The sequence below is a fragment of the Cibotium barometz genome, chromosome 62 (assembly GCF_041138505.1).
Source record: "Cibotium barometz isolate CiBa-2024 chromosome 62, ASM4113850v1, whole genome shotgun sequence".
NCBI classification, from domain to species: Eukaryota; Viridiplantae; Streptophyta; class Polypodiopsida; order Cyatheales; family Cibotiaceae; genus Cibotium; species Cibotium barometz.
This window is the reverse complement of record NC_141107.1, coordinates 36,907,721-36,979,809: the sequence shown is the minus strand read 5'-3', so window position 1 is coordinate 36,979,809 and position 72,089 is coordinate 36,907,721. Positions and strand designations below refer to the sequence as shown.

The following is a 72,089-nucleotide window of genomic DNA, read 5'->3' as shown; positions in this document are numbered from 1 at the left end:
TATATAACATCATCCAACTCAGACCCATAACCTCTGTTGTTGGTCGTCATCCACAAGGGGAGTGATTAGTAGTAGTAACCCTCCTCCACATGACATTTGATGATGGGGAGCGAGGTTGGCACACTGGGATTCCCTCCTGCAAGCCAAGCCAAGCCTAGCCTAGCCTAGCTAATGATATAGGTGATATTGTCTTGAAACGTATGCATTAACTCTTGTTGGTATAGTTTAGCCATGATATCCTTGTGAAGTGCAAGGACCAACCTGGCGAGAAGAAGAGCTATATCGCTGGACCAACTCTATCAAGAGTTCTCATAGAACAACAAAGACACTGAGTTTAGTAGAAAGTAGATGCTCAAGAGGATGACAGCCACCATAATGAGCTATAGAAGGTCAAAAGTATGAGAGCAATTACCTTTTGTAAGTATACATGTTTGGATTTCAGATTCACAATAAATAAATTACGTTAGATAACTATTTGTTTGATTCCCTCTTACTTATATGTAGCGTGTAAATCTCAAAACTAAAAAATATATACACAAAGGTGTTAGATTGACTTTGACTTTATAATCATTGTGTAAGGATTTATAATCATTGTGTAAGGATTTATATCACATAAATACTAGCGAGACAAATAGGGAACTTTCCATGGGCGTCAATGACATTCTTCCTGACTTTCCACTATTCTCCTTAGACCTATGTCACTTTTCTAGTAGAATAATAACACAAAGGTTTTACAAGTTAGCCTATAGGGTCTCATCTCATTTGGTGATGTAGCTGAAATAATGTGATAAATGATGTGTGTCTTCAGCCAGGTACTCTTCTCTTAGTTATTTTGTGGGTGTTGATTGAATTATGTCCCTCATTGTGCCTTGCCTCCAATGCCTTAAGTGTACTATCGGATCGAGTTGTCATACTTACATGTAGTGTGTGTCTTGTGCACATACTAAGTAGACACAATGATTGAGAGAGAGTTTGTGTGTAAGAGAGAGAGAGAGTGTGTGTGTGTGTGTGTGTGTGTGTGATAGAGAGGGAGAGAGTGTGTGAGAGAGAGAGAGACATTGAGAGAGCCATTAACTTACTAAATTAGAGTTTCATATGTACTATAATATAGATTTGTCAAACTCTTTGTATATATTATTCAGCATGTTGGATGGTGATTTGATGTTGCCTTCTAATGAGTACTTGCAACATGTGTAAGGACAATGTAATCTCTCTTCCAACCTTTGAAGATGAAGAACTGTCTACATGCTCCATTGGAAATAATGGGGGAGAGAGAGAGAGAGAGAGAGAGAGAGATTACTCGCATGATATATATATACACACACACATTTTGTTGATCGAAAATACCAATAACAATTAATTTTTAGTATTTTACAGTGAAACAAAAGTTGCACTATAGATATGTGCATTGATAAAAGCATCAATATACCGACTCTACAAAATTTTAAACCGATGCTCATACCGATAGTAGAGAAACTAAAACTTGAGAAGAGTTCTCCTCTATTTTCCCTTTTCGATGTTCTATTTTTGAAACCACATTCTCCCACATAAGCCCTCTTAACCCCTAAACCTTGTAGATCTTCTCTCCTTTTTCCTCATTACAAGTAGGTACTACAAGAAGGTAAGGGTTTCCTATGTATTACTGTTAGGATTTTTTTTTTGTTTTGCAAGTTTTTTTATACATTTTGAAAATTTTTGCACGTTTTTTTTTAGATTCTCTCCTCATTATCTCCCTGTCTCCCTTTTCTATAAGTAAGTATACTTGCTACATTTACATTGTTTTTTCAACTTTTTTATTTACTATATGTTGTTTGTTTGTTTTTTAGAGTTTTCTAGGATATCTTATGTTTGGCACCACTCTACACGCATTTAAGAAACCAAGTTATTCATAAGAGATCATCTTTTGTATTGTCTTTTGGTTATGGTTTTGTTACGCCCTCGAGTTTGTTTTTTTTAGGCTTTGGGAGCATACATAAGCAAGCATTCTCTCATGAGCTTGAATAAGCATACATGCTCTCATGAGAGCTCTTATGTGAGAGAACATAAGGGCATGCATAAGCTCTCTTGCTATCTTCTTTGTTAATGCTAATATTTTCTTATTTATTTCTAGGTTGTCTTTTGAACCTTAGAAGCAAGCAACCTAGCCTACCGTATTTTCTTATGATGTATCCCCGGTGCTATGGGAGCATTTATTTTATGCGCTATTGGTTTTCGAGACTATGTATAGAGTTTGCAATTAAGACGTGCATACATAGAGTCTGCATTTAAGACTATGCAACTTGACCTCATTGGATTAGCACGGATGGAGATCTTGGGTGCATGGATCTGACTGCTCCATAGACCACGATTGGGATGCCCATGTATTGGGCAAGATGGAGGCTTCTCCAGTGACATCTTCATGAAGTCTAAGTGTGCTAGGTACATTTTGAAGGCTAGTAGCCCTGGACATTGCATGGATAGAAAGAAGGCTAGACTAAGCAAGAACAAGACTCAATGAAGAATTCAAGAGAATAGGTTCAAAGGCATCCATGAAAAGTGTTGGCATGGGGCATAAACCTTGCATGTAAGAATGGGACCACAAGGGGTATGTCACTAAGCTCCATTAAGAGCCTTGCCTAAGCAAGATCGACATTCTCACCATCAATTATCCCCTCGACACAAGTGGCCTCCCCAAAAGCTAACCCAACTAACACCAATACTGGTAACATTTCTACCTTGTAGAATCAGTACCACCGATGCCACCCATCAATCCCCAGTAGCACCAATGTGTCCATGATAAGGGCGATAAATGGTGGGGGTAGTACCAAAAGTAATGCTATACACACAAGATTACTATGAAGGGCAACAGAAAATGTGGGTACTCAAGAGGAAGGTCCAATATACACTAGTTAAAGCCATGCCACCGACTTGGACCACACAACAAAACATCGAACCCCAACCCTGGAAACAAAACATGGGTTATCAAAATGGAGTTGTTCGAAGCCCAAGGGTACTTACTATGCTGAATAAAAACAACTCTGGATACCCAAAGTAGTGCAATCAACTCTGGATACCCAAAGTAGTGCAATCAAAGCCAACTTGTCAATTAAGACCCCGACAAAAATGTGCTACCCAAAGATGGTGTATGCCTAACATGCTTCTAGTGATCCAAGGGTGTATCATGAAGGTAATAGAAGCATTTGGGTCCCTAAGGTCATACCATTGGTTCCCCCAACCTCTTTAGTCACAATAGAAAGAACCAAGGAGAGATCACAAAATGGTAACCCAAGGCTACCAATAACACGAAAACCCTAAGTACAACCCTAGCAAAGAGTAAGGTAAAAATTGACCAATTCATGGAGCCCCATGACTATCTCCAAACATACCCTAGATAGGATATTCTTTTCACTTTGAAGTCAAAAGCCTATGATACAGTTCGAGGCCTTGCATCATCCATTTCCCTACCACAATTGGCATCACTCTCAAGCCTCACTAATAAGTGGGCCTAAAATAGGTACCTCACCTTTGCGAGATGAAAAGGGATACTAATCAGAAAAACCCATGGAAAATTTCAAAGAAAGAAAAAAAAAAGTCAAGGAAAGTAGTTGAGAAGGGGCAAAGAAGAAAGCAGAAACAGAAAGAAGCAAAAGGTTGGAGACTTGTGAAAGAGAGTTCGCAAAAGAAGGTCAATATTATTTATGTAAAATGGTTCTCTAATCACTAGCCTTCTAGGAACTTCTCAGGATGGGGGAGCCATGGTGGGTGAAAATTGGTCCATAGTATGTGCCATCGCCCCCTGATTGTTGCTAGTGATCAAAAGACCACTAAAAATAAAACCCGTGTATAAGATGGGTACGCAAGTTCTCATCTATGCATGCATGTATTCGCACTGCGCATGCACATACTCATCTGGGCATACTTGTTTCCATGTTTCTTTGCATACATGTTTACTTCTTAGTACACACATATGTACGTATTGAGATATGAGTATTCCCTCTCCAGCTAGCTAAACTCTTGCCAATTTTATCCAGAACGCTCCCTAACTTCCAGCACTTTGAATCCTTCACTCTTATCATAGTTAACCCTCTTCACTCACATCTGCTTCCACGTCACTTAGGAACTTTGAACTATACATACTTTTCTACCTTGTGGTCCATCCTTGGAACCCATACTTGCATGCATGCCTTCTGTCAATCGTACCCAATGGTCTAAATTGCACCTTATGACACCCACATTATTTAATTCCACAACCATTTCATAGGGATTCCTATTCTCATTCAATCACATCATTTTTCATCTCATCACATCTTTCCTCAATTTATCCTCATCATATCTCATCCACTCGCATCTACCCATATCCACATCTCATCACATCACATTCATTGACATCTCATCCATTAAGACCACATCACATTCACTCACATCTCATCCATTCAGACCACATCACATTCATTCATATCCATCACATTCATTCTCATCACCATTAAATCATATCACTTCTATCCACATCATATCTTATTCATACACATCTCATCTCATTCATCTACATCCATCCAATCGTTCACATGTACGACTACTTGCATTTGTCTCATACATTCATATATATCACTTCACATCCAACCTCTTGTGTATACTTACATTGTAATATAACCTCTTGTGTATACTTACATTGTAATATAACCTCTTGTGAATATGGTAGCTCTTAAGATGATAAATAAGCACTTTTTGATTTATTTTGCATACCAAGTGAGACTTATGCTCTTGTACTACAAACTATCACTATGTACCAATTTCCTTTTAAGAAATTTAGGTGAAAGGTTAAAAGTTATAATTGTGAATGAATTTTTAACACAAATTTTTAATAATTTCTATTTTGTTGAAAGCTCAAGTGAAACTAGGATAGAATAAACTAGGATGTGGTAAAGCATGAGAACACTATGATATGCTAAGGTAGGACTCTAGTATACTAGGATATAATGTACTAGGATGCAATTAAGTATAAGGATATTATAATCTCCAAGGGGACCATAGTAGATTATGATATCGTAAACTAAAACTATAATAGGATGTGGTAAACTAGGATTCAATGAAGTATGAGGAAACCATAAAATGCTGAGGTGAGGCTTTGGTAAAGTAGGATACATAGTAAACTAGGATGTAGTAAAGTGTTGGGGAAACTATGATGTACTTAGGCATGACTATATTAAACTAGGATACAATAAACGAGGACTTTATCAAACTAGGACCATAGTAAATTAGGGCATGGTAAACTAGAAGTATGGTAGGATATGTTTAAGCATAATAGACTAGAATCTAGCAAAGTAGAAGCAAAACAATGTGCAATGCATAACATACTACATTCTTTATTATTTGTTTGCAAAGCAATATTTGTATCCTACATGAGGGACATGCCATAAGTGATACATGTAAAATATCAAGTTGTTTTAATAGACTAAACTAGAACATTTGTTACGGCAACATTGTGCATGGTTGTGTGTATATGTGACTAGAATACTATATATAAAGTAAATTATGATTTATAAAACTAAGACAGTAGTAAACTAGAAAATTTGTTACGGCAACATTGTGCATGGTTGTGTGTATATGTGACTAGAATACTATATATAAAGTAAATTATGATTTATAAAACTAAGACAGTAGTAAAATAGTACCTGGTATGATAGATGGAAAACAAAGTGAAATGTGCTTAAGACTAAGTAAACTACGACTAAAGTAAATATGGCAGTGTAGAAGGAAAAGAATATGCAATTTGATAAGTATTATATAAGTAAAAGTACATTTCAAAAAAACATTGTAATGGTAGACCAAAAGTATATTTCAAAAAACATTATAATGTTAATCCAATCTTCTTAACCACATTTTAATCTAGATTTCTATTGACTATATGGAACCCAATGTTCTTGACCACATTGTGACTACATGGAATTCAAGTTTATGACCACATTGTCACACATGGATCCACATTTGTGTTGATTTTATCTTCTCAAAGAACGAGAATCCATCTGCTTGGAATTTATCAAATCAATAATTATGAGAATCCATGTCTATGAACTTTATCAATTCAATTCATTTTATAATGCACCAAGCCATTGCCCAAGCATTGAGTTCTTCTTTCAAATTTTGCAACTCATCTTGCATAAACCACTTCTTTATTAGGTGCATCAAGCCAACAGAGAAATGTTTAGAAGACTTATGCATAGTGAAGCAATGTAAGAGCACTAAAGTAAAGTATATTCAATAGGAGAAAGCTTGAAAAGAAGAAATAAGAAGGTACCCAATTCTTAGACCTCTTCCCCAAAAGGCCACACTTCATGTATGCCAGAAGATAGTATTCACAATCTCTTGGAGTGACACCTACAACATAGACCATCAATTAGGCATTCAATAATACTCCAAGGACTACTTTTACTTCAACATACCTCCATCATCAAAAAATCTCAAGTATATGGAGAACATTTGAACAATTCCACCTGACTAATTGAAGGGTAGTAGCCAAGATCCAAAGTGGATATGCTACTACTTCTTGGCCTATCCTCAACTTGGAGGAAATTCTTGTCTAATGATCATAACCTAAATGGTTACTACTCATGACAAAGGCTACATAGTTATACCTAGGAGATTTGATGTTGCCACTTCTTAATGAGGAGGTACTTAAAAAACTTATGGCTAAAGCTCATGATCACATGATCACAGGATACATGAAGCTACATGCTTGAGCATTGCATACTTGTTATGACTTTTTTGTTATATGTAGCTACTAATTTTGGTGATTTTTGTTTTCAAGTTATACATCACAGCACATATAAAATGTACCTTCATGATTGATGAATATTGTGGTCTTTTGTCTTTTCATAGACCATTGTTAATAAAATTGGAGTTACGTAAGGTAGCCCACACTCATTGAAACTATTTGGGCTATATATTGATGAGGTTGCATTCTTTGTGGACAACTTTGGAGGTAGAGGATCACCTTTGGCCCAAACAATGATGCCCATATTGCTATACACCGATGACATTGTCCTCATTTCATATTCAAAGGAGGGATTGCAAAAACACCTAGATGCTCTGAATAGGTTCTTCTTATAATCAATTTAGGGAAAAAGAAAATGATAGTATTTAACACCAACCGACCGACCACCTCATGGCTATCCTTCCTATACGAAGGGGCGCAAATGAATATTGTGTCAAAATATGTATACCTAGCATATTTGGAGAGGTAATGCTTCCAAGCACACTCTTCAAAAAATCCCATACAAAGTGTTGGCTCTTTGACACCTTAGTGCGCCGAGCATATATATATGGAGCAAGGACCAATATTGGGAGAGGATGTGGAGTATTGAGATCACACATGAACAAGAGTAAGCAATCAATGCCCCATGACCTAATACATGCAGAGTTTGGGGTAACCCCATTGGTCACAAATGCTCTCTTCCAAACCATTACTTACATTCAGTATGTATAGTCCTTGGATAGACACCGGTTCCTCATAAGAGTCTTCTATGCAACAATATCACGAGGAGCGGGAGAGCGGGAGAGACATGCATGACTTCCCTCCATCTTGTAGATGGATAAGTATAATACTCCTAGGTGGTTGAATGGTTTTTTTTTGTTTTTCGAGCCGAGGTCAGAGATGAGCATGCTCATCTCTGAGACTCGAGCAGAGAAACGCTTTTGTCATTAGCTTCGTCACCTCGATCGTGAGTACGATTTCGCTACTTCTTTAAGGCATGGCCTCGAAAGACCCAAGAGCTGGGCACGATAGCGACCCAGTTGAATGGTTTCATGCACATGCATTGTAGATGGATCCTATCCTCCCATTTCGGCATAGCTTATAGACCATAACAAGTATAATACTCGAAGAAGGTTGAATGGTTTCATGGATTGTAGATGGATCCTCTCCTCCCATTTTGGCATAGCTTAGACTCTCCCAATGTAAATATTTGGCCCTCCTAGCTCTATTTCACATGACGTAACCCTTGCCTCGACACTAGACAGGTGAAAGAAGTCAAACTGCGTTAACCGTGAGCCAGGAACACCATTAGCAAGAAGAGACTGGGCTGGACCAAAAAACTAAAAGCCGCTTTTTCAAAAAGCAACTCTAAGGCCAAAAAGCAAGGCCCAAAAACTACAAAAGAAAAACTCAAAAACTTTGATTAAAGATGAGTAATATTTTATTAATAAAAGTCAAAAGAGGAAACAAAGCAACCAGAGCAAAGAAAAAAGAATGCCAAAAAACAAGCTTTCCTCAAGTATAAAAGAAGCATCAAACTTCTCCAAGATCATGATCATCGTTGAGAAGTGTGTGAAGTTATTCATCGTCATCAAGGAGTAATCATCATCGTGGAAGATTAAGAGCTCATCATCGAGCGTGGGATTTCTTCAACGCCACCACTGATCGCAGCCTCCTGGCCGCCACCTGACTGTACTGTGCAGCCGCCTAGTCGCCACCCTGTAGACAACGTTGCCGTCTTTACCTATTGTTCAGCGCCTGAGTACCAACCAACCAACTATTGATAGGCTACGCCACCTTCGCTTCTGGTTGCGCCGCCAGCCAGCACCAGACCAGCCAGCGCAAGCCAACCGGCCAACGCTTGTGCTGCTGCTGCCGTCACCTGCAGCACCAGCACCTCCTCAAGCCGCCACTTTCTGAGCAGAGCAAGCAACGCCTCTGTCGTTCGTCGGCCAACGCTGCCACTCAGCCGCCATCTATACCTGCTGTGCAGCTCAAAGCCGATGCCTGTGTCTGCATTCTGGCCTGAAGTACTACCTCTATCGCCTTTTGGCCAGCACCATCTATCCATATGGCTTTCTTGTGGATTGTCTCCTTCGATTTGTGCAATAAGCTTATAGCTAAACACAATAAGCTTCACCAACTACACATATCAACTGTGTTCCTTGGATTTCTACATCGACATATTTGTTTGATTTTTTATTCATTGGTTATATTGATCTTGGTTTGCGAGCCCGTGGATTGTTCTTAAATAAATTCCTGAAAGAAACTAAGCATGTTCCCCACTCAATGTGTGCGCGCTATGCAAAGCTCCCTAATCCCTTCTCTCTATATCATTATCTCTTCGATATGTGGTTAAATCCGTTACGACACGCCCAACTAGGCTTACAATTGTATCAAAGCAAGATTTCTCTTGAGAAAATCTTTTTTGAGGTGACAGAGCCCTGTGGAAAGTAGAGGGTGATCAAGGGCCTAATGAAGGGAGCAACTATGAGGCCGATCTAGGACTTCGAGATGGGAACCAAGGCCCCACGATCCATTACTCACGAGACTACAGCCATGTCATCAACAAAGTACTAAGACTTTCAGCAATTTAGACGATTTCTCAGAGGCAAAGAATTCGTTGCTTGGAGAACCAAGAAGAAACAAGACCAAAGAAGAGCTCAAAGGTTTTAAGATTTCATAAAGGATCAAGCCACCGAAGCCAAAGGAGTTGAAGGAGTTGAAGCTTCTAAAGCTTATCTTCGTACCAAAGGAGTCACCATTTCAAAAGGATCTCCAACTACCCGTTCCATTTCGCGTGGAGGAGACAAGGAGGCTACTCGTTGGCCTGCTATCCCAAATGCCACTTCATCAAGACAAGCAAGAGTAAGAAAGGCAAAGGAGCCTACATCCACCAACAAAATAGAATTCAAGCTGAGGAAGAATGGTGTCAAGTTCGATGCTTTCTATGGAAAGATGGATACACAAAAAGCTTTATCCTTTATCAAGCAATTCGATGCCGCTTTTGGAGGAGAGGACATCTCCAAAAAGTCCAAACTTCGAATGGTTTGATTGCATTTGAAGGATGCTGCCGCCTTGAATTGGTGGCTGAAAGTGGTACAAGAAGGGACCAAGCCAAAGATATGGACCGACTTCAAGGCTATATTCAACAAGATGTTTCTACCCGCAAACTTTGAAGCAGATATGCGGAAAGAGTGGAACGAGGTAAAGCAAAAAGTTGATGAGAATGTGGCATTTTACCTTAACAACTTTTTAGCGATTGCTTTGAAGTTTCCTTCGTATACTCCTATTCCATCGCTAATGGAAATGTGTAACTTTGTGAATGGATTGCAACCTAAGCTAATGCAAGCAATTTATATGGCTGGACCAAAAACTTTGGAGGAAGCTCAAGAAAAGCTTTGCAAGCCAAGGCCTTGTACATGCCTTAGATGGACAGCGAGACAGAGAACGATAATCAGGATCCACCTCAAATGAAGAAGTTTAAAGACCAATCCCCATCAAGAGCCGAGTCTCGAGAGAAGAAGGATGGGAGTGAGGACAAACCTCCACACTTTTGAAGAAGATTTTCCATCAAGCAACGTGAGGACTACACCAAAGAAGGGAAGTGTTTCTAATGTGGAAAGAAGGGACATGGCTACAAATTATCCCCACAAGCCAGTGCAAGAAGCCAAAGAGATCGAAAGATCCACAAATTGACAGCAAGTTCATCAAGAGGATTGTAGTGGATGCTATTCCATTGGAAAATTTGAAAAAGAAAGTCATGGAAATTTTTGTGGAACAAAGCTGAAAAAGAATTCTTTGAAGCATTGAGATTTTATGCTAGCAAAGGATCAGTGTTGATTATTTCATATGTTTTTGAAGTACAGGCATAGACGTCCTGCGAACGAGACAGATTCAAGAGGGAGGGATTTTACCTCTAGCCCTCTTCATTGTATATATATATTGAAATGAAATTGATCATTATTTCGCTTATATAATGATTATCTGGACATGCTCTAGTTTGGATAGCAACGATGCCAGTAGCCCAAGGGGCAAGATTAGTATTTGCGTGGCAATGATGCCAAATGACCCATTGGACAAGCCTTTGTGCCAGATATCTTGGACTTCATAGTCGAGCATCATTGCGACCAGATAGCCCAAATGACTATTGATGAACAGTTAAGTAGTCATTGCGACCAGATAGCCCAAATGACTATTGATGAACAGTTAATTGCGACCAAATAGCCTAGATGATCGTATTGGATTTCATAGTCGGGCAGTCAATGTAACCAAATCACTCAGATCACTATTATGAACTCTCGGGCGGTCCTAGTGCTGCCCAGATGGCCTTCATAGTTTAAGCGGTTTCCCTAGAGAGCCAGATAGCTCAGCACAGTTTTCGATGAAACCAAACAAGACAATACATGAACATAAGGATCATTACTTGTGCATTGCATACTCATGTATGTTTGAATTTCTTTGACTTTGTGTGCTATTTTTAATGAGTGAACAATGTTTGGATTTGTGGCATGTGATAGTCCACTAGGCTCCAGACTACCTGGGTAGTACCTGGAATGCCCAGTAGACGCGAATGATGCATACCTGTTTATTAACTAGCTTCTATCTAGTTTTGGCAAGAGGTAAGTATGCATTTATTTTATCCAACACATGTGACATGCCCTGAAGAAGTACCATCAATTGGTCAAAGATAAGGCATAAAGATGTTGCCAGATAAGCAGATGACACCACAGATATGTGAAAGACCAAATGCACAAGCTCACCAAACAAGGCTAGTACTGGAAACATATGGATGTACTTAGAACATATGGCTATACTTGGAACGTGTGGATATACTTGCAACATATGGATATACTTAGAAAACTTACAGTCCGCTATTGAAAACAATTGTGAAATAAGAGGGAGGGAATGTAACTATTTGGCCCTCCTAGCTCTATTTCACATGATGGAACCCTTGTCCAAACACCAAACAAGTGAGGCATGAGAACAAGGACCATACAGTTTGCTCAAGAAAAAGCACCAACCTTGGTCAAAAAAGTAGAGAAAAGCAAAATGTCAAAATAGGTGCAAGCCAAGTGCACCACTGGCAAGAGGAGACTGAGCCGAACCAAAAATCAAAAAGCCACTTTTCCAAAAAGCAGCTCTAGGGCCAAAAAGCAAGGCCCTGAAGCTAGAAAAATAAAACTCAAGAACTTTGATTAAAGATGAGTAATATTTTATTAATAAAGTCAAAGCAAGGAAAGCAAAGCAAAAAGCATGGCAGAAAGCAAGCTTTCCTCAAGTATAAAAGAAGCATCAAACTTCTCCAAGATCATAATCATTGTTGAAAAGTGTGCAAAGTTCTTCATCGTCATCAAGGAGTAATCATCATCATTATGGAAGATTAAGAGCTCATCAGTGAGCGTGGGAATTCTTCAATGCCTTCCACCAGCATCAGTATCTCCGCCACCTAGAGCCACATGTTGTACTGATCACCGCCTCCTGGCCATACTATGCAGCCTCCGCCACCATGTGTAGACAGCATTGCCATCTTTACCTATTGTTCAGTGCCCGAGTACCTACCAAGCGACTGTTGACAGGCTGCGCCACCTTCGCTTTTCGTTGTGCCGCGCTTGACAAGCCGGCCAACCAACACCAGCCAATGTTGTGAACACCACCAACGCCGCCAGCACGAGCTTGGAGTTTCTTAGAGTTGGATTTGGATCTAGACTTGGATTTGGACTTGGACTTGGGTATTGGATCTAATACTAGCCTGGTGAAAGATTCTTGTGGCTCATCCCTGTGGTCTGCTCGGGATCAGTGATCTAGTGCCTCAACATCGACATTGACTTTTCTACATCGACATATTTGTTTGATTTTGTATTCATTGGTTGTATTCATCCTGTCTTGCAAGCCCGTGGATTGTTCTTGAATAAATTCCTGAAAGGGGACACGGCTTGTTCCCCGCCCTGTGTGTGTCTACTGTGCAAAGCTCCCTAATCCCTTCTCTCCATTCCCCCTCTCTCTATATCATTATCACGACGGCATGTGGTTACATCTGTACGACAGCACGTGGTTGAATCTGTCATGGCACGCCTCGCTGGGCTTACATCCAACCTCGACCTCTTATGATTGACAAAAGACAAACTGGATCATCCGGTTGGATCTACTCGGCCTACACATAGGGTCTTATCACCAAAATATGGGTTCTACAGAGCATTTTTTGAGACTCACCAAGGATGGATTCTTTGAGACCTTGAGGTACATGCATATCCACATCACATGCCACATGCATCGCAATTGGTCTCACCTCAAAGTATCCCCCACCACATTTGAGTAGAGCCTCATGAGAGAGTCGAGAACATTCCACCAAAGGAGTGGATATGCAAAGTACAGGCCATAGGGAGGTAGAGGACGAGGCCCAATATATGTTCGGATGGCCACCATATTAAGAGATACAGGGAAGATTTTACCACCTCTCCGGAGAGGGGTACGGGCCACTGGCACAAGTGATGCAGTATGAGGATGAGAGATGTCTCGGGATGTACCTAATAGAGCTCAGATAACATAGAGACGGAGTATTGAGAGGACATACTGAGAGACAAGGTGTTGCAACCATACAAGACATTGCCAATGATCGTTTACTGATTTCTTCACAACACGAGCATCCAAATCAACCACCCATGCAGACACCGCTGCATCGACATTAATTCATACCAAACACTGCATTGACATCAGCTCATACCAACCATACATAGGGCTCATATTCGTGCCCCAGCAGAGGAGTCTAGTTAGCAGGCCTGCTCCACCTACATGCCAAGCACCACCCATTGTTGTCCAAATTTGCAAGTCTTTCGATGCTAAGTCTTGATTTTCTCATCTACAGCTCCATACTATCGTATAGCATTCCAGCAAAATTAATCTAATGCCCTTTGATCTTCAAAACCTTAACCTTCTTAGCATTTACTCAGACACATTTTACTTCCTTCACAACTACCCTTGGTGCTATGAACAAGAAGAAGGTCACTTTATCTTGGTCCTCCATCTTTGCTAGGCTAACTCCTTGGTGAGTTGCCTTTGGTCAATTCTCTGGTAGATACTTCTTTAGTTTAGCAACGCTAACATCAACACTTGTTTCTTTAGCCGATACTACCGACATGCGTGTAAAAATGTTGAGAAGTAAGAACACATGAACTGAGCTCACCACTAGCAATGTTGATCTCTCTTTTCTCTTTATTAGAATCCTCTTCTTTGCTCCAAATTTTGGACGCTTACTCCTCTTCTGTTTACCCACAGAGACAGATCCATGAGATTCTCCGACAACATGAAAACATGTCCTCACCATACCCCCATCTAACATCAGAAGGCTTATTGAGTCATGTTGTCGGAGAATCTCATGGATGAAAACATGTCCTCACCATACCCCCATCTAACATCAGAAGGCTTATTGAGTCATGTTTCAGTTTTAAGTCTTCATGTTCTTTCTAAGTTTTTTCCATGGCATTGTATACCAAGGTGGAAAGGTATGGTGAGGTACGCCTTCAAGTACGGGTTGCGATTTTGAGGTATGTTAAATACGTAAGGTCAGTAAAAACATTAAAAATATACTATATAGTGTACATATATATAAAGAAAAATGAATGAAAAAACAATTCATTTCTAAGCATTCAACAGCACCACAATTACCAAAATGAGAGCTCCATCTATCAACATGTTTCCTTCGCTATCATACTCACAGATCTAGCTCTGCAATGGCGGTGACCGCAGCCGCTGGCACAGCATCATCACCATCTCTCGCTGCAATGTCTATACCAACGAGAGGTATGGTTATGTTCGCACTTTTCATAAGTCCACTAAAATCAGCGACAGCGGCGACGACTGGCTCATGGTTTTTTTTGGCCTAAAATGTTAAACTGCCACGTACTTGCCAATGAGGTGATAGCTCAAGTGGTGAAGGTGTTTGCCTAGGACCAAGAGGTCTTGGGTTCAAAACCCCCCTTGGTGGTTCCTCGGCGGCATCGCCTATGGGTGGATAAATAGGCAGCTATAGATGAGCGCCCACGGACCGTGAAAAATCAGTAACTATGGGAGGATCTTGAACCAAAGGTCAGTCGGGGAGAGGAGGGGGGGGGGGCTGCCACGTACGGTTCCATATGGTACGGTACTACTGTACACTAAAACGTACCTTATAATAAGGTACGTACGTACTGATGCAACCTTGTTATATACCCATGGTATCATTGTGCTATTCATGCTCTCATAGACCCTTTGTTCGGGTCTCTTGTAAACGTTAATATATCTTTCTCTCTCTCATAAAAATGTTACACTTGTTTTATGATGTTGTGTGGTGTTACTTGCAGTGAATCCAAACATGGTAAAGTGTGCCATGACCCAACTACAAAAACACTGGTACAAGATACAGGTTCTCAAGAGCAGCAACATTATCCACCTAGTAATAAGAAATGGTGGAATGCTCACAAAGTTCCTGATATAAGGGTTGACAAAAACATTGTAATCCTACTATGAAAGATAACCTTGCAAAACTTCTTTGAATCCTCAATACTACATGGACACGCTTGCCCTGCTCTACATAGCTCCTCAGTCTCTACTCTTCGCACGGATAAGAGTAAAGTTTAACATTGCTCAACATAGATTCTAATAAAACATGGGCGCCCGTTCTGTGATTGCCTGAATGCTCTACATTAGGGTGATTTAGTACCCACATTTGGTTATTCAAAGACGAGGTCCTATACAATATATTGACTCCTGCAAGGATACACTGCTTTGGGCTTTCTTAGAAACGCATCTCCAATGTCATCCTCCATGCTTGTGCCATAGTAGCAAACAATTTTATTGATAGATGCTGGAGCTTTTTTGGCTTCAAAGCAAGTATCATTAAGTTCCCTACCTTCAAGGGGTTCACATGATAGTATAAATAGTCAAATTTTTTGAAGTGTCTGCCACGAACACATTTTCCGAACTGCTAGCTGCAGTGCAAATCCAGTTCACCTAGTTCGAGGAAAAGATTTGGTTGGGTTTCAAGAAATAGCTGAAAAGGAAGCGTTATCATGTAAGTTGAATGTAACAAAGTAAAGGAGACTTCACCTTTTTCTTATGGTCAATGCTCAATAGCATGGGCCCTCTACTCTTACTTGTTGAACTGCTCTCTGAACTCGCTTCATTGCTTTTCTGGCACCAGTTCCACAGCTTGATAGATCTGTCATTGCTTCCTGAGACTACAAGTGACCTACTCTGAGAAAACCTTGCAAAAGTGCTGCACCATCCCCACAAAAAAATATCACCATACAACCCATTTACTTCATCATAGATGGTAAGGTTGTCTCTTTAATTGTGCACAACACACAGGCAGGCACATTAAAGTGTGAACGCAATGCATGCACCCAGATATGCCCACACAAACCTGCACACACAGAATTCTGCTCAAATATTTACCTGGATGAACATATGTAGGCACCACAGGCAGGTTCCCTTGCATGCTGAGAGAGAGAGAGAGAGAGAGAGAGAGAGAGAGCTGGCCCTTACACACATGAAACTGATGACATGTGCCCTCCAGCTGTAACATCTGCTATATCAGAAGTCTCCATTGGCTCAAGCGTTTTACCTTTGCTGCTCTTATCTTCATCTAGATATTTAAATTTTGTTCCCTGGGGACGCAATTCCTGCCGATTCTCTAGAGCAAGATCACAAACTTCCACGACCCCATCACCTTTTGCTACGGCCATTACCCTCCCTGCTTCCCCAGACAATTTACCTTCTGGTGTGGCTAAAACATGCACAAATGGGGGATTGCAGAATTGTCCTGAACTCATTGTTTGAGATACACCCACACCTGTTCCATATAGCTATCAGCTGATAGAAAATCCCAAATGCATAAGTATTTCCTCAATAGGCATCAAAACAGCTGCTGACAATGTGCAATTCAAGATTCCACTTTAGCCTTTGGTTTCTCATTGTGTAAGTACAGCAACTAGAGAGTAAGTATTAGCAGAAAGAGGGTTTTTCAAAACTTTAACACTCCAGAGCCACCCTACAACTAGCTAGCCACCCACAAGGAAATAGGAATCATATGAAAATTTAAAGCTTTAGAATAAGCGATAATACTTTGTATCTAGTACTCAAAAAAACATATGGATCGTTTAAATCAATCCTAGTCTTGAAATACTATCACATTGAATTCCTGAACTTATATCAACACAAACAAATTCATATCAAAGAAGCAAAAAAAGCATTAAAATTGAAATTTTGAATGAATGTGTAGTCTCCATGCAAAACCGCCTCATCCTTCTACCATGTGGACTGCCTTTGTTGCAGTTTCTTGCTGTCACTAATGGATACCCCTGCAACAAAAAATCACAAGTGACAGGCAGCACCGGTGCTCCTTGCACTCAAGAGGCTCATGTGGAGTTCTGAGCAATCCATTGAAAAATTCAAAGTGCAATGAGCTATACAGAGATCCAGGACTACCCTCCGGTCATATGCAACATCTGAAAAGCTGATTATTCAACTAGGGACTATATTGGGACTTGCAAGTGAGATGACAGAATTTGTGAATAATGTTAGCCAAATGCTTCCTAGATGCATTCATTGATTTTCCATGCAACCAAGTTACCATCGCTCATCAAAGTACCATAAAGGTTTGTTGTCCTCATTGAGCCTTAGTGCATGTATAAGAATACTTACATCATATCCCCATTTGTGTTATGCACTGTAACCATTTGGCCCTCCTAGCTCTATCCACATGATGAAACACGTGCCTAGACACTGGATAGGTAGATGAAGGCATGGGAACAAGAACCATGAAGTTTGCACATGGAAAAGCGCCACTCTTGGTCAAAAGTAGAGAAAAGCAAAAAAGTCAAACTAGGTTGACCGCGAGCCAGGAGCACCACTGGCAAGAGGAGACTGAGCCGGACCAAAAAGCAAAAAGGCGTTTTTCCAATAAGCCACTCTACGGCCAAAAAGCAAGTCCCTAAAGCCAGAAAAGCAAAGCACAAGATCTTTCGATAAAAATTGAGTAATATTTTATTATTAAAAGTAAAAGAAGAAAGCAAAGTGAAAAAGCCAAAGAAAAAAGCATGGCGAGCACCATGCACAAAGGCATGAAGATCAACAATCAAAGTATGGAACTTATCACCTTCATCATCATCATCATCAGTCGGCTGCTTTCATGCACCTGTTGCCGCCATACTGTTGCGCCAGCTCTGCCTGTGCGCCGCCTGCAACCAACTGCCGCCGCTAGTGCTGCTACCTGTACAACGCCGCTTGTTGCAAGAAACCTAGGCCGCCAGCTGCGCCAGTACCAACTGCATGTGCCAACACTGTTGCCGCCTAAATCACCACCTGAGCCGCCTGATCCCTGTAGCCAGCACCGCTACCCGCTTGTCTACGCTTATGGCTATCGGTCGTCTGTGTACCACCAAGTTCCGCCATTTGCCGCCTAACAGAGCTGCCAGCGCTGTCTGCCATCTGACAATGCCGGCCAGCTTTCGTACGACCTTATTGCAGACCGTTTTCCACTCCAAGATTGGGCAACAATCTTACAGTTGAACACCCTAAGCTTCGTCAATTGCACGAAGCCTCGGTGTACCTTATTTTCGAGTTTGGAAGTTTATTTGGACTTGGATTTGGATATCGGATTTGGGTACTAGGCCGGTGAGAAACTCTTGTGGACCATCCCCGGGCATCAAAAATCTCGTGCCTCAATGTCGACTCCGACTTGGGTTTCTACATCCCCATATTTGTTTAATTTTGTATTCATTGGTTGTATTGATCCTGGCTTGCGAGCCCGTGGATTGTTCCTAAATAAATTCCTGAAAGGGGATAGGGCTTGTTCCCCGCTCAGTGCGTGCTGCAAAATTCACTAAACTCTACTCTCTATCTTCTCTCTACATTTCTATCTCTTGGATACATGGTTGAATCTGTCATGGCATGCCCCGCTAGGCTTACCGTGGTATCAGAGCAAGATTTCTTTCGAGAGGAATCTTTCTTGGGGTGACAGAACCATGTCGAGAGTAGAGGGCAACCAAGGGCCTAATGAAGGGAACAACTATGAGGACAATCCAGGACTTTAGGATGGGAACCAAGGCCATCGATCCATTACTCATGAGACCACGGCCATACCATCAGAAGAGTACCATGACTTTCAGCAATTCAAGCGTTTGCTCAGAGATGAATTCCTCGCTTGGAGAGCCAAGAGGGAGTAGACCAAAGAAGGGCTCAATTGTTTGAAGATTTCATCAAAGATAGAGCCACTAAAGCCGAATGAGTTGAACCAAAGCTTATCTTCGTGCCAGAGGAGTTACCATTACAGAAGGGTCTAGAGCCACCAGTCTGCTTCCTGTGGAAGAGACAGGGAGGCCACTCCTAGGCTTGCTCTCTCGAATGCAGCCTCTTCGGCACAAGTAAAGGAAAGGAAGGCAAAGTGGACTTCAAGCCGGAAGAGAAGAGTGTCAAATTCAATGCTTTTTATAGTAAGCCGGACACTCAAAAAGCTTTATCCTTTATCAAGCAATTCGATGATGCTTTTGGAGGAGAGGACTTCTCCGAAAGGTCCAAGCTTCGTATGGTTCGCATGCATTTGAAGGATGCCCCCTTGAATTGGTGGCTAAAGGTGATACAAGAAGGAACCGAACCAAAGACACGAACGGACTTGAAGACTATGTTCTATTGGATAGGAGGATAGCTAGCCTGCATACACACACACACACACACACAACCTCAAGCACAGAGAAACGTGAGTGCTGGAAAAGATCTACTCAATAATGATATGAAATGAAAGTACAAGTGAGTACTAAAAAGCCTAGGGCTAAGTGCCCAACACGTTCACACGGGGAAAAAACATGTGTCCAATCACAACGAAAAAGTGCCCATGAGTAAGCTGGGTTCACACCTAAACTAGCTGGGAGTGGACATGACCAACAAACCCCCCTCAAGTGAACGGTGTGAATGGGTAGCAGGGTGATAAAGCTGTGAATGCTGCCCTGCACTATGCTCCACAGTAAGAGTGATCAAGAGAGATCACGATGGCAAAGATGAACTACAGTGCCAATGGGAAAAGCAAGCACTATATGACGGGGAAAAGGAGAATCTCCAATGTCACAATGCTAATGCTAGAGCACAGTAGTACATAAACACATCACCTGAAATGCATGTCAAAGATCATGTGGACATCAACTGCATCAAATCAAGAGGCATTGCATAAAACCCCCTATGCGGTCAGTCTCAAGCTTGCCCCGAAGGTAAGCTACACGAGCCTCGTTGCGACCTGAATACAACGCCGCCAAAGTATCCCAAGCACCCTTTGCAGTGGTGCAGGAACGAATGTGCGGAATGATATGCTTGCGGCACGAGAGAGCAATCAACGCATGGGCTTGAGCATCCCTAGCATCCCAAGTACGCTGTTGCTAAGTAGGAGGATGACGAGAAGGTGGACCTGTAGGAGGGTGAGCAGAAATCACTTCACCTTCCGCTGGAGCAGGTGCTAGAGGACACTCCTCAATGCCATCCACATATAGCCATACATTCTTGGCAACCAATACATGACGCATCATATAAGCCCACATAGGGTAGTTATTCCCATTGAGCTTGTCCTCTTGAGATAGCATTCCAAAGAGGTCATTAATACTCATGGCCATGATAACACAGCAAATCTGTCAAAAGTCACCACGAGTAGGCAATGCCCAGCAAAACCGTAAGAATGTGGGAGATAAATAGCAGGATAATCAATGGACTGAAAGGGAACTTCTTCACCAGGAGAAATACATATGCATGTCCCAAATCTGCAAGTGTACTGCACGATGCTGCAAATCTGTCAAAGTGTCCACAATGGCATACATATACTGCAGCAAACCACAAATGTATACATGTGCCGTGAAAAACACAATCAGCTGACACCTATAAGAGCTGCAAGTGCTCAAATCCTGGCAAAATCAAAGGTAAATTGGTCGAATGCTGTAAAAATGGACTCAATGTAGAAAAGCCCCAATTTTTAGGCAGCCAATTAGACCAAATCTGACCCGGATCTGCACCTAATAATCTGCTAAAGCAATTGTCACCTGTACCAAATGCTGTAATGCCCAAAAATTAGAAAAAATGCCCCAATGCCAAGTAAATGTGCCTGTAACACCCAAAATGCCTGCAAATAGTGCCAATTTTTGCAAAATCTCCAAATTTCTAGTGCAATTACGCACTTGCAGGCTCAATGGTGAAAAGCCCCAAATTTCAATAGACAATGTGCAATTTCAGGTCAAAAACTGCCAAATCCCACAATCCTGTAAATCTGTAAACCTGTGGGCTGAAATTTTCGAAAAACTTCAAATGCCCCAAATTTTGTAGCGTGCTAGTGGGTGGAGATGTGTACGCTCACCAGGTACAACAGTTGGGTAGGTACAGGTCGGGCAGGTACAGTCAAGCGGCTACACTCGGGCAGCAGGTACAATAGGCGAGGGCAAGGCGGTGCAGTACAACGGCGACAGCGCTTGTACGATCACGCGGCGCAGGTCAATGGTCAACACTGGTACAATCGATGGGCGGCGCTCGTACAGTCGACAGCGACGGCGACGACTCTGGTATAGAGCGGCACAAGGTAGCGAGTGCGGCGGGTAGCGCGCGGCTTAGCTGGGCGCAGAGGCAGCAGCAGCGCTAGCTACAGCAGGTCGTGAGCAGAAGGACAACAAAAGTGCACAAATGCAAACCTGCAGCGTAGGTGACGTACGGTAGCGGGCACATCTGCATGGAGCAGAGAGTACACGCAGATCTAGAAATGAAATGATATATTAACGTCTTCAGAAGGCCAAAATGACCTATGAGACCAAAAAGGTTACAACAATTGGTGGATCTGATACAATGTCTGTGTAAGAAAAGCTAAAACAACTAAACAACTAACTGAAACTGAAACAATAACTATGAGGAAAAGTAAGGTACTAGGAGCTCCTAATGGATAACATCTGGGGAGGAAAACTCTAGCAACAAAGGTAAGCATCATATACATCACTATCCAAAGATGTCTCTCATCGGCCGATGGTGGATATCCTCAATGTCCTCCATGGTGAGTACTCTAACTGGACGTCTCCCATGATGTGCTAGTATGGTCCTGATCCTCTGTTGTAGTCTCCGCCGGTATCGAGATGGGCCTCTCATCTTGGGGCGCCTGGACCGCCCCAGCTCTATAACCCGATCAATCAGTGTACCTTTGGTGCGGCTATACTCTGGGGCTAGCTGCAATGCCTGCTGGCCTGACTGCTGAATCTCTGGTCGAAAGAAGTCTGTAATCTGCCTCTGTAGGTGTCTCTCCCTCTCTGATCCCCTCCCTCTCAAGAGACCCTCTCTATGTCTACGTAGCTCCAGCAAGTATAATCAGAGGCATCTCTGATCCTGGTATCTCATGACTGTGGAAAGTGGTCCGAAACCCTCTCTGAACAAGCAGTGAAAACGGCCTCGTATCTCATAATATACTGGACAGTGACATATGTAATGTAACTCTGTCTCTGGCTCCATTTGGCACAACTAACAAATCCTAGCCTCAGCTGGTACTCCTCAAAATCTTCCAGTCTCAATCTCATACATGCCACACTCTCTCTAGAGAGAGAGCGTGGCATGTATGATGTGTGCAATAGGCTGAAGCAAAAAGCTCAAAGGCCACACGGGACAAACCCTAACCCTAATGTTGGGGGGCAGAAGGGTGTAACCCTAACCCTAACCACGCTCTAATACCAATGTTGGGTAGGAGGGCAAGCTAGCCTGCACACACACACACACACATGCACACACACACACACACACACAACCTCAAGCACAAAAAAACGTGAGTGCTGGAAAAAATGTACTCAATAATGATATGAAATGAAAGTACAAGTGAGTACTAAAAAGCCTAGGGCTAAGTGCCCAACACACATAAGTGTGTTCACACGGGGAAAAAACTTGTGTCCAATCACAGGGAAAAAGTGCCCGTGAGTAAGCTGGGTTCACACCTGAACTAGCCCGAGTGGACATCAAACATGTTTAACAAGAAGTTTCTACCCGCAAACTTTGAAGCGGATGTGCAAAAAGAATGGGATGAGGTAAAGTCAGTGAGAATGGGATGAGGTAAAGCAGAAAGTCAGTGAGAATGTGGCAACTTACCTTAACAACTTTTAGATGTTTCATTAAAGTCACTTCTTATACTCCTATTCCGGCGCTAATGGAAATGCGTAAGTTTGTGAAAGGGCTACAACCTAAGCTTATGCAAGCGGTATAAATGGCTGGTCCGAAATCCTTGGAGGAAGCCCAAGACAAAGCGTTACAAGCGGAGGCCTTGCACATGCCTTGGATGGTGGGCAAGACGAAGAATGACAACCGAGATCCATCTCATAAGAAGAGGTTTAAAGTGGGATCCCAATCAAAGAACAAGCCACCAAGAGAAGGATATGAGTGAGGACAAACCTCCACTCTTTTGAAAGAAGTTATCCCACAAGCAACTTGAAGAATATGTCAATGAAGGGAAATGTTTCCAATGCTTCCGGAAAGAAGGGACAAATGACTGTAAAATGTCCTGACAAGCCAAAGCAAGAAGCCAAGACACCTCAAACCAATGCATTACCAAAGGAACTTCTGAACTTCAACATCAGGATGATACTCCGCCAGAGAGAAGGCAACTTTTCAAGGCTTGGGGCAAAGTGGCTAACCAACCCGTGCTTATTCATTTTTGACAGTGGTGCTACCCACCACTATATCCATCCCTGAGTGGTTGAAGCTATGAACCTCCCTCCACATAGGTTTGGAGCTCCTATTTTTGCAAGCGCCGCTTTTCAAGGAATGTCAGCAAAAGTGACCCCTATCTTGGGAAAGCTTCGTTTACAGATTGGGGATTATGTGGATCATGAGAACTTTGTTGTTGGTAAAATTGAACATTGCGATGTAATTTTGGGTATGCCTTGGCAAAAGAAGATAGATCCAGCCATTGATTGGGTTAGAAACAAAATTAGATTTCCATTCAAAGGGAAGAATGTAGCTTTTGATGTTCTGTTCCGCTCATCAATCATGTACAGGTTCCTAAAGCAATAAGCAAATAAGCAATCTATTTCTTCGTACTTTGTTTATGTCAGAGTCACTCTCAAGAATCTAAGAGTGATGAATCACTCCTAGCTCTTGATCATGAAAGGAAAGATTTCCTAAAGAAATATGAAGATTGTTTTGCAAATACTCTACCAAGAGAGTAACCTCCAAAGAGATTGGAAGATCATCAAACATTATGCCAAGAAGTTCACCTCTTAACCGACCTTCATATCGTGTGAGTCAGGCACAACAGGAGGAGATTATGAAGCAAGTAAATGAAGGGTTTGATTAGACCTAGTTCATCACCCTTTTGTTCTCCAGTTATACTGGTTCAGAAAAAGGATGGTTCTTGGCATATGTGAATTGATTACAAGGCTCTTAACAAGATCACTATGAAGAAAAGGTTTCCTATTCCTAGAATTGACGACATCCTAGACAGATTGGATGGAGCCACCATCTTTAGCAGGATTGACTTGAAGAGTGGTTACCATCAAGTCAAGATTATTCCAGAGGACCGAATTTAGGACAACATTTGGACTTTATGAGTATTTGGTGATGCCTTTTGGTCTTACCAATGCCCTGGCTACCTTCATGGAGAGAACATTTCGACCACATCGACCATTGAACAAGCTTTGTCACATCAAGTGGTCAAAGTAAGATGTGCCCATTGTAAAAAGGTGGGTCATTTGGCTGATATTATTGTGCATTCTAAGAATGAGGAAGAGCATCGAAAGCACTTAGACATTGTGTTTCAGGAACTACGGAAGCACAACTTGTATGTGAATGGAAATTTGTCCAAAATTCACTACTTGGACCACCTAGTGTCCAAGGAAAGGGGTCAAGATGGATCCAGACAAGGTCAAGGCTATTATAGAATGGCCAGAGTTGACTAGTGTGCATGCAGTTCGAAGTTTCCTTGGCTTATGCTCTTGCTACAGAAAGTTTATCAAATGGTTTGCAATGGTGGCTAGGCCATTGCATGATTTGACAAAGAAAGCCGTGGGATTTTGAAGGACCAAAGTTGAAAAAGTATCCTTCGAAGCATTGAAATCTTATGAGGCGACCAGGTGTGAGCACTATTTGGGCACCCTCTCGTAAACAATTAACACTTATGAAATGGGAACATCACAAGACAAAGACAATGATGAAAATGAACAACTGCATAGTAGGGTTTCCTTATGATGCAAACCCATTTATGTGTAACAAAGGATTTGAGGCCAAAAGTAATGGTAGAGTGCCATGCTTCTCCACCCTACATGGGGCATAGACGCATCTTGTCAACAACTCAAGCTTTGGAGAGCTTTTTTTTTGGCCTAGCATGAGAAAGGACATTGAGCAATATGTTCGAGAATGTTTGGTTTGTCAAAAGGTCAAGTTTGATCGAGCAAAACCCACGGGATTATTGCAATCATTGCCGATCCCGAATGTTCCATGGGAGAGTATTGCTATGGGTTTTATCTTTGGATTGCCAATGCAGGACATGGGAATGATGGAATATGGGCTATTATTGATAGATTCAGTAAGCAAGCCCACTTCATTCCAGTGAAGAAGACTATTCGCACAGAGCACATGCCAAGATTGTTTATTCAGCAAACTTTCAAGCACCATGGATTGCCTAAGTCCATTGTTGGGGATAAAGATCCTTGGACTACTAGTTTCTTTTGGAGACCTCTTTTCGATAACATGGGGACAAAGTTGACTTTCTTTTCGGCTTATCATCCTCAAACCAATGGAGAAAGTGAGATTTCAAACCTCGCTATCTTAGATATGCTAAAGTGATATGCTCTCGAAGCAAAGGATCAATGGGAGAAGTACTTGCCTTTGGTTGAGTATGCTTACAACAACATTGTTCATTCCTTGACAGGCAAAGCTCCCTTTGAGATTATCTATGGCAAACCATTGTTGTTGCAAGGAAGAGATCTTCCATGCAGATGAGTTTGTTCGGGATTTGGATATAGCTTTTGCACAGGTTCGAAAGGCTATTGAGACCTCTCAAGCCAAGCAAAAGAAAGCTGCAAATAAGCATAGAAGGAAGGTCTCATTTGAAGAAGGGAATTGGGTCTTCTTGAGATTCGAGAAAGAAAGACTCAGAAAGTCTAAAGCCAATGTGCACAAGGACCCAAAGCTTGCTCCTAGGAATTATGGACCTTTTCAGATTACAGAAAAGATCAACAATGTATGCTATCGGTTGGTCCTTCCAGTACATTGGAGGATTCATAATGCCTTCCATGTCAGTTTATTGAAACCATATGCAAGACTACCCCCACATGAGCTTGCATTGGAGGATCCACCAGAGGTGGAAGAGCAAGTAGAGATTTTGCAACAAGAACAGATTGTATTCCATTCTATGAGAAAAAGGGGAAAGACGGTGGTCAGAAAGTTCCTCCTAAAATTCAAGAATTATTCCCCTTTGGATGTGAAATGGACGCCAAAGGAGTACTTCAAGGACTATCCAGAGATACTTCGAGCTTATGAGGAAGCAGTTGGTCCAGCCGTATTTAAAGTACAAGCATAGATGTCTTGCAAACAAGATAGATTCAAGTGGGAGAGATTGTACCACTAGCCCTCTTCATTGTATATATATTTTGGAATGTAAGTGATCATTGTTCTGCTTATGTAATGGTTAATTGGACATGCTCTAGTTTGGGTGGTAACGATGCCAGATAACCCAAGTAGCAAGACTTGTATTTGGGTGGCAACGATGGTAGCCTTTTGTGACAAATACCTTGGATTTCATAGTTAGGCGGTCAATGCGATCATAGTTGCAATGAAACGTGTTTCTTACATGTAAGAAACATGTATGAAACGTCTACCCGTTTCATACGTACGAAACGGGTTTCAAACGAAACTTTTTTTAAACCCTAAAAACATCAAAAGTAGAGTACGGGCCAGCTCGTTTTCAGAGGCAATTCTAAAAGTACAACCACGCTGAGTAGCCCCCTTGACTCCTGTGAACGTCGACTTCACTATGCACTCCAAGGACCAAGCGAAGGTGATCCTTGGGCCTTCACCCACTCTCTTCTTGTTCTTGCCTGCAGCCTATTCTCTCTCTCGAGTCTCATCATGCCAAGGAAGAGCTCTCCTCTGTGGGACAATGTGACCTTCGATGCTGTGAATGCAACATATGGTGGAAGCGGCACAATGAAATGGACCTGCAAATTTTGTTTTGAGAAGCATCGTGGAGTTGCTCACAGATTGAAGGCTCATTTTTCCCGAACAAAGGGCTTTGGCATTGGCCCTTGTACAAACGTGCCGAAGAATGTTTATGACAAACTCAAGGCCTGGAAAGCTGAAATGTTGGGCATTTCTACTGATAGAGTGCCTACATGGGATCAGCTTGAGACATCTCTCGCAGCTATTCCAACATCTCAGAGGCCAGTGATCGATGTGGACGATGACGTTGAGAGCACGCAGGTGTCGCAAGCTACAAGCTCAAGGTCCTTGCCAACAACTAAGAGAAGTGCTCCTATAATATGTGCACTGAGGATGTCTATCTTGTTTTCTTTCAGAGATGCATAGCAATGTGAGCTCTCTCTCAAGACTATAGCTCCGGGCCTTGTGAGAGAAACCGGAGTACATGGGCCTTACTCCATACCAAGAAGACTGTCCACAACACAATTGGAGAGTTTAGTTTTTTGCCATTGCAATCTACGATTGCTTGAGCAAAAGAACTACCCTATAGAGCCCCGCCAAGTCAACCCAAACAAGATAGACATCACAAAGTGCAAGGAGATACCTGATATTCCACAAGAAGAGGGGGATATATACACCATGCTCTACGAGGAAATCACTGCTCCATCTCGCAGCACACGATCTCAGGCAGGAGCTTCAGCTAGTGCCAGTACATGCACCTCCACCTGATGAGGATGCATTTCAGGAGTCTTCTGGGAGTGACACTAGCAATGAGGATGAGGATGAGGATGAGGCTGATGATATTGAGCCTGCAGATGAGGATATGGATCTGGCTTGAGAGTCACGACGATGATGAGTCTTGACTCTTGAGTCTTCTATTGTAGGAATCAAGACTCAGGATTTAGGATTTCATTTACAGTTTGACTTGTGTTATTTACATTTATCTTGACTCTTCATGAATCATCTGACATGGTTTGTCATTGAGAGTGCATAGATTTCATTTACATGATTCGAATTTAATCTCGTTTGAGTCATTATTCGTCTATGCTTCTACTATAATCATTGTTGTCTATTGAATATTCATTTATGCTTTTGTATACAATGATGAATCATGATCTTGCTATGTATCATGTATGAGTCATGACATGAGTCATATTCTATATATATACATATTTCCACAGTTATTTTTCAGTCCGAACGAAACTCGTTTCTTACATTTTACAAAACTTGTACGATTCATCATTTATGCATACAATGATGAATCGTGATCAATATGTGTTTGTTATGTATCATTGCTATGTATCATGTATGAGTCATGACATGAGTCATATTCTATATATATACATATTTCCACAGTTATTTTTCAGTCCGAACAAAACCCGTTTCTTACATTTTACAAAACTTGTACAAAACCTATGAAACCCATTTCATACCTCCCATTTCAAAAGTGCATGGCAACTGTGAATGCGACCAGATAGCCCAGATGACTGTATTGGATTTTTTAGTCGGGCGGTCAATGCAACCAGATGGCCCATATGACTATTGATGAACACTTGAGTGGTCCTAGTGACCAGATCGCCTTGAGGATTGACTAAGCTGTTTCTCTCGGGAGCCAGATAGCTCAGCACCAGTTTTCGATGAGACTAGACAAGACAATCCATGAATAGGAGGATCATTACTTGTGCATTGCATACTGATGTATGTTTGAATTTCTTTGACTTTGTGTGTTGTTTTTGATGTGTGGACAATGCTTGGATTTATGACATGTGATAGTCCACCAGAATACCTGGCCAATACTTGGAATACCCAGTAGCCGCGAATGATGCATACCTATTTGTTGACTAGCTTCTGTCTAGTTTTTGCAAAAGGTAAGTATGGAATTATTTTATCTAACACATGTGACAGGCCGTAAAGAAGTACCATCAAGACCAAAGCCATTGGTCAACGACAAGGCACGAAGATGTTGCCAGAAGAGCAGAATACATCACAGATACGGGAATGACCAGATACACAAGCTCACCAGATGCAGCTAAAGTACTTGGAACACTTGTATTCCGCGGTTGAATAAGAGGGAGGGAATGTAACCATTTGGCCCTCCTCACTCTATTCACATGATCGAACCCGTGCCCGGACACTAGAGAGGTAGATGAAGGCATGGGAATAGGGACCATGAAGTTTGCACAAGGAAAAGTGCCAGTCTTGGTCAAAAAGCAGAGAAAATCAAAAAGTCAAACTAGGTTGACCGCGAGCCAAGAGCACCACTGGCAAGAGGAGACTGAGCCAAACCAAAAAGCTAAAAGCCGCTTTTCCAAAAAGCAAGGCCCTAAAGCTAGAAAAGCAAAGCACAAGAACTTTTGATAAAAATTGAGTAATATTTTCTTATTAAAAGTAAAAGAAGAAAGTAAAGTGAAAAAGCCAAAGCAAAAAGCATGGCAAGCTTTTCTAGCAAAAAGTGGGACTTCCTCAAGTATGAAAGAAGCATAGTCAAAGAATCATTAAACAAGTCGTGCACGCTTCTCTAAGCTCCCCCCGTCTTGCTTGTTTCCTACGCCCCCCCCCCCCTCTCGCAATGTTCTGCGCCCTCCCCCCTTTGCTGCTATTTCGCCCCCTACGCCCACTTGTCCTGCCCGCCTCCCCCCCTTCCTCTTCACATTTCTGCCCTTGCTTGTCCCGACCCCCCCCCCTCCCTCAATATATGATATATTATTGGGAGTATTTAAGTGATACAATGCTCCATGGGTTCAATGAACCAGATGATGTCCATGTACAATTGAAATGAATACAGTTACCAAACAAGAGACTTGAAGTAGACGTTCGAAGGAGAGCATCCACTTGAAGAAGTCTAGTCTCTACGGTCCCGTGCCTTCACTGGAATCCGCAGAGAGCGTCCCACTGGTGTTCCAGGACCACGCACAAACAGGCGCTCCCATACTAACGCATGGCTCTCCCGATCTCAGCACCCATGGACCGTAGTTCTCCAGAAGCTTGGACTACCCGGCACCGAACGGGTGTTAGTAGCAGAGAGTATCCCTTGTAAGATTTACACCAAAGACCTTTGCTTGAATCTCAATCCACTCACCTTGTAAAACAATGAATATGGCTTTCAGTAGTACTAGGCACCCACGTATAAAAAGAGAAGCTTTTATTACTGCTGTTGCTGCCAGCTTGAGAGATGGGAGAATGAATTGTCAGCAGCTGTCCGACAGTACGGGGAGCTGGAGTCTCTTGTGCGCAAGCTAGATAGAAGTCATGTGTGTGCAGCCGCCTGCAAGGTGAGAGATGGGAACCTGTATGCAGCCACGCAGCCGCCTATGGGCAATCGACAGAGGAGACCTGGGCAGCCACCTGCGTGCAAGCCGCCTGTGCGCAGTCGTCTCTAGCAGGTTGAAGAGATGGCTAGGCGCAGTCGCCTATGTGCAGCCGCTTGCAAAGCAAGAAGAGAGATGGGAGAAGAACCTGTGCACAGTCACCTGCAAGGCAAGAGGATGGTGGCCTGTGCGCGCAACCGCCTGCAGAGCAAAATGAAGAGAGACCTGTGCGCAAGAGCAAGCAAAGTCGCCTGTGAGCCAGTGTCGAATCCCAAAAGGTGGTCATGCACAGCCGCCTATATACAAGAGGAGTATTACGCCTGATTTGCATGGAGGGGCACACGACGAACAGCTGGCCGGCCCACCTGAATCGCATGGAGGCCGCCAGTTCCAAAGTCCCAAGGGGGGGTGGGTAGGTGGCCATGCACCCACCCCCACACACATGATTAAGTGAGGGGTTCCCTCCCCCCCATGGCCCATACGTGGGTGCCCACCCTACCAAGGGCACTATGAGATATTGGGAGAGGGTGCCCACTCATTAATGAGTGTGAACCTGCAACCTTATAAAAACAAAGGTTAAAAAGAATGCTATAAAATAAACAAATGCAATACACTTACCACCTGTTCACGCGCAACAAAAACTCATCAGAAGACAAAGCAAACTTCACGACTCACTGGCAGGCGTCCCCGCTCAGTAAGTGGCACATCAAACAGGCAAACACAAGAATACAAGATGTGCAAACAATATCATGGACATATCTCCCGTTCATGGAACAAGTACTAGACATTCCTGTCGGGCACAACAATGGCACGACAGAAAGTATAAATCTCGGTCTTCCTATGGAGTGACAGTCCCATAGGTAAGACACAAATCCAGGCACGAGCCTCCCTATGGAATGACAGTCCCATAGGCAAGACACGGCACAAATACTGGTTCTTCCATGGCGTGACAATCCCATGGATAGAACACAGTCCAGGTCATACACGGGTGGCACCAGTCTAGCTCCCGTCAATACCACACCATCCTGCTAACACACGGGTGGCACCAGTCTGGCTCCCGTCCATGTTATGCAAAAATACTGGCCCCTTCACATGAGACACCGGCCTGGCCTCAAGTGAAGGAGACACAAATCTGGAGATGGACCAAATGGTCGGCCAATTGGTGACATCGGGAGTGGGCCTGGAAACATTGCCTCTCGAGCCTAGCCAAAGCTGCATGCCCTCGTGCCATCCGTGTGTGCGCTGCTGACCTCATTGTGAAGATCGGTCCTAAGAAAGTAATGCGCAGATATAGGTATGATGAGACTATCCCCACCACTCCAAACCAATTTCTCTTTGCTGCTGCCCTAGATGTGTTGAAAATCACGACTTTGGTTTTTCCCAAGTTCACCTTGAGGTCATGCTCCTCACAAAAAGCCCCTAGAGCATCCACATGCCTCTGCAGTCCCTCCTTTGAATCAAAAATTAGGACAATGCCATCAGCATAGAGGAGGATGGGTACTAGTGTATCAGCCAGTGTAGATCCAGCCCCGCTCAATCTATCAATGAAGTTCTCAATCGCATCAACATAGAGTCCAAAGAGAGTGAGTGTAGTGGGCATCCTTGTTTCACCCCAATAGTACTCCTGATCTCCTCTGACATATCTCCAGGTGCCCATAATCTCCCTGCCACCGACTACTCATATAGTGTTAGTACTCCTGACTCTAAAAGTGAAGATGTGACATATGGTGGAGAAGGACCTCCTGAACCCCGCCTGAACCTTGGCTCGTTGGCCATGTCTCTCTACATCATTGTTGATTTCTGCTTCTAGAACTTAACCAAAAAGCTTGGCTAGGATGTGCCCTATCAAGATAGTACGGTAGTTTGTGTCGAGGGTATCCCTAGCTTTGTGGATGGGAAAGATTGTGTTGGTAGCCCGAGAGAGAAAGAAAGAAAGAAAGAGAGTTATATTAACGTCTACTGAAGACCCCAAGGCCCTATGAGACCATAAGTAATACAATGGTACCATGGATATATTGTGCCATGGAAAACTGAAAGAAAATGTAAAATGAAAACATTTGACAATATATGTGATCAACAGATGATCCTGTGTAGAGTGATATATGTTGTAATCAACTAATGACGATACCTGCCTCGGCCAGAACCGATCTGATGGTGGAGTGAATGTCAGGCCTCTGTGATGAAAGCGTGTCATGTCGGCGGAGAACCTCACAAATCTGTCTCTGTGTGGTGGAGGGTCCTGATGCTTTGGGTCGGGGATGTCTGGCTTGTAGAATGGATCGAGCTCTCGCTAAGAATTCCTCTGGGGCGTGGAGCTAGAGCGTGGGTACAAGTGGTGGGCTCTGTGAGATTCCCCCGGTCGGGGTTGAGCACAATCTTGGCAAACACTTAAGCTATTAACATAATTAAACAATTTTAAATGGCGCAACACAATAGAGTAAGAAGCTGAATTTTATTTTTGCACACTGCACTAGGGCCGGAAAGGGCCGACCCCCCTTGTAATAGATTTTATTATCAAGGAAAACTGTTACAAGCCTCACGGGCATTCACATGCCAAACTGTTCAAGTGCATCCATGATCATGAAAACAGCATTGCAAACAAATTTGTCGTAGACGATGGAATCCATAGCTTCACTTGAGAGTAGCTTCGTTCCTTGATTCCTTGAAGCTTGTCAAACGCAGCTATGCTCCACTGGCATCCATACACATACACATGTGTGTGCCAGGACCGAGACATAGGAGACCATATTGACAAAGCATTCGAATCTCAAATTGAAAATTGCTTGCAAAATGCTCTTACCAAGTATTGGACGATCAATGTCGAGCTCCACCTCCGTGCGGACGAACTACAGCTTGAATGTGACCGTTTTCCACTTCCGGCTGAAATTAGGGTTTCTGATTTTTAGGGTTTTAAGCAGGTTATATGAGTCCAAAATTGGGCATTTTGGGCTCTTTAGATGCCTATGAGTAAGGGGCACAGCTTGGTATGGTTTCCTCCAAAATTAGGGTTTCTGAAATTAGGGTTTCTGCAGAATTAGGGTTTCTGAAAATTAGGGTTTCAGCAGAATTTGGGGGCGGTAGAATGGTTAGGAGACTCCATATTCATTTAGAAGAGAGAGATAGAGTGAAAAGGTGAGCAACTGGAGGCTTAACTGTGAAAGGAAGAATCTTCAAGCTTTCCATTGGAGCTGGGAGCAAGAGGGAATGAAAATCAGCACTCTCACCAAGCAAAAAGTTAGAGAGAATAACAAAAATAGGCTCTCTTGAAGGGGGGCGCCTATTTCTCGAGAGAGAGTGTAGAGAGAGGTAATTTTCAAAATGAGTAATAGCATGGTGGCAGGTCCTCATACTGCCACCCAGTCCATAACCATCCCTTTTCCACACAAATTTAGTGGGAAGGGTGCCTGGACACTCGCCTAGCCGACCGGAAGGGAATTCTAGTCTATTCTTACTTATAGTTTGTCCGCCCGAGCTTTAATGAAGTGTGGACGCCCAATCTCACTTATAACTTGGGCGGACACACTTATTAAAGTGTGGACCTGCAAAACAAAGAATACATTGCTTTAACTCATAAAAGAGTAAAGTGGTGTACTTACCACCTGTCTACAGCCCACAAACGAGGTCAGAATACAGTTTCACTCGCACGGTTCACAAGAGGGCGTCCCCTACATGTGAACTACACAAACAAATCTTGCATGCAATCAAATAGTTCATGCAAAGACAGGATTTTTAACTTGCAAACATGTTATGCAAGGATGCATTGAACAGTCTCCCTATTCATTTAGCTTGTAGTCCGTGGTACCACACTCTGGATTTGGGCGCAGATACACAATCCCAACCCATATATCCAGCCTACTGGCTCTCGGTGTAGACATAAGTCCCCAACCATAAGATGCCAGTCCATCCTACAGAACTCGTCCATAGGCCTAAAGCGCAGAGAATGCCCAAATAGTGACATCCTCCCCTGCTTCTAAACAGTTGACCGCAACTGAAATGCTTCCAAATATGCTTGGAGGAGCTGCGGATACTCCTGGAAGTATGTTTCATCCATCCATTTTGCATCCATAGGAGAATAGTTCTTGAATTTCACAAGATAGCGCCTCTGGAGTTTGACACCTGCAAACTTTCGCTCCTTATGAAACACAATTTGCTCTGGCTGCAATACCTCTTCCAGCTCTTCCACCTCTGGTGGATCTTCCATAACCGGTTCCAAAGGTTCCGGCCCCACATATTTGCGCAAGAGGCTCACATGGAATGCATTATGAATCTTCCAATGATCCGGTAAAGCAAGTCGAAAAGCCACATCATTGATCTTCTTGATCACCTTGAAGGGTCCATAATACCTGGTAGAGAGTTTTGGGCATGCTCTCTCCTTGCCAGACCTCTTCCTGAGTCTAGCTTTCTCAAATTTTAGCAATACCAAGTCATTCTCTTTAATGTCCAATTGCCTTCTATGCTTGTCGGCAGCTTTCTTATGCTTTGCTTGAGAGCGTGCAATGGCTGTCCGAACTTGTGAAAAGGCAATATCAAGGTCCCTGACAAAGTCATCAGCAGCAAATATCTCATCTTTTGTGCGTAAGATAGGTGGCAATACCACTTTGCCAAGATTGTGCTCAACCCCGACCGGGGGAGGTCTTGCCTGTAGAAGCATGTACCGTATTATTGTATGCAAATTCTACAAGCGGTAGATACTTTTCCCAAGAAGATTTCTGATCTGTCACATAGCATTTAAGCAAATCCAACACAGCTGAATTTGCAGCTTCACTTTGTCCATCCGTTTGAGGATGATAAGCTGAAGAAAAATTCAGCTTTGTGCCCATGTTATCAAAAAGAGCTCTCCAAAAGAGGCTTGTTGTTCGGGGATCCCTGTCTCCCACAATTGATTTTGGGCATACCATGGTGTTTAAATACCTGTGACACAAAAATTTTGACCATATGTTCTGGTTTTATGGTCTTTTTGACAGGTAGAAAATGTGCTTGTTTACTAAACCTGTCCACAATTGTCCATATTGCATCATTGCCATTTGGGGTGCGGGGCAAATCCATAATAAAATCCATTGCAATGCTTTCCCATGGCTGGTCCGGAATAGGCAAAGGCTGAAGCAAACCAGGAGTCTTTTGCCTATCAAATTTTACCTTTTGGCAGGTGACACATGCACGTACATAGGCTTCTATATCTTTCCTCATACCTGGCCAAAAGAAGTATCTCTCAATCATTTGAGTAGTAGGGAGTATCCCTCTATGCCCTGCATAAGGTGGTGCATGACATTCATCCAAAACTTTTTGTCTCATGTTTGAAACCACACATAAGCAGTTATCCTTCATGATATAACCATCTTTGACCACATAAGAAGCATGTGTATGACCAGTCATTAAATCAGCCCATAAATCTGAAAAATCAGCATCCAAATGGTACATTTCTCGCATAGTAGACAAGTCTTGATGAGAAGCAACCGAAATTGCAGCCACATATGGTTTTCTGGACAATGCATCTGCTACCACATTTTTCTTGCCAGGAGTATGCAAAATCTGAAAATGAAACATTGAGAGAAAATTGGCCATTCTCATTTGTTTCTCAGAGAGTTTAGTTTGCGTAAGAAAGTACCGCAAACTTTGGTGATCAGTTTTGACAACAAATTCAGCTCCCAATAAGTAATGTTTCCATACTGTGAGAGCATGAATGACGGCCAATAATTCCTTCTGATAAACATCAAGAGTAAGTTCAGCATTTTGCAATCTCCTGCTTTCAAATGCAATGGCATGTCCTTCTTGATTTAAGACGGCTCCAATGCAATTGCCACAAGCATCACATTCTACCACAAATGGCTTTTGCAAGTCTGGAATGATTAAGACTGGCCCTGTGATAATGGCATTTTTGAGCTTATTGAAAGCATTAATCTCAACCTCTGTCCATTTAAACATAGGACGTTTCTTGGTGAGTTCATGCAATGGCGAAGCAATCATTGCAAAGTGAAAGATAAATCTCCTGTAATATGAACATAGACCAAGAAAGCTTCGGACTTCATGAATAGATTTAAGTTCTGGCCAATCTTTGATGGTTTGGATCTTTGCAGGATCCATTCGTACACCATCCTTTGATACTATGTGTCCCAAGTAGTGAATCTCTGAAAGGAAAAATTCACTCTTTTTGGCGTTGATCATAAGCTTATGCTGCCTTAGTTCTTCAAAGACCACTCTTAAGTGCTTTTTGTGATCCTCCTCATTCTTGGAGAATACAAGAATGTCATCAAAGAACACACCTGTAAAAGTTCTATGATTTCTGAAAATTCGGTCCATCATGCGATTGAAAGTAGCCGGGGCATTTGTAAGACCGAATGGCATAACCAAATACTCATAGAGACCAAAAGAAGTGCGAAATGTTGTCTTATGTACATCCTGTGGCATCACTCGCACTTGATGATAGCCGCTTTTAAGATCAATGCGACTAAAACAAGATGATCCATCCAGCTTGTCCAAGATATCATCAATCCTCGGTATGGGAAACCGATTCTTGATGGTAATCTTATTTAATGCCCTGTAATCCACACACATACGGAATGAACCGTCTTTCTTTTGTACAAGAAGAACGGGTGAACAAAATGGCGAAGAACTAGGCCGCACCAAGCCTTTCTCAAGTAGTTCACCCACTTGTTTCATAATCTCTTCTTGTTGGCAAGCACTAACACGATATGCTGGCCTATTTGGAGGTGAATTCCCTGGAACTAATTCAATGCGGTGATCTTCTGGCCGTGAAGGAGGCATTACATTAGGTAAAGAGTCAGCAAAACAATCCCCGAATTCGCTTAAAAATTTCAGCCTCTCTTTAGTAAGAGTGTCCACATGTACATTACTGTGTTCCACATTATCACGTACAAAAACCAAGTACAAAGAAACACTCTTTTTCATTGCTTTATTGATTTGTATATGAGATACAACGGGGATAGTATCACCCGACACACCTGCATCTAAATGATGCTCTCTACCTTTATACATAAAAGTGATTTTGTTGGTCTTGTAATTCTTGGTAGGCTCAAGGCGTGCATGCCAAGGTTTTCCCAGTAATACATCACATCCACTAAGAGGGGCAACGAGAAAGTTCTCGTGGTCGAGGTATCCTTGGATATGCATTCGCAGCTTTCCAATAAGGGGTGTAACCTTCACATCTTTTTCCAGAAAAGCTGAACATGCATGAATTTCGGGTCCCATGTCACCTACTTCAATCCCCAAGGCAGCAGCCATATCAGTGGAGATGAAGTTGTCAGTGGAGCAGTCATCAAACATGAATAAAGCTGGCTGGTCTTTTAGTTGTCCCCATGCTTTGCATACCATTCTATGCATGTTTGCATGTCCCGTGTTGCCCTGTACATCATATACCATGTTGACATGCACTTTAGGCTCTTCTGGCTTCTTATTCTTGTTAGGGCATTGTGGAGAGATGTGATCTTTACTACCACATCTAAAGCATTTGCCTTCACGAATGTATTGTACCCTTTGTTGAGGAGTCAAGCCATAAACACCCTTTTTTCTGCCACGGTTTCTTTTCTTTTGCATTTTCAGCTCTTTGAGGGGGCTTTACATCCTTCAAATCTGAATTTTCAGCTTTGTGCATGGCTTTGAAATCTCTTCTAAAGGGCTGTCCACCCTTTTGCACATTAAAACCAGCTTTCTCCTTACCCTTGCCCAAGCTTTGGTCAATTCTAGATTGCACCCATTTGACATTAAGCTCTTCGGAAGCCAAGACCGAGTTTATGAGTTGACGAAGAGTTTGGTTTGGATAGATTTGTAGTCCTCTTTGGAAGATGGGTTGCAATCCTGACTCAAATTTCCTCTTCTTTTATTCTTCAGTAACGGTCATGAAGGGTAACACTTCCATTAATACCTCCCAAAATTTGGAGACGTAAGAGGTAATGGATTGCCCTTCTTTTTGCTCCAACCTGTCCCACTTCCTGCATATATCCTGAGTAAAATTTGGAGGCAAAAATTGATCATAAAACTTTTGTTTGAATTCAGCCCATGTAGAAATGGTGTTGCCGGAAAGCTTCTCGGCCAACCACCAATGAGCAGCAGTGCCTTTCATGTACATGCCCACATGTCTGAGTTTTGATGATTCTGAAAATTCTCCCTCATGAAAAGCAATTTCAAATTGGGAGATAAAAGATAGAGCTTTGGTAGAATCATATTCTCCATGAAAATACTCAAACTTAACTGTTTTGTCACCTGCAGTAAACTCTTTAGTCTTCTTCTTCTTATGTTGATGCGTTTCCTCTTCATCTCTCTCGATTGGTTGCTTATTTGCTTCATTAGTAGGAACATATCGCTCAATTCCATCATGAGGAGGGGCTGATTTATGAGTCGGTTCCTTGAGAAGACTTTCATGAGCTTTAATAGATGACCTGTGGGGAGGAGAAACATGTGCGGTAGAGGCATGATGAGAGGTAGCAGACGCCTCTTCTCTTTCCTGTCGCACAATAGATTTAAGCTTTGATGTTTCAGCTGCATGTTGATTCATAAGAGGAGGCTTTTTAAACCTAAGCCCTCCTTCCTTTCGAGTAACTACATCACCTTGTCCCATGAGGTAAGAGACAGCCATATCTCTTGGTTGAACCCCCAATTCCATGGCAACATTTTCCAATGCATCATTCACAAAAGGAGAATGCTTTGACACACGAGATACATGCCTTGGCTGTGAGTCTTCATGCATATCCTTGAGTTGTTTTTGCATCATACATAATTGCCTTTTGAGGTCTGCAATTTCAGCCTGCATAGCATCATGTGCATCACTCTGTATAGCCTTCTCCTTACCTCGGGATGGCTGTCCCATATATACATGAGTTGCATTTCCTTCCCTTCTAACATAAGATGGCTGTCCGGCATGTGCAATACCATCATGTGACCCAAGAAAAACATTTTCAGCAGTGTATTGTTCATGCATTTGAGTATCATCATGCACATTGTCTCCTCTTGGCTTCACATATGTACTCTTCCTTGGATTTACATCCCGTGAAGTACCTGTTTGGCTCGCCATAATGCTTAAGAATGCTAACAGCTAGTGTAAGCTAGATTAGGACCGTCTTCCACACAGAAAGGAGGAAGATCCTAGGCTCTGATACCAATGAGATTCCCCCGGTCGGGGTTGAGCACAATCTTGGCAAACACTTAAGCTATTAACATAATTAAACAATTTTAAATGGCGCAACACAATAGAGTAAGAAGCTGAATTTTATTTTTGCACACTGCACTAGGGCCGGAAAGGGCCGACCCCCCTTGTAATAGATTTTATTATCAAGGAAAACTGTTACAAGCCTCACGGGCATTCACATGCCAAACTGTTCAAGTGCATCCATGATCATGAAAACAGCATTGCAAACAAATTTGTCGTAGACGATGGAATCCATAGCTTCACTTGAGAGTAGCTTCGTTTCTTGATTCCTTGAAGCTTGTCAAACGCAGCTATGCTCCACTGGCATCCATACACATACACATGTGTGTGCCAGGACCGAGACATAGGAGACCATATTGACAAAGCATTCGAATCTCAAATTGAAAATTGCTTGCAAAATGCTCTTACCAAGTATTGGACGATCAATGTCGAGCTCCACCTCCGTGCGGACGAACTACAGCTTGAATGTGACCGTTTTCCACTTCCGGCTGAAATTAGGGTTTCTGATTTTTAGGGTTTAAAGCAGGTTATATGAGTCCAAAATTGGGCATTTTGGGCTCTTTAGATGCCTATGAGTAAGGGGCACAGCTTGGTATGGTTTCCTCCAAAATTAGGGTTTCTGCAAAATTAGGGTTTCTGAAAATTAGGGTTTCAGCAGAATTTGGGGGCGGTAGAATGGTTAGGAGACTCCATATTCATTTAGAAGAGAGAGATAGAGTGAAAAGGTGAGCAACTGGAGGCTTAACTGTGAAAGGAAGAATCTTCAAGCTTTCCATTGGAGCTGGGAGCAAGAGGGAATGAAAATCAGCACTCTCACCAAGCAAAAAGTTAGAGAGAATAACAAAAATAGGCTCTCTTGAAGGGGGGCGCCTATTTCTAGAGAGAGAGTGTAGAGAGAGGTAATTTTCAAAATGAGTAATAGCATGGTGGCAGGTCCTCATACTGCCACCCAGTCCATAACCATCCCTTTTTCCACACAAATTTAGTGGGAAGGGTGCCTGGACACTCGCCTAGCCGACCGGAAGGGAATTCTAGTCTATTCTTACTTATAGTTTGTCCGCCCGAGCTTTAATGAAGTGTGGACGCCCAATCTCACTTATAACTTGGGCGGACACACTTATTAAAGTGTGGACCTGCAAAACAAAGAATACATTGCTTTAACTCATAAAAGAGTAAAGTGGTGTACTTACCACCTGTCTACAGCCCACAAACGAGGTCAGAATACAGTTTCACTCGCACGGTTCACAAGAGGGCGTCCCCTACATGTGAACTACACAAACAAATCTTGCATGCAATCAAATAGTTCATGCAAAGACAGGATTTTTAACTTGCAAACATGTTATGCAAGGATGCATTGAACAGTCTCCCTATTCATTTAGCTTGTAGTCCGTGGTACCACACTCTGGATTTGGGCGCAGATACACAATCCCAACCCATATATCCAGCCTACTGGCTCTCGGTGTAGACATAAGTCCCCAACCATAAGATGCCACTCCAACCTACAGAACTCGTCCATAGGCCTGAAGCGCAGAGAATGCCCAAATAGTGACACTCTGTTGTCCTAGTAGAGGAACTGTTGTGGGCAGTGGATTCTGATGTGGATGTGTGTACCACAAAGAAATCTGTGATGGCTCTCTGTGAGGTGTCCTGTTGGAGCCGGGGCTGTCTCTCAGTATGCTGCCTCAACACTACATCCGTGTGTCGTCTAAGCTCCATCAAGTACATGCCCAAGCACCTCTGATCCTCAAACTGTATCACCCGTATGAGTGGTTTGAATCCCTCTCGAAAGAGGTAGTGGAATCTCCCCCGTATCTCATAGTAAGCCGGGTAACTTAACATATAATGGGCCTCATCCTCTACTGCTCTTGTGATGCATACTGTGCATGTCCTCTCCTGATCTGGGATATCCTCAGCTCTGCCAGTCTCTACTCTGAGGCGGTGGGAGGATACACTGAGTTGGCTGATCGTGATACACATAGCATGTGACATGTATATTTGTATGTATCTCGCAATCTCAAAGAATCCATCCTTGAGTGATCTTTGTAGAACTCACACTTCTTACCAATCTCTAACGGAGACGCCCATGTCTGGTGTATGTGTAGCCCGAGTAGATCTAACCGGATGATCCGGTTGATCTCCTCTCGTGAGAGATCAAGGTAGGGGGAATCTAGGGTATATTGAAACAAGGGGAGACAGTCCATCTATATGCCATGTGCATGAAACCACTCGACTACCTCAGAGTACCATGCATGTGTCGGTAATGGTGGTGGTCGTGTCACTGAGGAGTAGGGCAGTCCAGCTTGTTTCAATCACTCCCTCTCCCTCTCGCTGTATAATTGCATAGAGGACTCTAGTGCTAGTCGTGGGAGGCGATCTCTATCAAGCGTGTATACATGCTGAATATAAGTGACAGTCTGAAAAAGGGGGCCACCCCAAACTCTGCATGTAGAATGTCATGTGGTATAGATGGCTTACTCCTGATCATGCGTGACAACATCACCACCTGTAGCCTCTCTATGCTCCTCTAGTGATCCTTTCCTAGGCCTCGCCCCCAAAAGGTTGCACCATACATAGCCCTTGGTCATACTAGAGTATCAAAGAGCTAGCACTTAGTGCGAGGTTCTTGGAAATGTGCCTGGAAACAATCTCTACATACGGGCTAGGCAGGCGTGCCCCCACGCAAGTCGGTCAGTGACAGTTGTGGTCATGCAGAACAAAGGGCTTGTAAACGTGGCTCCTAGATACACATACTTCTGCACAATCTCCACTTAAGTGTTTCTGTAAACCCTCGGCTGAATCTGAGATCAAGACAATGTCGTCAGCATATAGCAATATGGGCACTACTGTCTGAGCCAATGGTGAACCTCTACCTCCAAAACTATCCACAAATATTGCAATCTCATCAATGTATAGGCCAAAGAGTGTAGGTGAGAGTGGGCAGCCCTGCTTAACCTCGTACTTGGCCGAGTACTGCCTCATATAGTGCCATCACACCCCATATCATTTCATGTGAGAATTGGAGCTCCTGCAAGCGTCCTATCAGACGAGATCGAGGGACGGAATTAAAGGCTTTGCGAAAATCCACAAAGCAGTAATACACATGTCTCTTTGAGGACCTCGCCTTCTCTATGATAGCACGTAGAGTAAAGATATGGTCCAGTGTGGATAAGTTTCTCATGAAGCCTCCTGAGCCTGATGTGGTGGGGTGGTTTGGGGGGGTGGGGGGGGGGAAGCTAGTGGGCATGGGACAATAGGTGGTAGCAGGGGCCGATAACTGCAGTGGGAGGTGATAACTGCAGTTGAGAGGCAATAAGTGGGTTGATAGGCTGGGCAGGCCATTGAGTTCGAACGAGCGACCAAGAGAGGCCTGGCTGACCATAAAGAGAAGAGGCGGGTGCTCATTTGGATGTGAAGTAGCCTGCTAGTGTGAATAGTAACCTTAGCAATTGTTAAAATTGCCAAGCAACGTGTGACGCCAGAGAGCAACGTGAAGGAGCGCTGATCCAGGATAAAGTGGCGTGCCGAGCAGGTGAAGGAGCACCGCATAGTAGGTGTGATGTGGCACCAAGCACTGCGAGCAGACCTTGGAAGCAGGTAGCACTGCAGCATGGCAAGATAGCGGACAGCACCAGTGTCTCCTACATAGTAACCTGGACCGGCAGAAACGGTCGGTTCGGACCGGGTTGGAAACGGTGTTTCCGAGTTTCCGCGAGGTTGGAAACGGCAAGAGACGGAGTTTCTTTTGAATTTATTAGACATGTAAAAAACATGCATAGAGACTTGAAAGCACTTGCCCTTGAGAACACTTGCCCTTGGAGGCTTGGGCTTGAGCCTTGAAGCCTTGAAGAATGGGCAGCCCGGCAGCCACCTGTGAGACTGGAGAGCAGGCTGCTGCAGAGTACAGGCCTTGGGGCCTTGTGGGGGCAAAGGCTTGAGCCTTAGGGCCTTGGCCTTGAGCCTTGGGCCCTTGTGTGGCAATGGGTGATAGGCGCAGCGTTCGTAGAATCGCAGGAAAGGAGGAGCGAAATGAAAAAATCGCACGCGGCCCCCCGTTTAAACTGCCCAAAAAAATGTACGGAAACGGCATTTCCGCCGGTCTACCGTTTCCGGAAACGGCCGAACCGTTTCCAGAGGGCGGAAACGCCGTTTCTGGTTACTATGGTCTCCTAGCTGTTCTAACATTGCCGCCCCATGATGCCAAGTAGCCATTGCCACTATCACCAGATGCTGAGGCGGGTGGGTGGGTTTGCTAGAGGAGTCAGCAAGTGAGAAGGCACCAAGACGTGAGTCTAAAGGGTGAGCAGAGGCGCAAACCAAGAACTGCAGCAACCAGAATGAGATGACGAGCAGCACGACTAGCCATTTTGGAGTAGGCAATGGCCTGAGAAAGGCAACAATGGGCAATACCAGAAGGCCAATGTAAGGCAGGCGCTGAGACTGGGCTACAAGCTGGGTAAGCGAGAGAAACAGGGTGTGGCAAGAATTTCAGGCAGCACAATGGTCTACCCACACACACAGACCTAGGAAGGGGGAGGAGTGATGGAAATTCGACCCCTTCCCCAGCAGGATCACCAGAATTGCTACATCTGTAGCGAACCTTGATGCCCAACAGTTTAGGAAACCAAACAAAGATGATGTCATATTCTTCCATTGCAGTCGCCTTCACTCCCATGTGCATATGGGATAACTGACACATCCTCTCTCTCCTCTCTCTTCAAACCCATTTATAACTCATAAAGCAGGCAACTGACCCCTCTATGCCAATCGCCTTCTTTGATTACGTTGATGTTCAGTACCTGGCACTTGGTCCGAAAACTGTGTAGGACTCCGCACCATTGACTATCTGGACAGACCATCCTTCCCTATTGACGACTGGTGAGTCGGTGACTAGTCCCTTAGTGCACATCTCTAACCCAAAAGTACCCAAAACTTCCTGCACTTTTTCTACAGACCTGTCCACCAGCTCAGCCATAATTCCCGAGATCCATGGCTATGATAGATGCTTATAGATTTTGACCATTTCTATGAGAGATGCTCATGGAGATTTCAGGGTATCCACATTGGGGTTCACACCCATGGATCAGATGGACTCCCACACTCGGGTAGATGCCCACGGCGAGGCTTGCTCAGGTGTATACCCATGACTTAGTTCAAATTAATGGAGAACAAGATTTGGAAGATGGGCGACTGTCCAGACAATATTGCATTAACATTAAGCATAATTACTTGAACATGACTTGCATGTGTGCACTTGATTTTTAATGTGGGCATTTCTTGGTTTTCAATGCGTGATTCGTCAATGAGGCAGAGCACGCTCAGGAACCCCGTGGATGTGTGTGCATGAACCTGTTTGAGGTCTAATAGGTGTATTTTATGGGTATCACGTGTAGTAAGCATAACCTCAATGCCCATTTAATTATTAATATGAAGTGCTACTACCAATGAGGAGCCCCTCCACATTCATTTCTCTGAGGAGGGTGTTAAAACAGCTTTGTCTGATGTAATTTCTTTTAATCAAAAGATATCAGCAGAAAAGAAAAAGTTAGCCTTCTTTCCCACTCTGCAGATTTTATTTTTGGTTGCTTTTTTATGTCATACGTGATATTTGTTGCATTGTCTCATAAACCCTCATGGTTTTTCCTGGACCATGGCATGTAAGTTTCAAAATGTGAAGTTCTCTTTGGATACTTACGGGCACTATCAACAACCTTTGCATACCTTTGATTCAACACACTCTTGTTTAGGCATTTAACATAACTAACTTCACAATTCAATATTGGTGATTCTGCACAAACCTTGGTCAACAACCTTGAGTGGCTTGCCTTTGCAAAAATCCCACTTAATAATTTTTGAATCCAAGCCCCCAGTCATCACTGTATTGATGCAAAAATGGAAGTAAGTCAAACCTTGAGGCTGTTATGGTCTTCAAACTAGACTTATCTCATTGACAAAATTGTCATCACATAAAGGAATCAGCACTGAAAAAAAATTGGCTGATTTTGAATGATAGATATATAAACAAAGAAATTTCCACAGAAATTACTTTTCTTGCCATTAGAGCAAGTATATGATTGGAGACAGAGAACTGTTCAAAAGAGACTTAAAAGCTAATAGGGAGCACTAGCTTTTGGGCACCTTATTTAAGGATTTTACATTAAGATATCATATACTTCCAAACATGATGTAAACATTAGCTGGAGTGCTGTGTAAACAGCCAGCAGCAGAACTTTGTCTGAACTGTATTGAGAATTTCAAGCTCCTTACTTACATTCCCACGGACGATGAGGATGGAATTGTACTGTGCTGCAAATCTGAAAGTGTGTGAAGGTCCCTGCTGATTAAACACGACAAATAGAAAGTAAAATCACACCCTTTATTGTTTCCATAGCCAGCTTGTGAACAAATATAATGCAAATGCACAGCCACCCATTGCTTCTCGCTGCATTGATGTAGGTATTTCTTTCAAAGATAACTGACTCAAGGATACATTTTTATGAATCCCACGTAGCGTCTTCAGTAACTTATGCCTATGTAAATCAATAACCTGCAAAAATATACCGAGATAGCAGATATCAGGGCAGCCTGAAGATCATTCTTACTTTAGATACTTTGAAACAGGTTCCTCTTTTTTTCTTGCAAGGAAGAAACTTCTATAAAGTAGAACATAGCATACGAGGACAGAGTTCTTTAAAAAGGACTGTTGTTAGTCGTTGTAGCTTTGGAGGATCCCTGTATCTTACCCCAAACGGAGGGTAGTATCTGACCAGATACTGCAAGAGACTGCATACGAAAGTTCTAAGGCCTCTATACAAGAATCTCTCCAAACCTGCCATGCAGTATGGTCTCCCCATCTGTGTCCACAGCTGAGTGATGACGTTAGAGTGACTTGGAGACACGCCTTGAGGAATAGTCTGAACATTCAGCAGAGGCTCTGTCAGAGTAAATGGCATGATCCAGAGGTTCCCCTCATAGAAAGCCCAGACTCCTCAAGCCAGGCCACTGCACCCTCAGTGAAAGGAGTCAAATCTCTCCCATACTCTCTGAGCCTCTATGCATCTCCACACACACAATGATGAATGAACACCACGCAGAACTGCATCTAGGGCACTCCAAGGCGGTACAGTGAAAGTGTTACAGCCTCATGGATCTCCTAAACGCAAAAATACAGGTGATTAGTACAAACCCCCTAAGGGGGTGCAGGCCAGCTCACCACATCAATAACACTTCTTGATACTTCCTCCTAAGGCTACTAAAAATGTAAAACACATGTCTACACCAATCCTACCCCAAATAAGATCTTGAGGCTGTCGTAAGTGTAACACACTCATCCATGACAATCCTACCTCAACTTAAACTATGCCTGTAGCAACTCAATGCGTAAAATCATACCTGCATAAGGCTATCTAGATCTTGAGTATAGCGACCACAGCTAGATCCTGTGACCCTCAGTCGAAAATACAAGAGGATAGTCTTGAGAAATGCTACATTTACCTAGAATAGTACCATTTCTCAAAAGAAAAAATAATCCCACAACGAAGTTGCTAAACTCTCCCAAGGAATCGACCATACACCCATTTCCACCTTTGTATCTGCGCACTAGAAACTCAAGTTCCATCCAGCAGATAAAATCCCTGGATGATCAAGTTCTATCAAAGAACCATGACTCTCATAGAGGAAGGGATAGTATCTCTCACCTCGAAATCTGAGACGGAACAAAGGTGCATCCAAAATGTGCCCTAAGAAAGCCTACTATCATCAAGATCCTACAAGAAATGTCATCTGCAAAGAATGTGATTGTGGATTGAAAATGATCGGAGAGAGTGTTATGTAGTTGCTTGGTATTTGCAGCTATGATTGGGTCTATGTTCTGGGTAAAGTGGTTTAGCTTTACCAAATGCGGCTAAAGTAGTTATGCTTTATTAGACACTTGTTGAAGCTTCTTTGCTTCACAACGACAGTTCTGAGGGATCTTGATGTGCGCACATATACTTTGTAGAGGTCCAGACTCACAAGAGATCTTGCTCATGCTCATATTGAGATCAATGGTTTCCTTGTATAGATTTATTCTCCCGAGAAGGTTCAGCTTGTATGCCGGAAGAGGTTCAGCTTGCTAGCAATATTTGGTAATCTTTTGGAAAGCTTACAAGCTAAGGAGTGATGGATTTGTACGCCGTATATGGGGTAGGTGGTATGGGATGCCAAGATTTATCACATGTGTGGATTTATAGGTTTCTGTCGAGGCAAATGTTTTAGCCTCTAATGGGATAGTTATCCAGAACTCACGTTTACTGAATAGTCAAACTGATGTTTTACTCACCTTGGTTATGGGGTAGGTGTTCTAGCCTCTGACGCGGAAGATGTTCATCCAGTTTTGTTGGCCACACCTCTGATGTGGCAGATGTACAGTTTATTGGCTACGCTTTTGACGTGGCAGATATCCAGGTTATCAGCTTTACTATGGGACTGTGTAACAGGGTATTGACTAATGGGGTTATCGTAGTTCCACCCGGTTCTACTAGTAGAGTGTTGGTGTTGGCAGATTTCGCTTACATCTTCATTACCTTGACACAGTGGGTTGAGTTGGTGCTTGAAGTTTCTGGATAATTTAATCCGTTAGAGTTCGACTGAAATAGGTTCCTACTCATGCTCATTTGTTCTGAATCTGTCTAGCAGCAGAGAGGATATACCAGTTCTGGTGGAACATTGCACGTGTTCAGCACCGAGAGATCATTTGATTGATCAGGATCTACCTATGATGATACCGAACAGGTTATGTTTGGTATAGGTGTCAACCCGAATTTTCCCTTGAGAATAAGGACTTGAAGATATAGTTCTAGGTGCAGATTGCCCTAGAAAGAATTGACCTCTACATTCAATTACACAATTGTGCATTTGACAGATGTTATGGTACAGAAGGAGGATTATATCAAGAGTTCTGGTTTGGGCACGGTCTTTCAAAGGTCATTTAAGATGAGTGTGTTCAGATATCTGATAGTTCTGCGGTTCTGAGAGAGAGAAGGCATTTTTACCCCCTAGGTACGAGGAATTACCTAATCCAAACAAGATAGGTAATTTAGTTGGCTACGATAATTGTCTCTATGATGTCAAATTTTCCTATTCCTCAGGAATTGGATTTAGGGATTGTTATATTCCTCACGACTCTGCTTTGAGAGTTCCTCATGACTCTGGTTCAAGAGTTGGTCCAACTTTGGCTCCACTTAGATGGTTGTATGAACAGTGGCTGGAGATCTAGCTAGTTTCTATGAGAGAGTTATGAGTGGAGAGATTACACGTATGAACCATCATGGAGTCAATTGTCAGATGACAGAGTTATGAGTGGAGAGATCACACATATGAACCAGGTCATGGAGTCAATTGTCAAATGTAGTTTAAGTTTCCCTTGTTGCTCAGTCTTTCATGTCAATAGAAAGACATGTTGGGAGTTGAGGACAGCATTGTGCTTCCTCAGGAGTTTGTTGAGGTCGAGGACTTCTCTTATGTTCCAAGACTTGTGTTGGGAGACAAATGCTAGTTTATAGCATAGGATCTCCGAATTTCTTAGACAAACTTTGTTCCAAGAGTGGAAACGTCTGAGGAGGAGAAGTATGTAATGTACCTCATTGCTAATCCTCGGATTAGTGGCATCCAACAAGGTTAGGGGAGCCCTCGGATTAGGAGAAAGCAGGCTAATATGGGTGGCTAAGGTTATTATTAAAAAATCCATGTGTGCTGGTTGTTTATAACAGTTTGGTTATTTATAGCAGCACGATTCACTACATAAGTGAACCATGGGTTATTGTTGTTGTAACCTCACTTTTGGTAAGAGTTCGACCAAAACTCTAACAACGTATGTGGCAAGCATAGGACGGCATGCACAAGGACTGGCATGGATATGTGGGAGTCAGACCTTAGCACCTAGCTCGGGGGTGGCTCGAAGCATAGAACCTATGGTTAGGAGGTGAGCTAGCGTGCACCCCAAGGGCTCAAGGGGTTTGTACTAATCACCACTCGTATTTTTGCATTTAGGAGAGCCATGGGGTTGGAACAGAAAGCTTGCCAAAAGTTAACCGATAGTGCTCCATGAGATTTTAGCTGGTGACCACCTAGATTCTGTGATAGCTCCAAAGTCTCCTCCAAAAGACAACTTAGCGAAAGAGACACGGTGAATCTTCAAATATAGGCGTCTGGTAGAAACCGGCTTCAGAGATATAATCAAACTCTAGTGCCCATTCTTTATAGTGTAGTCAAAGAATAATCTGGAATGTCCTCTCGGCATTTATCCATCCCCACTCACCTAATCCCACTACAAATATTTGATGGAGTACCCAACCATATAGCCGCAGTTGCCGCTATGATCCACCAACCATATGGAGAGGAGAGCCTATGTTCGGTGCTAAATGCTTACCTTGTCGAATCATGTGTAAACTTCGCTGAAGAGCCACCAAAGCAACTTCCCATTGTGTGTGTGCTAGCCTGTCGCCCGGATCCTCACTCCATTGTCACACCAGAGAGCTCCATGTCAACGGGGTGTGATGGAAGAGCTAATACCACCTCGATGGAGGCAAGGAGAAGATTCCAACACCCAGTTCACTCAAGAAAGAAGCAATGCAAAAGACACTCATATAATGAGGGAACCCAAATCACTCCCATCCAGGCGAGCTTCCGTCAAGCACAATGCATGCAAAAGAGTAGAGGGTGAAAGAGAAGAGAGCTCACACAAATTTTATTGCAAAGGGAATGACTTGTATTGCTTAATGTGATAATTGTTTTTATACAAGTGGCTACTGTTCACACCTGGCCAACCATGACTGAAAATAGTCTAAAGCAAGCATATACATGAAGTCCTTGACTTCCCCTAGGGCCTAATTCACATTAAGCTTATGGTAAGGTCGCTTTATATATTCCAGCACCGTCTTATAAAAATAAAGCTTTCTTTACAAAAAAATGGAGCAACCACCTTACAAAAGTTTGGACAAGGCAAAGTCATGTTAATCGGAGTGGTTAACCTCTATACTAGTGCTTCCAACACTGAGCAGCAATCATCAAGATGTATACGTGATCCATGAAGACAGTGGTGGAGGTTATGGATCACCGAGTTACCACGGAGTTCAAACCCTCTGGAGAGCAGCCAGCCTGCCATTCTGCTCAACATCCTGTTTCTTAGACTCCCCTATCGAGTAGCATAGGCACTAATGCACTAATAGAGCAAGGGTCTCGGCCCTCTTTCCCGTGCTGAGTCCACCAAGGTCAAACTCTCAGAGATCTTGCAAGAAACTATATCATTAGAGTAGATGCAGTCCGAGACTCTCACTCTCAGAGGGTATTCACTCCAACATGGAGAGTAAAGCCGTCCCTCTGACATAGAGAGTAAAGCCGTAAGACCACTAGTGAACGGTACAAGGGAGTGGTTCCTCCTGTAGGTTGATAGAATTTGTGCCAGAAATATTTTGAGTGGATGAGTGGGCCTTGACAAAGATGGCACTACCTGCACATGATTATACAATGTTTATACACAAGAATCCAATTTTTTATGCACTGCACAATAAAGCACAAATAATTAATACACTCCACACACAAAAAAATCAGACATATGCTCGAAATCTCACCTATCTTTACAAAACCATACAGTAGCTTAATCCTAGCATTCCTCTCTGACTTTATCCTTTGAATGCTAAGAACCACAACCTTCATGGAAATTATTAACCTCCTAGCCAGTCCTTCCATCCAGCCAAAATTTCAAAAATAAAAAATAAAAAAAATCTGCAATGTAGTAAGACCCACTACAATTTGACCCAGATAGAGGAAGGTATGACTTTATCCAGCTAAAGCCCTTGGCACATGGATCAAGCTATTTGAGGATGTAGACTGTTGACAACTTGGATAAACATGTCGATTAGGGCATGAGGATTCAATATTCTAAATAACATGCCAGCAGCTTACTTTGCTCTATTTCCTTTCTGGTTTTTTCTCAAGATAACATGCTAGGAGCTTACTTTGTTCCGTGTCCTCTACTTTTTCTCAAAAATCTTCCGCAACGTCGTCAGCTCTGAAGCCATGTGCAAACTTCAAACCAGATCGACGGGATAAAAATTACTGGGTGGGTTGTTTATAAAACAGATAAGCAAGAAAAGGACTTTTCCTGACATCTCTATAGTATCAAGGAAAAACCCATTTCCCATAATTCAACAACACCCTTGAGTCAGCAAACATTCACCCCTTGCATCAAATTAGAAGCTCAGCTCAAACTTCAAACATGATAAGTCATCATTATTGAAATTGGTGGTGTGTTACAATAAAATGGTCATCAAGTAGCTTATATGTCTCGTAAGTTACTGCCCGCTCGATAATACCAACGACATGACTTGTGAACAGCCAGAGAGATTACCAAGATTGAAAGCTTCTACTTAAATGAGTGATAGCATTGCCTTTTGGAAAATATTTGAGAAATCATCCCCATCTCTCTCAGTCCTCGCCATGCATTTGGGAGAGGACTTAATTCATGGACCAATTCTGAGCGAATCATCACCAGGCAAATTCTCAGGATACTTTTTAAAATGAGCAGCCCGAAGAGAGTGTGCCAATGTTCGCATACACCTCTCTAAAAACCTCAGAAAAAATGGCCAGACTTTTGCATCTTATCAAAGCCGAGTGTACCACACCACTTGAAGATCTGTGTCTCAAATATGATCTTGTGCAGTCAACATTCCATATAGATCATAAATTAATATTCTTCTTCATTTTTTGGGTTTTAAATAAACAAGAAATGTATCGCTTTTTGTACCTTGACCTCTCCACTGTCATCCGCTGCTGCAAGATAGCTTGCCTTTGGATTCAAAGCAACCTTGCATGACACATATCTATTTATGCTTAGACAAATGCTTTGATCATATATATCTGCCTTTTGATGTTGATATATTTTACTCTTTATTGAACAAAACAAAACGAGAAATTTACAAAAAACTACATGGATCATAAGTTGCAAATTCAGAAAATACATTTTCGATTTGTTTTGGAATGTGTGTTACACTGAAGGTGGACAAGTGTATCACTTCAAAGAAAGAAAAAGAAGCCACCAAAGCTGGTGTGGGTGAATTTCTGGAACTGTGCAAGATGTACCTGGTTTATCTCTTCGCTATTAAAATTGTATTTCATTACTGCTCCCCCCAATGATCCCTCCAAACAACAAAAAAAGACACCCAGTTCAGCCAGTGAAAGAAACAACCTTCCCTCAGCACCCAAAAAAAAAACATTAACAGACTGCTGAATATACCAATCGTATGTCAATACAATAAATTGATGTTCCAGCAGCAGCATATAAGACGTCAGAGCTTGCTGTTTCAAAACGGAAGGTTCAAGAATAAGAATCAGACACTATCTTGAACATTAAGATACCTCACAAACAAGATAATTCCTCCATGACAAAACATGACTTCAATTATCATGTAGTATAGCCTATAGGTGTACTTAGTCACATGGATTTGTGTGTGTGTTTTCCACATGCATCATTCTTTTATACGATTCTTATCATGCATGTTTTTATCTCACGATAAGCTTTAAGACAACAGATGAATACTTTTGCAACAACTTCTGCCCCACCCAGTTGCATCCATGCTGTGAGAGTTTGCAAATCCTGCACTCAAGATCCCTTTTCTATTCCCCATCATTCTCAACATTTATTAATGTGATAGGAGAACCATCATATTGACTTGACAACTCACGCCCACTGGATTTCAGTTTCACCAAAGGCAAAACTTGTTATGAATCAAGGTAGCCAAGGTCACCAATTCATCAACCAGCCAAAGAAAAAAACAAACTTACTTAACCAAAAGCCCTGCAGCTCAATCTTTAGAGTTCATGGTGATAGAATGTGCAGCGGAAGAAGGGAAAGTGGAAACACAGGAGAGAGAGTGTGAGAGAGAGATGGAGAGGAAACACAGGTGAGAACCAGCTCTCAATATCATCATCCAAAGGAATACATGTCCCGAGCAAGAGGGGTGAAAACCTCGTATGTGAGGGACTGCAGCAAACAATGCTAAGCAATCAATGAATAATGAGGGAGGCAAGCCAACTATATATATGCCAACATGAAGGCAGCCAACTAGGAAAAAGATCCTCCACGACTAGGGAAAAAGTGCCCTAAGACTCAATAAAATGGGGATAAAATATGGGTAAAATAGGTGAGGGGTGACCAGCCCCTATAGCTAACATGGTCAGCCCTAGAGGCTAAAATAAAACACCAAACAGGAAGTCAACAACAACAGAGAGATGATGTCTAACACCCCCTCTCAGCACCAGATGTTGAGTGAACTCCAAGAAGCCAGAGACGCCGTCCTCGATCAAAGATGAAAGACTGCAGAAACAGGTACCAGGAAAGCTCCACAAGCAATCTCCTCAACAACTCAGCTACAAAAGCAACAAAACAAGCTGCCAGGTACACCGCTCCTCTGGAAGAAAACAACCATGTAGGTTGCGACGTGCTGCTCCAAATAATGGTTCCAAACCCAAGTGTAAGAACAATCCCCAAAATCGTATGTTGTGTATCCAGCCTGGAGAAGGTATGAAAAACCTCAAAAACAACCAAGATCAGATCCTGTAGATAATCAATCCTCGGAGAAGCAGGCTGCTCCTCACTTGAACCCTCAAAAGAAAGAGTCAATCTGCTCCAACTCTGTACCAAGAGTAGCCAAATGCTGTACAAAAGCATCCTCTCAAAAGGTCACCATCGCAAGATGTAAAGACTCCGTAGAAAAGATAGGGTCCATCTGCTCAAACTCCGTACCATGAGTTGCCCAATGCTGTACATAAGCACACTCCGCTGAGGTGGGCATCGCTAGATGAAAGGACTCCACATCCCCCTCTGAAAAAATGATGTCGTCAGACTGGTACAAGCCCAACCTAATTCTAATCCAAAAAACTCTGAAAGTATCACTGTGCCCCAAGCACGGTTAGCAACCACTATCCAAAGCATCCCACTGGGTCCAAAAAACCATCCTCCAAAACAACAAGCCTGCACACCGCATCAAACTGGCAGGGGGAGGCGCATCCTCAGAAGCATCACAAAGACAGGAAGAGGTAGACTCCTCACAATGAGAAAGGGAAGCAGGAATATAAACTGCAGTGGTAACAAAGTCCTCAAAAGCATCACTCAAAGCAGAAGACTGTTCCATAAGTAGAATCAACAAAAAATAAGTGATCCATGCGAAAGGATCACACCTCACAGGCAAAACACCCTCCTTTCTCCGCAAACACTGCAAACAACACAAGCTCGGACAAAATAAACTCTGCTCAGGATCTCTAAAAAGATCACTACTCTCCTCCAAAATCTGTAAACTCCTATCAGAAAAGAAAGTCTCCACAGATACAAAACAGCTCCCGAAAACTCATTCTCAAGTGAAGTAGCTGGAGTAGGGGCCCCTCTGAGTGTAGAAAACTCCTATGGGAAGCAAAACGCAGCCAAAAACACTGCTATCCAACAAAAATAACACTCCACCGCCAACAGAAGGCAAGGAACATAAAGAAACACAGTAACTGTGTAGGCCAGGAACAAAACACAGGTACAGATGCTCCAAAATCAGCAAAACGCTGACTGAAATCAGAAATTCAGTATCCTCCTCAAGTACCAAACTGCCTCCAAAGCCACAATCCAAACAAAAGGCCCCCTCTGTAAGTGGTCTGCATCCACTAGAGAAAAAATCGCAGCCAAACAAGGGCTACAAACCTGAAAATTCAGGCCAACCAATGTCCACACCTCCTATGAGGGAAAATGCTAAAGAGAAGGTACCTTTGGGTCCAACGGGAGGAGCCCAGGTGAAGTAGAGCTACCAGCAGGATCAGTTCAAAAAAATGCAACAACCATGGCTGCAAATCTGAAAACGCAGAGGTATTCAGGGCAGTAGAAAGGGAAAATTTTGGAAACGCAGAAGAAATAGGTACACCCAAGCCCAGATCAGCAAATCGGCAACAGAAAACCTGTAGGAGAAAAAACGCGACATATAGGCTGCTGCTGTCCTGCACAGAATAGGCGGCCAGCACTACAAGGGGGGTAGATGCTGAAGAAAACGCTGAAAAACTGTTTGTAGAAACCACCTGTAGAAAAACGCAGCACTCTAGGTGCTGCAGCCTTGAAAACACAGCAGAAACCAGGTGGGGGGAAGTCTCAAGAGGTCAAACCGGCTATGGATGACCACGGGCTACAATGGAGAAGCGCCTGAAAGAGGCAGGCGACCAACAACAACCTGAGAGAAAAAAAAACGCAGATTTGTCCACCTGCAGAAAAACATAGCTAGGAGGGAGATGAGGGAGCATCCAACACTGAAGATCATCGGTGCTCTAATACCATGATAGAATGTGCAGCGGAAGAAGGGAAAGTGGAAACACAGGAGAGAGAGTGAGAGAGAGAGATGGAGAGGAAACACAAGTGAGAACCTACTCTCAATATCATCATCCAAAGGAATACATGTCCCGAGCAAGAGGGGTGAAAACCTCGTATGTGAGGGACTGCAAAAACAATGCTAAGCAATCAGTGAATAATGAGGGAGGCAAGCCAGCTATATATATGCCAACATGAAGGCAGCTGACTAGGAAAAAGATCCTCCACGACTAGAGAAAAAGTGCTCTAAGACTCCATAAAATGGGGATAAAATATGGGTAAAATAGGTGAGGGGTGACCAGCCCCTATAGCTAGCATGGTCAGCCCTAGAGGCTAAAATAGCACACCAAACAGGAAGCCAACAACAAGGAGATGTTGTCTAACACATGGCACAAGTATTCTTCCATGTATACACTTGGAATTCCCTTATACCTGTCTAGGTACTTTGGATGGCATTGGGCAAAGAATTTGGAGTAATATGGAGAGAAGCTTGTAGAAAAGATGTCACAGACGTGACCGTTTGGCATTGCATTTGCAAAGCATTGTCATAGGTCAAATCATATCCTTTATTTTCTACGATTATCTAATACTCATTTATGCAAATGTTTCCTTGATACTTGATCATAGGTTCAGAGACAATGTTTCCTTAATATTATGATTATAGGTCAAATCATATCCTTTATTTTCTACGATTATCTAATACTGATTTATGCAAATGTTTCCTTAATACTTGATCATAGGTTTAGAGACGATGGCCACTTCAATCACAAGTACCATCTAAGGAGTCTATCAGTCAAAAAGCAATGTGTGACACCTTTTTAAAATGAAGTGCCTGCCCAAGTCACTCATAAAGAAGGTTTTACAAGTTTTTCTACAACATAACTGACGGAGTTTTCCCTGTTCAAGTCAGCACGTAAAAATGTTAACAAACAAAGCACACCACTCGTCCTCAGCCTACGTAATTCCGGGTGTCCCCGGCTCCTCAAGACGACACAAAACAAGTCAAACAGACAGCAACAAAACATGCACTTGCTCGGGCATAAATCCAGTGTCACACTCTCTTATGCTAGTGCAACACACTCATGTACAAATCTCCATTCACAATGCTTTACCATCACAAGCTCGTTTAACACTAGATCCAGGAGTCATACCACTTAATCAAGAGGACCGGGGAGTTGTACCACTTAGTCCTACTGCTTCTTTTGATCCAGAGGACCGGAGAGTCGTACCACTTAGTCATCCTAATGGCACAGATCCAAGAATTGTACCGCTTGATCTATCTTGCCACTAGGCTCGAAGAATAGTACCGCTTGAGCTTCTAGCTAACCATTGGAGCTAACACACCTAGACTCCGGGGATCGTACCACTTGAATCCGCTAGTGTAAACATATTCATGGATGACTAGCCGACAAATAACTTTTCTAAACAAAATAAAAATTATTACATAGATAATCGGGGACTAATGGTCACATGACTTACCCTCCTTATACATTTGTTGTCCTCATGGAACTAGTGGGCCATCAATGATCTAAAGCCAGTGCAGCCATCCAGATAACTTGGGCTCTACCCTCACCTACTTCTTTGTGGGAGGGCAATCACGGAAAAGCATTGTCCAGAACCCCAAGCAGTTGGACATGGGTGAGCCCGACGTTGAGGAACCGTATTTCCAGTTTGTAGAAATAGATGATTTTGAAGAGGTTTCTTCTTGAAAAACCTCCACATGTCAGAGAGTCCTCACTATTGAGAATTCACGGAAGAATCCAGATATTATTGCATGAGTCTAAGAGTAGCTTGATGAGGTTGATTTCATTCATGAATCATAAAACAGAATAAGACTAGATGATGAATTTTTTCAATCATGTAAGAGCCAAGGCGTCATATTCCGGATACTGGTAACCTTGGTTGAGAACCAATTTCAGTACTCAAGGATTCTTTTTGTATATTCCCCCTGTTTAATAGATTTATATGCAGTGTGTCTTGGTGGTATGGAGACGCCAGGGTTTCTGCATGTGAGGTCTCTTTATGCCTCCATATCTCTAGCTCAGGGATGAATATACATGTGAGTGTGGTCACTTCTCAAGGTGTCTTGACAATAGCAGCTACCATGAAAAAGAATTCCTGTTGGTTATGGTCAAAATAGGGTAATTCCTTAGTGCTTACTAGATAAGGTAACTTCCTAAGTGATCATAGGATTCATTACACAACCTCTCATGGTGGTGGCCAACTGATGTTTGAACTTGTGCCCTGTGTACAAAGAATCTGCCTCAATACTATATGAGAGAGAAGATACGTTTAACAACTTCTAGGTCAGCAATCATGAGTCTAAAACCATATGGTTGTGCTCTTGGTTAATTTCTGGGGAAAAAGTCATTTACTTACTTTAGTATAAGGCTCTAGATGTGGACAAGGTCCCACTTGTCGAGGGTTTGTCATGACCAAACCCTCTGTAAGATCCCCTAAACACAAGACAAAAGCCTAGTTAAACCAAATTAGGTTCTGCAAGCTCAAGCTCACCACCCAACCGTAGATCTAATACGTTGGATTATCCTCAAGCATAGGACTCAAGCCTCTCGTCCATACAGACTCACACCAGTCAGCCTTAGTCATACCACCAAGATCTACTCTGAGGGGCCAATCGGTAGATTTCCTCCGTCCAACTATGGATTGGCAAGAGTGGGTTTACTAACCATCGTGATAGTACAATACAATACCATAACCCAGCTCATCCCACTTCTATAGTCACTTATTAGTAATTAGCTATAACTTATGGGGCTATTACTTATGAGCAATGACCCTTATTATCAGCTTGCTTTTCCTAATCCCTGAGTCCCTAACCCCCAAATTAGGCCAAGTAACCTTATGGTTTGCATCACATACATACCATACTTCCACTCCTCAAACATTTACTTACGTCCTCGTAAATGAAGTCAAGGAGTCTATGATTCAGACTAGCCACTCTCTCCCACATTGAGTCCTCCAATGCCCTATCTTCCCACTTAATCTTATATTCAGAAATCAACTTATTTCTAAGCTTCCTCTCGGTAAAATCTACTATTAACTCCAATTCATGTGAGACAAAGGACAAATCCTCAACCTCAATCCACGCATTGGTGCTTCATCTCGTCTAGTCCTATACTAGTGAGTTTCATGCATGTGGGTTGGATATGGGAATCGGTCCCTTTTCTACTAAGTGCATCGTCCACTAGGTTGGCCATGTTAGCATATATCATCTCCTGTTTTGGTGGCTTTTCTGGTGTCTACGGGGCCCATTTCTATGCTCTGGCATTCCCCATTTTTTCCCTATTTTTTGGGCCTTTGATGTGGGTTGCCCACCCTTTTTATATATATGCTGCCCTCTTCCTCACTTTTTCATCATTCCTTGATCATCCTTGATCATTCTTTCTTGATCACTTTGGTGAGCACCTTCAGCCCTTTGCCTACGGAGTCCACTCCTCGCCTACGGGCTGGTTGTATCCACTCTTTTCTTGAGCATTAGTGCATCAGTGTTTTGCTGTTTTCTCTCATCTCTCTTGGAGCTTCAGCGTTTTTGTCATTCATCTACATCTTCCCTCTGCCCTTTGACATGCTATCAAAGCCCAGAGATGTCTAGACCTAGAATCATTGATTGGTGATGATTTTCTGCGTTTTCACACAAACTCGGTGGCTGTACGGCGGTACGCAGTGGTTCATACCTGTGTTTTCTTCTCCGGAGGGGCAGATCTGCATTTTTGTGTTTTTTTTTCTCCTCTCCACTTTCTTTCTATCTTGCCTACCCTCCCTACCAAGGTGGAAAGGTACGGTAAGGTACGCGCGTATTCAGGTACAAGTTGAGATTTTGAGGTAAGTTAAATACGTAAGGTCTGTAAAAACATAAAAAATATACTATATAGTGTTCATATATATACATAAAAATGAATGAAAAAACAAATCATTTATGAACATTCAACAACAACACAAAATGAGAGCTCCATCCGTCAACATATTTCCTTTGCTATCATACTCATAACTCTAGCTTTGCAATGGCGACCGTACCGGCTGGCACAGCATCATCATCATCTCTCGTTGCAATGTCTGTATCAATGAGAGGAATGACTGTGTTAGCACTTTGCATAAGTCGACTAAAATTGGCGACAGCAACCAGCCCAAGGTTTTTTTTGGCCCAAAATGTTGAACTGGCACATACTTGCCAATGAGGTGATAGCTCAAGTGGTGGTGGTGTTTGCCTAGGACCAAGAGGTCTTGGGTTCAAAACCCCCCTTGGTGCTTCCTCGGCGGCATCGCATACGGGAATCCGCGATCTTCATAAGCTTCCAAAGTGCAAGTGAAGAAAGAGCAAGCCTAGGTCTCTAATTATGGAAGAGGGCTGAAAAACTAGGCATGCTTTTGACTTATTATTTTTAAAAGCGAGAAACCTGAATTTTAGGGTAAGTGTCCAAATAACACTTTTACATGCTTTTTCTAGACACCATGTTTTTTTTTAATTAATTTTCTGAACATGCATGTCTACCTGCCCATGTTTTCACGTGTGCGCCTGCATGCCTCTGTTGTACAGATAGAAGCGCTATGCTCTATGCAAGTGTTGCCACGTGGATGCACCACCTATAAAGCCAAGTAAGCTGGCTGCAGCACGTTAAGACCCTAGATATCCACGTGGTTATCCTTAAATTTTTCTTAATTATCATTAATTATTTCAACTTATCAAAAACCATTATTTATCCATTAATTCCTTATCAAAAGTCATCAACATGATATTTCCACTCATTTGAAGTCATTCCCAACCATTTTCCAAAGTTTCATAATTTTCGATATTGGAAGCATCGTAACCCATCGTGCTTGTTTTTAGCGTGTCTTTAGTAGGAAGATGTGTTGTCATTCCTAGAACTCCACATTTGAATGGATAATTATCTTGGACTAATGACATAAGTTCATTAACTTTGTATCCCAAGGCCTAAACTTTGAAGTGGTGACATTAGGGATCATATGATGGAACACTAGATGTCATGTGCACCTCTTCACATGAAAAGAAGGTTATAGGTTACCCAATTCCCACTTTCGGTCATTATTGCATGTGAGTTTGAGAGCCCTATGCCATATTACCATTCCTTTGAGTGATTTGCACTTACTAGAGCCCAAATTCATGGATTCCAAAGCAATTCCAACACAATTTTAAAATTCATGAAGAAGAAGATGCAATCTTTGATTTGCGGTGCATAATCATTGAGATTATCAATCTAAATACCAATCAGCCTAATTGTCCCATACCACCAAGACCTGTCCCAAGGGACCATCAATAGACTGTCTACATCCAACTATGGACTAGCAAGAGTGGGTTATCACTCATGTCCCGAGTACCACCATCACGATAGTACAATACAATACTATAATCCACTCTATAGGCTCATCCCACTCATATAGTCACTTATGAGTAAAAAATAGCTAAGACTTATGGGATTATTACTTATGAGACTTGACCCTTATAATCAGCCTGCTTTACTTGGTCCCCGAGTCTCATAAACCCAAAATAGGCCAACTAACCCTATGGCAACATCAGGTATATGACATCACTCAAACATCCCAATGTTTCAAGTGTGGACAAGGTCCCACTCATGTATCCAATGCTCCAAGGTCTCACTCAGGCATTAGAGCCCTTGATTTTGCTAAATAAAAGGAAATTCCACCAATGTCTTACAGGCTACAGACCATGGACAAGAAATAGGTAAGGTATACACTTCCCACTCGAAGTAAAGTTCCCGATGAGAAGGTTGTGTATTTATCAAGGTCCTTGGGAAGTTAAGACGACGCAGCAGTGTAGGTGTTAAGTTGATCACTTTGCCCCACAACTAAATTGGCAACTAGTAGTTAGCTAAATCCATGAGCTCATTTGAGCTTATTACCCATCTCAAGAAATCCTTTGTGGATGAGAAGGGTAATATACGGTTCCAAAACTAGCTAGACAATTTTAATCAGTTTGCCATGGCAATTGGGATAGTGGTGAGATCTAGTTAATAAGATCTCTTATATCAATGGCTTCTTCTCTAGGAACTTGTTTTCACCTAAGAATCTCCGTATCATGTTGAGATACCACTAACTAGTAACACAAGAAAGGTATTTTGACTTATGTAAATGTGAAAAGCTTACCTCAAAGAAGGACCCAATTTGATGGGGTGAACGTAACTTAAAAGACTTTGATGGGGTGAAAGTAACTTAAAAGACTTTGACTACAATAGTCGATGGGGTGAAAGTAACTTAAAAGACTTTGACTACAATAGTCGGTTTCAATTTCAATCAGAGAGAGTACGACAATTGGGTTTTCGGTTAATGAGGAACCACTAGTTACAAGGTTTGAGATGGTGATGCCTAACAATTCTAAAGAACGGCCTTTACCGTTGCAGTTCCACTAACTAGAATGGTTTTGACTTCGAAAGGAATCATTTATTGGATTACTAACCTCCACAATTATAGATTGGTGTATGGAACGTCTCCATAAGCATTAGGTACGTTGTTACTATGAGATGACATCATTATATAAAGAATCTAGTGGTCAATCTACTTGGTAGCCAATTGATCTTACAGACCTTACGAGATTGGTAGATAACCTTGCAATTTTTCATGAAGGTAAACTCAGTGAGAGGAGTATCGAGAAGTCTGGTCTTTCGAGCCAAGATTTCATTACTGCTTGGGAGAACGTCAATTCTCTCAAAACAAGTTGGTTAACTTATTCAAATAATAATCCTTCAATAACAAGTTAACAAAGGACCAAATAACTATGATGTCTCATGACACAACTTTAAAGATTTTGGAACCTTATAGCACATAGAGTTTTGTGAAGAGGGCTAAATTGTGCAATGATTTGGTGCTTAGGTTGTCCTTAATGAGACTCATGTTATCGCATTCTAGTTTCTCGTTGTAAATCAATATTCCAATTAATCAATATTCCAACATTTATGTCGATGGAATTGGATTGGTGAGCTAGTAACCTTAGTGGAATTGGACTGGTGATCTAGTAACCTTAGTGGAATTCTATGATTTGAAACATACTTGGAATAGTCCACAGATTTTTTATTTTGTAGCAGCTCTTTTGCAACGTTCTCAAACATTGCATGCATGTATCTTTTGCAACCAAAGCTGCAACTCATTACTACTTGCATTTGCATATCCTCAATCTTGACATATTCTACAAATTGCTGACTCTTAGGAATACATAGGGAAACTTGCCTCCCCCACTTCAATTTGAAGAGGTGTCTGTCAAAATCCTTTAGCATGGGCTGATTTTTCCTCTTGGACCAACCATGCATTCAGGGTTCATGAGATCCTTTTCACAATGCATCCCCATCAACCATGGTAATGCTTTGACTTCTTTGTGAAGTCTTTTTGACAAAATGTAACTTCAAATTATCTTATGAAAGAAAGAGCTCCATTTGGATTAACCTTACCATAGAAATTTCTCAAGCTTTATTTCTCTATTGTCGGATTTAAGCTCCTTGAGCCTCTTCTATTGATGAAAATCTTCACGCCTCTTTCTCTTATCTTCATGACAAGGTGAATAGTCAAAGGTTCTCCTCACAATTACGAAGTGTTGTTATCAGTCTATACCTTGGTCGAAGAAGTGGACTCCAAATCACTTAACGTATGGCTAACCATTGCAAGTTAACTAAGAAAACAACCAAATCTCACGAGATAGATTGATCGTTCACTTTAAAAACATTACAATAAACCACAACAATAATACCACACATGCAAAGATCACAATACACCTAGACCTGCCCTACCCATTTGATATATTATTACCAAAGGAGAATGAGTTTGTCCAAGCTTTGTGCCTGTCCAGAGAAATCTCAACCAGCACACCAAGATTTCCAACACCAAATGCATTGAATACAGTAGTAAGACAAGAACTCGCCAATGCCATTGTTGATTTTTCCAATGGATCCCCTTTCCGGACCTACCAAGCAAGAGATCCAAACTTTCTCACAAGCTTGCCACTCGACAACCTCTTTCTCTACAAAAATAGGTCACAAGCTTACCACCTGGCAACCTCTTCTCCAAAGCTCTTTCAAGGGCCTTCCTTGTCTTCAAAGTCTTCAAATGAGCTCTTTGATCAGCATCGGTCAAGAACTCTCCTCCAATGCTTGGATAGGTTCTTCAAGATCTTCAAATAAATGCTCCAAAGCCTTCCAAAGTCTTCACAATCTTCCAATGCCTTCAAATGTCTTCAAAAGTCTCCAAATGCCTTCAAATATGTTCAATTGTCTTTAAAAATCAGCTTGGACACCTAATTCTTCTTCTCCAACATATAACCAAGCTTCCCAAGTACCCAAAGTAGCTCCATAATCCAAAGCAGAGCCAAAACAGCCCTCAAACATGGCCATACGGCAGCAAGTAGATGGAAAGGTTTCCCTAAACAGGCCGTACAGCAACAAGTACGTGGAAAGGCTGTCCCAAACAAGCCATACAGCAAGGGGGTGATGTAAAGACTGCCCAAAACAAGACGTACAGTAAGAGGATGGAGTAGAGGCTGCCCAAAACAGGTCGTACAGCAACAGGATGGAGTAGAGGTTGCCCAAAACAATGACAAACAGGTGTGTAGAAGAGAAAAGAGGGAAAGAGCATGCCTCCCTTAGGCTGCTGGACTTCTCCTATCCCACCCACCACCTTTGCAAGTAGGTGTTGACAAGTGGTGGGCAGCCCCACACAAATTCATAGAGTGCCCACCCACTTAGAGAGTGGCCTCAATAATGCTGTCCACGCTTTATTAATGAGAAGGGTGCCTTGTCCGCCCTGTTATAAGTCCCTGCACACTCCACCTCCGTAATAACTATAATAATGATTCGAATGAATTGAAAAGAATCAGGGATTACACTTACCACATGCGAGAGCCATGTGAAACCACCTGTTAGTCTAATAAAGGGTCAAGCAGGAACATCCATGGACATTCACAGGCAATAAGTCAAGGCAATGTCCACTCCGGAAACGGTCTCACCCGTACAAATCATTTCTCATTCATCAAACATGCAGAGTATCGATGCATAAACAATGATCAAGGACAATCTCTCATCTTCCAACACTTGTACCAAGTAAATTTACAAGAAAGGAATCAAGCTGGTGACATTACCCCACTACACGTGCCAAGAGGGTGGCACGTTAATACTTTTACACAGATTGCTTAGTTCTTACACATGCACAAGGTATGTTGGTGTTATAGCCTCCCAGTAAGGGTCTTTTGTTCCCCTTCTTCCCCTTGATGTTGTCTCTCTCCAAAATCAGCTAGGCTGACTTTATCTTTGTGGAGATTATTATTTTTGTCTCCTCTTAGCTGTGGTGTGAATATGTGGCATGCTTTCAGCCAGTTGTACTCTCAACTTGCTGACAAAAGGCTCTTTTTTCATAGAAGGAAAAATCAAATGCACCTGAGGAGCTACGGACATCAGTAATACAACCCTGCTCGCCACAACCCTGGCTTGCATTGTGTCTCAGTGATGGCTACCTGCTGCTAGTAGCCAACCTCATGAATTTCTTCTCACAGGAGTGATCAAGAATGAATACCCAAGCTAACAAGAGTTAGAGGTCCCCTACTTAAAAGTTTCATTCTATTGTGTTCTCTGCAAGTAGATGGAGTTCATGCAATAAAAGTACCCTGAGAAAGAACCAAAACAGCTTCTAAAACCCGATGAAGCACAAGCCACTGATGATAGCTAGGCCGAAAAGGCTAACATACAGATCAGGCCAAATAGAAAAGGGAAGAGCAGTGGGGGATGGGTATTAAGGGAAAGAAAAAGGGGAATGTGGTGGCAAGTCAATGGGAAGTAAGACAGGCATAGAAGACATCTGAGGCTGGTACTGAGCAAGGCAAGCAATGCGTCGACAGGGCAGGCAGGCAGGCAGTAGCAGTGCAACCAAGGTAGGCACTTGCAAGGCAGGCAGTAGCAGGCAGTAGACTTGCAAGGGGTATGTGGGATGCAGAAAAACTAACAAGAGAGAGGGAGGAGAGCACCAGCAAGGCAGGTAGCAGAAAACACACTGCAAAGGCAAAGAGGTGTGTGCAAGTGTATACATCAGCACTAAAGGAAAGAAGGAAAGGGGGAGAGGGGGGGGGAGCTAGTCATGGATGCTATACAATTAACAAAGCATATTAGCATTACTTAGCAAATGAAAATTTTAGCTACTACAATCATGCGCTTGCGGTTTATATACCTGGGGTAAAGCAAATTGAGGAGACGCCTTCATGCCCAAAGCATTCAAACCTCTGCACATTGTCCTTGTTTCGAAGGTCAAATAAGCAAACCCTCCCATCCTGTGATAGCACACGCGTAATGTAACACTCAAACAGTTTACTGCTAGTCATCAAGTTGTGCAGATATTCCAGAACTGTGAACAAAACAAGGAAAGAGAAAAGCATATGTCTAGGTAGGTTCCCCAATTGCAAAAGATTCTTTGCAGAACAAATTTTAAGTCCCTTGATCAATGGCATGCAAAAGATCCCCAAGTTAGATCACCAAAACAAAGCTCAACCTTCTGAAAGGTGTGTTAATGGTCAAGAGCATTCACATTGATAAGAACAAAAAAAACATCTACAGTCAGGCCACGACAGGTTTGAATGAAGAACATACTCAAGAAGTGCTTTCAGCCCGCACACCCTAATTCTCAGTCTGCTATAATGATCACTTGCAGATAACAGTCCAGGGTCCCCCCTTTCTCACCCCCCAACCATGACCCTGGTTGGAGTAAAGCACGATGATCTCAGACGCTTCCAGACTTATCAGCCATTGCCCAGCAGTTGTGGCCTCCTTTTAAGTTTGGCTTGCGTGTTTTGGGTGCTACACCTTTTAATTCCTAATTAAAGCCATGAAGCCTTCCTTTTGGTTCTTGGCTTCATATAGGACCTTGACATGATCACTTGCATCATTCCAGATCCGCTCAGCTCCAGCCCTCTCGATTTTCAAACTCAAGTAACATTCTCAAGAGATCCCATATAAATGAGCACACGACACATTCCCCGCTAACAAAAGTTTACATCCCCAGAAACATTCTTGGAAATCGTGTTCCTTCTCCCAATTATTTGATTGTTAGAACATTTCTTCAAGCCTATCCTTCCAATTTACTGGATGTTATATGTGCTCTTAATGTTGAAGACCCCTCATCCTCGTATCTAAAATCCTCTTGGGTTCATGTCAAAGACTAGGTGATCCTATAAGGAAACAAGGAGTTCAAATTATCTTCATCGACTAGTTTATTCCTTAAACGACTTCCATGAGAAACTAGATATTTCAAATCCCTATAGTTGCAAGGAACTTTTCCTATCTTCTTGGCCACAACAGTGCCTATATAATCGCTTTGCACATCGACCAATTGTTAGGGTTTCAAAAGCATTGAGTGCCCTCAAAAAGATATTCTCTTCCTAGGCAAGTTCGAACCTTCTGTAGTGTGGGGTGTATGTGACTTCATCTGGTTTTAATGTTATCTCAAGCCCAATTTTCAATTTGTTTCAGATTATCAAGAAAGTCTATAATCCCTTGTACCTTATCCTTCTCTAGTCATACTGCTATTAGCACCCTGGGCAAAAATCCATACAGCAAAATAAATGGACTAAAGCCAGAAGGTAAATCTCTAGCCCAATTAGTATGCCTCTTTTTTATGTACAAACACAACTTTTCCTCGCTCAACCTCTCTCACTATCTGTAGATGTTAAACAGCCCTCAGAGAAATTCTTAAAACACGACTAACAATACTGGCTGGTGGCCATTAACCCTCCATACTCAGGCTCCCTATAAGAATCATAGTTCTTATAATTACTGTGCTGAATCTTATAAGTTAGATCATACATTATGCCTACACTGATCTCGTTCTGACAACATAAATTGTAACGCAGAGACCGACGTGAATAGTAAAACGTAATTTTGTGTCCCCGAAGGCATGTCCCTCATAATAGCAGCAAAAAAAGAGAGACTAGGTTTGTAATGGGTGCAACAGTCTCCACCCTATGGAAAACCTTCAGCGAAGTTCACAACAAACCTTCTGTCAGAACGCACCTGACCCGATGTAGCAATGAGGGTGGGGTTGGAGAGAGGACTGTGGCAGCAGAACAACGAGCTAGCATGGCCTGAAAGCCTTGTGCTTTTTGACGCCGCCGCCGCCGCCATGAGAGAACCCAACTCGCTGGAACCACAAGCTTTTAAAATGCCGTAATGTCATAGACTGCCCCTCATAGCACCATGGGGGCATTAAATTTAATGTATGTTACTTTTTTCAAATGTACTAGCTAAGGATAACAGCTTCAAAATTGGCAATATAAATTTTCATAATTTTACCATTTTGCATGATTCTCTTCCTTTTGTTTTTTCTCACTCCACCAACATGGAGGGTCGAGGGTCTCTCTCGTCATCTCGTAAAAATATTGTTTGTCGATTCAAGAGGGTCTTATATGGTGGCTATTGATCAAAGTGCAGTGAGAAGACCCATTGATTCGAGAGGGTCTTAGGTGGTGGCTATTGATCCAAGTGTAGCGAGCTAGACACCTGAGACCCCCACTGGTCCAACAATATGCTCCATCCGACAGCTTCAAATCTCTGGGTCAAAGGACCCACTTTGATCCCCTCAGTTTATCATTGTAGCATTGTACCAATGGCACTTACATGGCCACCCCCCCCCTTCATTTTTAAAATGTTTTAAACCCCTCTTTCTTTTTTTCCCTTATAAACACACACACACACATACATTAAAAATTCTTTTTAAAAAAAGCATGGTTGTATAGTCGAGTCCCTTGTGGGGTGCTAGCCAAAGGCCACAATGGGCCTACTAACCTTAGGCTAGCTAATAGCCAACCCACCCTAGGCGCAGGGTCACATATACGCCTAGGCCACGGCCCCATTCACCCATCTCCACGAAGTTGCCAGCAACAAGCAGCCTACCCACACAAGCAAACCCCCACACCTTCGTGGCCTCGTCATGTGCCATCACTCCATCAAGCCAGCAAATTGTGCACCTGCGTTTTTCCTTTTTGCTTTCTTGTCTGCTCCGCCCACACGATCTGGCCCTTGACTAGATCTAGCAAAGGAGGGAAAGTGAGATGTTTCTCTCTATTTGTTTCCGCCCACAACACACACAAAGAGAGAGAGAGAGAGAGAGAGAGAGAGAGAGAGAGAGAGAGAGAGAGGGAGGGAGGGAGGGAGGGAGAGAGAGAGAGAGCAGTGTGTTAGAGACTTCATTAGAAGGAGCTTCTACGCAACACACCTTTAGCCCAATGCCCATGCACACGAACATCTTTAATATACACACAGGCTTTGCATTCAGTAGACACATCTAGCAAGAATAGGCATCGACCATCTCAAACACTTGCACAAAGCTTCATTATGTCAAGGTACATTTCTGGATGAGGGACCATGGCGGGCACAAGCTTGGCCCATGGTATGACCCATCGCCTAGATAGATCCTCCCCTCATATCAATAGGAACCTTCCGAGGCCTCTTCTTTGCCCACCCCAACTATTGATCCACATAGTCTCTATCCCAAACAAGAGAGGCTGTCCAATTGAAGTTACGCGGAAAAAGTCCACTGCCACACATTAGCATCTCATGACCTTGATTCCCACCAAGAGAGGGGATGTTGGGTTAAAGAAAGTCAAAGAAAGCAGATGAGTTGGAGAAATCTTCAAGATTGGGGGAGTACATACACATTCCACCATTTGCCCATGCACATGGTGTGACCAATTGTGCCATCCACCTTTTTGCAAGAACCTCCAAAGAGCTTCATAAATACAGCCTCTACTTGAACTCTAATTCAACACGAACATAACCTTGCCCTAGCTGACTTGTTAGCCATGAAGAAGCCCAATCTCTAAGCATCTAGATGTGAGAGATCCAGGAATAGTAGTGTGTCGTTAACAAGGTCCAGACTACCATCTACGCATGCAAATCTTTAAGTGGTGATCCTAGCTTAATTTCTCCAAATCAAAAAGGCGCAGGCGCTTCTTCTAACCATCTACCCATGCAAATCTAGAAGGAGACCTCCATGAAGAACTTCTACATCACATATACCTTTCATGTTACCTTGACAAGCTGTCTACCCACTAAGGCTACCCCAAGATTAACGCCATCTGGCTGTGGCAAATCTACAACTTAACCTTGCACGCTCATTTCATGCCATATCCTTGACCATCCACACCTCTTTGGCCTGATCAACTTCACCATCATCAACCTTGGTGACGCAAGGACACAATCATCACCATTAGGAAGGGGTATGTTAACCACTTTGAATGGGCACCTATCTTTCATCATAGACGATGTTGGACTTTATAAAGTGGCCTTAACATGAGCTTAATGCCAACAAATAGGAAAGTTACTAACTTCATATACATGCTTTTGACTAGAACTAGTGGCGTGAGATGATTTTAAGTTTTGTCCAGCCTAATGTGAAAGCTAGTCACTTGTATATAAGTCATTTTTTATATTAAACAATACACATTTATCCCCCTACAATAGAATACGTGTGAGCTCTTCTCTTCTCTACTCCTACTTCTTATACTCTATTAAATTTTGTATGCTGGATGTATGCTTGCCATATAGGTTTAGTAGTAGGTTTCTCCCTTTCCTTAGCTTTTAGATAGGTTCCCTTGCTTCTTGTGCTTTATTAAATTTTACATGCTTGATGAATTCTTGATAGATAGGTTTGGTAGTAGTTTTCTCCCTTTCCTTAGCTTCTTCTTTATCCACCTCTTATGAGAGAGGGCCATTGTAGGCATATGCTTACTTATGGTAGTGCTATGTGTGAACAGGGCTTAACCAAGGGCACTTTTTCCCTGTGGTTTTTTCCTTTGGATATTAAGTGTGAAAGGACACTCTACATATAATATTTTGTACTTCTATTTTATATGGATGTGACACACATGCAAGGGTTGACTTGCATTTTGTGGCTACCACACTTTTCTCTCTCTCTCTCTCTCTCTCTCTCTCTCTCTCTCTCTCTCTCTCTCTCTCTCTCTCTCTCTCTCTCTCTCTCTCTCTTGTTTCTATGTGAGCTTCTCCATCCTGCAACTAACCCTAATGTGCAGGTTTGTGTGTGTGTGAGTGTGTGAGTCCAACACCAACAATTGGAATCAGAGCTGGGGGCTGCCTGTGGAGTTCTGTCCCTAAAATCTGTAGCAAATTGTGACTTTCTGTCCGACTACTATGAAATTCCATCGCTTGCACAGTTTTGTCCGTCGCCTGCAAAATTCCATCGACGGCCTACGACCAATTCTCTATTCATTTGATGCTTCTCATGGAGAAATTCTTAATTCACAAATCAAACTCTAGGCTTGTGAAGCTAGAGGTTAAGAAAATGGTTTTTTATACTTATATGCTTGAAAATTATGGTAATATTATGAGATAAATCCATAAATCAGATTTAAGGTTAAAAGATAGTCATACTATCATAATTTAATTACTATGTCTTATTCTTTTCAAGAATATTAAAATTTGCCAGTAATAGCAACGGAGCTATGGTAAATTTTTTAAGAAATTGATACATAATTTATTCTTATGCATAATGTGAAAAGAGGACTTCCTACGCCAGTCCGTCCGTCGCTGTGGTTTTTTCGTATGTTCCTTGTTTCTGTTCGCCCGTTTCAACCGCCCATAGCCAGCAGCACTACTGGGGAGAGCACCGCAGCCGCTCAGCCCACGGGCGGCACCTCCCGTTTCAAACGCCTCAGCCGACCACACGATACTTCACAGCCAGTTCTGACCACTCGTCGCCGCCTCAGCCTATTCGGCGCTTGCGTTTTCCGTCCGGCGTCCTTCGACACAGCCTGCTCCCGTCCACGGCGACCTGTTGTGCTCTTTGCCCCGCCGACCGTCGAGACAGGCGCCAGACTCCAACATCCAGAGCTGTACCTTCGTTCCTGAATGCACAACTAGCGGCGGCTGTGCCTTGCATACACAACTTGTCCACTCGGTGCTGGGCACTCGCGCCACCCACCGCCTTCAACAGATCACTTCCCTTGCTCTGCCCAACCCTCGCCCACCAGCCCTCGACGGTTTCGCTTGTGCTTCCGGTGTTCATGTGGTCTGCATCCCGTGCTGTGTGGGCTCTGGGCTTCAATCTCCCTGGATCCAACCATCTACTCATCCCTGTGCCCTCTCTTCCCTCCCTTACAACGCCCACACACTTACTAGTCTCCTGCTTCCTTCCATTTCCCTCCCCCCGCTAGTCTTACACAGAGAGTTAATTTTGGGGATCTTGCAAATTGAAGGCTTCATCAAATTCCATCTATTGGGTAAGAGTCAAAGCCAATCATTACACAAATTTAGGGCTTTTCTTATTTATGGCAATTTTATGTGAACAAAATTTTGGGGCTTTTCATTATGTTTAGGGTTTTCATTATGT

The 72,089-nt window shown here is 42.7% G+C and overlaps 1 protein-coding gene across 4 annotated transcripts; it reads right to left on the bottom strand.

The window, feature by feature from the left end:
- Positions 1–15,234: 15,234 nt before the first annotated feature.
- On the bottom strand, positions 15,235–67,935 carry LOC147604427 (Transducin/WD40 repeat-like superfamily protein). 4 transcript variants are annotated; one of them, XM_086795685.1, is made up of 11 exons: positions 67,757–67,935; positions 65,922–66,021; positions 52,632–52,693; positions 52,478–52,534; positions 52,143–52,202; positions 45,788–45,905; positions 45,630–45,692; positions 45,157–45,234; positions 16,253–16,559; positions 15,815–15,983; positions 15,235–15,718 (listed from the first exon to the last, which is right to left on the bottom strand). In XM_086795685.1, exons 1-11 carry the CDS (start codon positions 67,865–67,867, stop codon positions 15,629–15,631), a joined length of 1,215 nt encoding a protein of 404 aa, XP_086651811.1. In that variant the 5' UTR covers positions 67,868–67,935; the 3' UTR covers positions 15,235–15,628. The 4 variants fall into 4 exon arrangements, with proteins under 4 accessions (XP_086651811.1, XP_086651813.1, XP_086651812.1 ...); XM_086795687.1 differs by having other exon boundaries at positions 45,630–45,672; positions 45,849–45,905; positions 67,757–67,933; XM_086795686.1 differs by lacking the exon at positions 52,143–52,202.
- Between the last annotated feature and the right edge of the window lie 4,154 nt (positions 67,936–72,089).

What these genes read in the sequence shown, in the direction of transcription:
- LOC147604427 (XM_086795685.1), bottom strand. Translation starts at nt 67,867, where the DNA reads ATGGCGGCGGCGGCGGCGTCAAAAAGCACAAGGCTTTCAGGCCATGCT. An exon ending in CTCAATTTGCTTTACCCCAG is followed by an intron (nt 52,694 to 65,921) that starts GTATATAAACCG and finishes GTTTTGAAACAG; the next exon opens with CAAGCTCTGACGTCTTATAT. An exon ending in ATTGTATTGACATACGATTG is followed by an intron (nt 52,535 to 52,631) that starts GTATATTCAGCA and finishes TGTTGTTTGGAG; the next exon opens with GGATCATTGGGGGGAGCAGT.